The 71,403-nt window shown below is 45.8% G+C and overlaps 1 protein-coding gene across 1 annotated transcript; it reads left to right on the top strand.

Moving 5' to 3' along the window:
- The first annotated feature begins 31,813 nt into the window (after positions 1 to 31,813).
- On the top strand, positions 31,814 to 66,346 carry LOC139322426 (maestro heat-like repeat family member 5). Its single transcript, XM_070951526.1, has 28 exons — positions 31,814 to 31,867; positions 32,679 to 33,117; positions 33,837 to 33,973; positions 35,384 to 35,479; positions 36,524 to 36,640; positions 37,477 to 37,599; positions 38,153 to 38,302; positions 38,877 to 38,996; positions 39,557 to 39,636; positions 40,141 to 40,276; positions 40,635 to 40,721; positions 42,653 to 42,661; positions 44,869 to 44,973; positions 45,488 to 45,623; positions 50,104 to 50,222; positions 50,558 to 50,707; positions 50,907 to 51,061; positions 52,365 to 52,503; positions 56,976 to 57,127; positions 57,488 to 57,625; positions 58,082 to 58,196; positions 61,461 to 61,604; positions 62,350 to 62,526; positions 63,355 to 63,504; positions 63,669 to 63,794; positions 64,952 to 65,054; positions 65,998 to 66,063; positions 66,183 to 66,346. Exons 1-28 carry the CDS (start codon positions 31,814 to 31,816, stop codon positions 66,344 to 66,346), a joined length of 3,687 nt encoding a protein of 1,228 aa, XP_070807627.1.
- The last annotated feature ends 5,057 nt before the right edge of the window (positions 66,347 to 71,403 follow it).

The raw sequence follows: 71,403 nt of genomic DNA, 5'->3' as shown, positions 1-71,403 counted from the left end.
TCCTCCCTTCCTCCCATCCGCCCTCCCTCCCTCTCCTTCCTTCCTTCCTTCCTTCCTTCCTTCCTTCCTTCCTTCCTTCCTTCTTTCCATCCTTCCTTCCTTCCTCCCTCCCTTTCATTCTTCCTCCCTCCCTCCCTCCCTCGCTCCCTCCCTCCCTCTGCTTCCTTCCTTCCTTCCTTCCTTCCCCCCGCCCTTCCTTCCTTCCTTCTTTTCTTCCTCCCTCCCTCCCCATCAACAACTTCTGGAGGGAAGCCATTCCACCGATTAACAGACTAGCAGAAGACCTTGGAGGTCTTCCAGTCCAACCCCCTGCTCAAGCAGCAGACCCTCTACAACAGGCACCCTCAAACTACGGCCCACGGGCAAAGAATACGGCCCGCGGGGTGGTGTGATTAAGCCCCGCCCCTTGCCCCACCCCTAACTGCCTTATCTTCCAGCGAGCCAGCTGTAAGGCCAGCTGAGGGCCAGCTGAGGGGTGATCTCGCCGGTGCAGCCTGGAAAAGCAGCTGTGGGCTTGTAAAGAACTCCTTCAAATTAAAAGTCTTTAAAAACAATTTAAACGGGGGCTTAGAAGGAGAAAAGCCAGAAAATGGACAGTTAAATTGGCTACGCCCACCCAGTCACGTGACCACCTAGCCATGCCCACCCACCCAGTCCGGTCCCCCAACAGTCTGAGGGACTGTGAATCGGCCCCCTCTATAATAATAATAATAATAATAATAATAATAATAATAATAATAATAATAATAATAATAATAATAATAATAATAATAATAATTTTATTTCTATACCGCCCTTCTCCCGAAGGACTCAGGGCGGTGTACAGCCAATTTAAAAACACAGACAAAACAACAATATAAAATTTAAAATAATTAAATAAAGTGGCTCAAATTTAAAACCCCAATAAATTTAAATACCCCAATTTAAAACTATTGTGTTGATAGTCCGGCCTGGCGGAACAACAGGGTCTTCAATGCGCAGTGAAACACCCGGAGGTCGGAGATCTTACGAATTTCCGGGGGCAGTTCGTTCCACAGGGCTGGGGCTCCCACAGAGAAGGCCCTCCCCCTGGGCATCGCCAGCTGACATAACTTGGCCGATGGCACCCTGAGGAGACCCTCTCTCTGGGAGCGAACTGGTCGGTGGGAGGCTATTGGTGGCAGAAGTCGGTCTCGAAGGTACCCGGGTCCTATGCCATGGAGCGCTTTAAAGGTGGTAACCAACACCTTGAATCGCACCCGGAAGACCACTGGGAGCCAGTGCAGCTCGCGCAGGAGGGGTGTCACGTGGGCACAACGAGTTGCGCCCATAACCACCCGCGCGGCCGCATTCTGGACCAGTTGGAGCCTCCGAGTGCTCTTCAAGGGGAGCCCCATGTAGAGAGCATTACAATAGTCCAACCGGGAGGTGACAAGGGCATGAGTGACCGTGCGCAAGGCGTCCCGGTCCAGAAAGGGACGCAACTGGCGAATCAGACGAAGCTGATAAAAATCCCCCTGGCCACGGCTGTCATGTGCTCTTCTAAAGACAGCCGTACATCCAGGAGGACACCCAGATTGCGAGCCCTCTCCGTGGGGGGCAAAGATTCACCCCCAATAGTCAGCGATGGCACCTGCTGACTATATCAGGGTGCCGGAAGCCACAGCCACTCGGTCTTGGAGGGGTTGAGTCTGAGCCTGTTCCTCCCCATCCAGACCTGCACGGCCTCCAGGCAGCAAGACATCACATCAAGGGCATCGTTGGGGTGGTCTGGGGTGGAGATGTACAGCTGAGTATCATCAGCGTACAGATGGCACTTCACCCCAAAACCACGGATGATCTCACCCAGCGGCTTCACATAAATGTTGAACAGGAGGGGCGAGAGGACCGACCCTTGTGGCACTCCCCATGCGAGACGCCTCGAGGTCGACCTCTGTCCCCCTGCCAACACGAACTGCGAGCGGTCGGAGAGGAAGGAGGAGAACCACCGCAAAACGGTGCCCCCTATTCCTAACCCCCTCAACTGCTGCAGCATGATACCATGGTCGATGGTATCAAAAGCCGCTGAGAGATCTAATAGGACTAGGACAGAGGAGCAACCCCTGTCCCGGGCCCTCCAGAGATCATCCACCAACGCGACCAATGCCGTTTCTGTGCTGTACCCCTGCCTGAAGCCCGACTGGTACGGGTCTAGATAGATAGCTTCATCCAGGTGCCGGGGAAGTTGTCGTGCCACCGCGCTCTCAACAACCTTCACGACAAAACGAAGGTTGGAGACTGGATGATAGTTGGCTAATTCAGCCGGGTCCAGGGAAGGCTTCTTGAGGAGGGGCCTCGCTACCCGCCTCTTTCAAGGCGGTAGGAAAGGCACCCTCACTCAGAGAAGCACCTATAATCACCTTTAAAACGTTGGAGGACCCCTGCTCTACAACGTCAGACAAATGGCTGTCCAGAATATTGGGGTGCATCCCAAGGTCTCCTCACCCCCGAGAAGAAAACCTTCCTGATGGTCTTCTCTCTTAGATCGGGACGGGGCAGGTAGGTGTTGGCCTCTCTGAACATCACCTTCAGCTCCAGTTTAGAGTAGCTGAATAAGTTCCTAAAAGAGCAAATATGGAGAGCTCAGACGAGATCTGCTGGTTAGGGAGAAGAAAATCACCAAGCTAGAGAAATCATGATCTGAATTCAATTACTCAATGAATTACTCCATTTAGAGAATTTCTCACCCTCCCTCTCTTTCTCTCTCTTTCTCTCCCTCCCTCTCTCTCTCCCTCTCCCCTCCCTCTCCCTCTCTCTCTCCCCCTCTCTCTTTCCCTCTTTCTCTTTCTCCCTCCCTCTCTCCTCTTCCTCTCTCTCCCCCTCCCAGTTCCTCTCTTTCTCTCTCCCTCTCCCCTCCCCTCCCTCTCCCCACTCTCTCTAGCTTTCTCTCTCTCTCTCTCTGCATTTTCTTCTTCCTCTCCCTCTCCCCTCCCCTCCCTCTCCCCACTCTCTCTAGCTTTCTCTCTCTCTCTGCCTTTTCTTCTCCCTCTCCCTCTCCCCTCCCCTCCCTCTCCCCACTCTCTCTAGCTTTCTCTCTCTCTCTGCCTTTTCTTCTTCCGCTCCCTCTACCCTCCCCTCCCTCTCCCCACTCTCTCTAGCTTTCTCTCTCTCTCTCTCTGCCTTTTCTTCTTCCTCTCCCTCTCCCCTCCCCTCCCTCTCCCCACTCTCTCTAGCTTTCTCTCTCTCTCTGCCTTTTCTTCTCCCTCTCCCTCTCCCCTCCCCTCCCTCTCCCCACTCTCTCTAGCTTTCTCTCTCTCTCTGCCTTTTCTTCTTCCTCTCCCTCTCCCCTCCCCTCCCTCTCCCCACTCTCTCTAGCTTTCTCTCTCTCTCTGCCTTTTCTTCTTCCTCTCCCTCTCCCCTCCCCTCCCTCTCCCCACTCTCTCTAGCTTTCTCTCTCTCTCTGCCTTTTCTTCTTCCTCTCCCTCTCCCCTCCCCTCCCTCTCCCCACTCTCTCTAGCTTTCTCTCTCTCTCTGCCTTTTCTTCTTCCTCTCCCTCTCCCCTCCCCTCCCTCTCCCCACTCTCTCTAGCTTTCTCCCTCTCTCTGCCTTTTCTTCTTCCTCTCCCTCTCCCCTCCCCTCCCTCTCCCCACTCTCTCTAGCTTTCTCTCTCTCTCTGCCTTTTCTTCTCTCTCTCCCTCTCCCCTCCCCTCCCTCTCCCCACTCTCTCTAGCTTTCTCTCTCTCTCTGCCTTTTCTTCTCCCTCTCCCTCTCCCTCTCCCCTCCCCTCCCTCTCCCACCCGCTGCCACTTGTAGCCAACCTCTTTTGTCTTTTAATTTCTTACAGGACCAGGAAGAAAATGGCTTCGAACAAACCATCAGGAGTCACCATCATGTCCCAGCATCTAACCTTCTCCAACTGACTGAACTCCTCCTGATAGCCGGCACATAATATTAAAGTTTTGATGGCTTGCACCGCATTGCTAAATCCAAGAAAGGAGGAAGAGTTGGGGCCAATCATTCAGCCGAGGCCCCCTGCAAAGCCCAGGCTTGCGCTGACACCGATCGGCCTCCCGCTGCTGTTCAGGAGAGCACTCGGCGGCTTGTGCAGCAACCACAAAACACAATGCAAAACAAACAAGCAACAGCAACAAATCGGCCTCCCATTTTCTCTTCCCCCTCAAATAATAGAGTGGATTATTAGAGCTCACGCTGGTTTGGTCAATTCCACGTTTCCTTGGCCTGCATCACCAAGAATGGGACAAAGTTCACTTTACGACTGTTTCCCTCAGCAGCAGAAATTTGGTGCTCCGTTGTAGTCTTACATCAACTTGGGGGAAACCTGAGGTTTTCATGTCCTCATGAACATGAGGTTCATGAGGACTTCCTTGACGGGTCTGCCTTTTAGCGGCTTCTTGCTCTCCCATAAATTTCTAAAGCACTCGTCAGAGAGTTCTGAGAAGAAGAGACAGACAGAGATTGATGGGCAATTTGATGGGACAAGTCTTCTCAAAGCGAAGAGAGAAAAAATGTGCTTAGACCAGACTGATCCTGAGGGAAGGGTCAAACGTGTCATAACTCTCGAGTCCCTGATCTTCATGTTCTTAGACAACCGTCTTGAGGAGGAACTTTGAACTCCATATATGGAATTGGAATTTTTTCCAATTCCATATATGGAGGAAGGGGTCAACTTATTTTCCAAAGCAGCAGAAGGCAGGAAGAGAAGCAACGGATGGAAGCTACTCATGGAGAGAAGCAGCCTGGAATTAAGGAGAAACTTCCTAACAGTGAGGACAATCAACCAGTGGAACTTCTTGCCACCAGAAGTTGTGAGTGCTTCATCACTGGAGGCTTTTAAGAAGAGACTGGATAGGCATTTGTCTGGGATTGTATAGCATCTCCTGTTTGAGCAGGAGGTTGGACTAGAAGACCTTCAAGGTCCCTTCTGGCTGTGTTCTGATAGATAGATTGATTGGTAGTGTGGGGTGGGCTGATGTGATGGGACAAGGTGGTTCCATAGGTAGCCCAGCCCTGTAGCGTCTATACCTGGATATGAAGGCAGGACGGCGTCTGGAGTGGGTTTACTCCCCCGAGGCCTTTCCCTCTTGGGCCTCCTTGGAAAGGGAGGGGGCTCTTTCAGGCCAGGCTTCATTTCCCCCTGAGAAGCCTTCAGAGGGGTCCTGGCAGATGTCCTGCGCACCAAATCTGGCAGCACCAGCGCTGGAGGCTGCGCCTTCTTCCTCATGTCCAATTGAACTGGGGAAGACGTCACAATCAGAGGCAAGGCCTCCATGGTTCTTTGACTGGCTAAAGAACCAGACGGGTGGGAGCCAGAGAAGAGGACTTCCTGATTGTCCCACCGACGCAGGTCATTATTGTTGATTTGTGACTCTGAATCCTTGCTGTCCTTCTTCTTCAGGAAGGGAAGCTTTTTCAGCCTATGATCCATCCTGTTATGAAGAGTGAGTGTTGGAACTGGATGGAGATCCTATCAAGAAAGGAGAAAGTTTGTAACTCCAGGTTGAAAGAAGGGGTCCTTGGTGCTCCCGTCTATCTATCTATCTATCTATCTATCTATCTATCTATCTATCTATCTATCTATCTATCTCCTATCTATCTATTTATCACATGTTCTTCCTGGGTCAACAAGCTCAGACTGCCCAAGGAGCTGCTGACCTACAGAGGAATTTGGGAGTCTCTCCTTTGTACCCCTACAACTGTCTGGTTTGACAGGGGATTGGATTAGGAGACCTCCAAGGTTCCTTCCAACTCTCTAATTCTATTCTATTCTATTCTATTCTATTCTATTCTATTCTATTCTATTCTATTCTATTCTATTCTATTCTAATGGAGTCCTTGTCTTATAACAGTTCTTTTACTGATGGTTCAAATTACAACAGCACTGAACAAAGTATTTTTCACACTTATGACCATTCTGGCATCTCTACGGTCATATGATCAGAATTCAGACCTTTGGCAAGTGACTCACATTTATGACGAGTCACGTGATCCCCTTTTACGACCTTCTGGCAAGCAAAGTCAAGGGGGAAACTCGATTCACTTAACAACCATGTTACTAATGTAATGTTGGGCTCAGTTGTGGTCGCAAATCGAGGACTACTTGAATATATGATTTTTTTGGGGGTCCAGTTTCTGCACTGCCCATCATCGCTGGGGTGTTGTGGTAGTTTTGGTAAAACTCTCCAACGATATAAAAGCTGCAGTTGAAAACAAAGTTTTTGTGAAAAAACCAAAGTTTTTTTTTTTAAAAAAAAGGTAAAAGGGACAATTGCAGAGTCGAAAGGAGAGGAAGCTCCTTTGGCCCACCAACCCCTCCATGGCTTGCAGGGCCCCCTTGGGCCCCCAGACAGCTGGCAGAGTTGAGTCTTCATGCTCTTGGGGAAGGTCAGGAGGTTGGGGGCCTGCCTCGTCTTTGGGGCTGGGCTACCTAGACGGACAGCCACAATTCAGCTCAAGAGGCTTGGCAACTGGCATGTACTTATGACGGTTGCAGTGTCCCGGGGTCACATGACCCCCTTTTCTGACTTTTTGACCAGCAAAGATGATGAGGAAGCCAGATTCAGTTCCCAACCATGTGACTAACTTATAGGATAGGATAGGATAGGATAGGATAGGATAGAATAGAATAGAATAGAATAGAATAGAATAGAATAGAATAGAATAGAATAGAATAGAATAGAATAACAGAGTTGGAAGGGACCTTGGAGGTCTTCTAGTCCAACCCCCTGCACAGGCAGGAAACCTTACACCACTTCAAACAAAGGGATATACAACATCTTCTTAAAAATTTCAAGTGTTGGGACATTCGCAACTTCTGCAGGCAAGTTGTTCCACTGATTAATTGTTCTAAATGTCAGGAAATTTGTCCTTAGTTCTAAATTGTTTCTCTCCTTGATTAGTTTCCACCTGTTGCTTCTTCTCCCGCCCTCAGGTGCTCTGGAGAATAGTTTGACTCCTTCTTCTTTGGGGCAGCCCCTGAGATATTGGAAGACTGCTATCCTGTCTCCCCTAGTCCTTCTCTTCATCAAACTAGACATACCCAGTTCCTGCAACCGTTCTTCATATGTTTTAGCCTCCAGCCCCCTAATCCTCTTTGTTGCTCTTCTCTGCATTCTTTCTAGAGTCTCCACATCTTTTTTACATCGTGGCGACCAAAACTGAATGCAATATTCCAAGTGTGGACTTACCAAGGCCTTGTAAAGTGGTATTAAGACTTCACGGGCTCTTGATTCTCTCCCTCTGTTTACGCAGCCCAGAACTGTGTTGGCTTTTTTGGCAGCTGCTGCACACGGCTGGCTCCTATCTAAATGGTTGTCCACTAGGACTCCAAGATCCCTCTCACAGTCACCACTATTGAGCAAGGGACCACATCTACGGTACCTGTGCATTTGGTTTTTCTTCCCTAAAAGTAGAACCTTGCTCTTTTCACTCTTGAATTTCATTTTGTAAGATAGCGCCCAATGTTCAAGTCTGTCAAGATCCTTCCGTATCTTGAGCCTATCTGCTGGAGTGTTGGCTGTTCCTGCCAGCTTGGTGTCATCTGCAAATTTGATGAGTTCCCCATCTCTCCCCTCGGCCAATGTGAAGTTAGCCACGCCCACCAAGCCACGCCCGCCAAGCCACTCCAACAGAACCTGTAGCGACAATTTTTAGATTTCAGCACTGCTTGGAAGCCACTCACTTCCTGCCCCTCATCTCTTACCTCGAAGGGGTGCTGAAGAAGGTACCCCAGACCTCGAACACTGAATATTTGAAGGAAAGGATACGGCTGACTCACCCATTCCAGGAGGACATCGAGAATGTCTTGCATGATAAAGAAGTCTCCAACTTCCGGGTGATACAGCAGCTGACGAAGAAGGGTGGAGATAACAGAGCATTAGCCAAGCAAAGGAAGGGAACTTCCCTGAGAGCCTCTACTAAGAGATGCCACTTTCAGCCATTACAGGGAGAGAAAAAGAAAATAAAGACAGTCCTTGGTTAGTGACTGCTGAAAGTCACAACAAAAGGGATACGTCCATTTTTCAGAATTATGACCATTGTAGCATCCTCATGGTCATGTGATCAAAATTTGGGTACTTGCGGGTCCATATTTATGACGGGCCGCAGTGTTTTGAGGTTACGTGATCCCTTTTGTGACTGTGATAGGCCAAGTCAATGGGGAAACCGGATTCATTTAAGAACCGCGTGACTAACTTAACAACTGCAGGTCGTACAGTGGGGCAAAACTTGCTTAAGAACTGTTTTGCTTAGCAACAGAAATTTGGGGCTCAGTTGTGGTCATAAGACGAGGACAATCTGTAGAAGGAAATCACTGAAAGATCTTGTTTATCCTAAGTATTTGACCACGGCATTGGCTTAAGGACTGCTGCGATCACTTAGTGACCACTGGAGGTTCTATGATGGTCATATGTCGAGGACTATACTATGGCAAAAGGTAGCATAAATGACAGTTGTAAAAATACAAAACTGCCTATAATGCAAAGAATAAAAGGAATTTGGGGTCACTGAGTCTTCCTTCCTCCCTTCCTCCCATCCGCCCTCCCTCCCTCCCTCTCCTTCCTTCCTTCCTTCCTTCCTTCCTTCCTTCGTTCCTTCCTTCCTTCCTCCCTTCCTCCCTCCCTTTGCTCCAAGACCTTGGAGACCCCCTGCTCAGGCAGCAGACCGTCTACAACAGGCACCCTCAAACTACGGCCCACGGGCAAAGAATACGGCCCGCGGAGTGGTGTGATTAAGCCCCACCCCTTACCCCCGCCCCTAACTGCCTTATCTTCCAGCGAGCCAGCTGAGGGTCAGCTGAGGGGTGATCTCGCCGGTGCAGCCTGGAAAAGCAGCTCTGGGCTTGTAAAGTACTCCTTTAAATTAAAAGTCTTTAAAAACAATTTAAACGGGGGCTTAGGAAGGGGAAAAGCCAGAAAATGGACAGTTAAATTGGCCACGCCCACCCAGTCACATGACCACCTAGCCATGCCCACCCACCCAGTCCGGTCCCCCAACAGTCTGAGGGACTGTGAATCGGCCCCCCTGTTTAAAACATTGGAGGACCCCTGCTCTACAACGTCAGACAAATGGCTGTCCAGAATATTGGGGTGCATCCCAAGGTCTCCTCACCCCCGAGAAGAAAACCTTCCCGATGGTCTTCTCTCTTAGATCGGGACGGGGCAGGTAGGTGTTGGCCTCTCTGAACATCACCTTCAGCTCCAGTTTAGAGAAGCTGACTAAATTCCCAAAAGAGCAAATATGGAGAGCTCAGACGAGATCTGCTGGTTAGGGAGAAGAAAACAAGCTAGAGAAATCATGATCTGAATTCAATTACTCAATGAATTACTCCATTTGGAGAATTTCTCACCCTCCCTCTCTTTCTCTCTCTTTCTTTCTCTCCCTCCCTCTCTCTCTCCCCCTCCCTCACTCTTTCCCTCTTTCTCTTTCTCCCTCCCTCTCTCCCCTTCCTCTCTCTCCCCCCTTCCAGTTCCTCTCTTTCTCTCTCCCTCTCCCCTTCCCTCCCTCTCCCCACTCTCTCTAGCTTTCTCTCTCTCTCTGCCTTTTCTTCTTCCTCTCCCTCTTCCCTCCCCTCCCTCTCCCCACTCTCTCTAGCTTTCTCTCTCTCTCTGCCTTTTCTTCTTCCTCTCCCTCTCCCCTCCCCTCCCTCTCCCCACTCTCTCTAGCTTTCTCTCTCTCTCTGCCTTTTCTTCTCCCTCTCCCTCTCCCCTCCCCTCCCTCTCCCCACTCTCTCTAGCTTTCTCTCTCTCTCTGCCTTTTCTTCTTCCTCTCCCTCTCCCCTCCCCTCCCTCTCCCCACTCTCTCTAGCTTTCTCTCTCTCTCTGCCTTTTCTTCTTCCTCTCCCTCTTCCCTCCCCTCCCTCTCCCCACTCTCTCTAGCTTTCTCTCTCTCTCTGCCTTTTCTTCTCCCTCTCCCTCTCCCCTCCCCTCCCTCTCCCACCCGCTGCCACTTGTAGCCAACCTCTTTTGTCTTTTAATTTCTTACAGGACCAGGAAGAAAATGGCTTCGAACAAACCATCAGGAGTCACCATCATGTCCCAGCATCTAACCTTCTCCAACTGACTGAACTCCTCCTGATAGCCGGCACATAATATTAAATTTTTGATGGCTTGCACCGCATTGCTAAATCAAAGAAAGGAGGAAGAGTTGGTGCCAATCATTCAGCCGAGGCCCCCTGCAAAGCCCAGGCTTGCGCTGACACCGATCGGCCTCCCGCTGCTGTTCAGGAGAGCACTCGGCGGCTTGTGCAGCAACCACAAAACACAATGCAAAACAAACAAGCAACAGCAACAAATCGGCCTCCCATTTTCTCTTCCCCCTCAAATAATAGAGTGGATTATTAGAGCTCACGCTGGTTTGGTTAATTCCACGTTTCCTTGGCCTGCATCACCAAGAATGGGACAAAGTTCACTTTACGACTGTTTCCCTCAGCAGCAGAAATTTGGTGCTCCGTTGTAGTCTTAAATCTACTTGGGGAAAACCTGAGGTTTTCATGTCCTCATGAACATGAGGTTCATGAGGACTTCCTTGACGGGTCTGCCTTTTAGCGGCTTCTTGCTCTCTCGCGTCCCTGATCTTCATGTTCTTAGACAACCGTCTTGAGGAGGAACTTTGAACTCCATATATGGAATTGGAATTTTTTCCAATTCCATATATGGAGGAGGGGGTCAACTTATTTTCCAAAGCAGCAGAAGGCAGGAAGAGAAGCGACGGATGGAAGCTAGTCATGGAGAGAAGCAGCCTGGAATTAAGGAGAAATTTCCTAACAGTGAGGACCATCAACCAGTGGAACAGCTTGCCACCAGAAGTTGTGAGTGCTTGAGAGAGTAGAAGAAATTAATGAAGCCAATCTGAACTTGGAAAATAAAGTAGGAGACATTATGATTAAAACAGAGAAGGTGGATGATGAATTGGTTATGTTACAATATAGATCTATGGAATTTGCCTTGAGATTGAGAGGGCTGAAAGAAAATAGCCAGGAAACTCTAAAGGACATTTGTGCAGAATCTATGGCAGGGATAATCAAAGAAAGATCAGAAGATGTGGCAATTCGAATTGATAAAATTTACAGGGTTAACTCTTGGGTGGCAAGACAAAGGCAGTTACCAAGAGATGTGGTGATCTATTTTACAACCAGGAGGATCAGAAATTACATTTTACAAGCTTCCTACAAGAATAAGGTTCAAGTGGCTGGACAAGAAGTGGTGGTTCTGAAAGAGATCCCTCCAAAAATGTTAAGAAGTAGAAAGGACTTTGGCTTCCTGGTAAATGAACTGAGAAATCAACAAGTGCAGTACATATGGGATATTCTAACTGGTCTAATAGTGAATTATTAGTGGTGGAGAAAGATACCGTTTAAACACAGTTTGGAAGGCAAAAGATTTCTATGTCAATGTTCTAAAGGCTGGATACCCACCTTCACTGGGGGGGGGGTGCAGAAAGAAAATGGAGATGTTACAACAAGAGAAAGATGGAAAGCAGATACAAACTTATGCTGAAGCTGCAGCTGGAGGAATTATCATGGAAGAAGTTTTAGAGCAATTTGGGGGCCCACCCCCAACTTTGGAACCACTCAAGGAGATAGAGGAACCAAGAGTATAACGATTGACACGAGCAACCTATAAATGCCAAGAACAACAACTAAAAGTGCAATAATCTCAAGACTCATCTCAAAATGTCAAAAAAAACAGAAGCAGTGGGAGGGGCTAGGCTGAAGAGTAAGATGGAGGAGGATATTCAGCTGATGCTTTGGTTCCTTTCAACTCTCTTATTCTGTTATTTATTTCAAAATAAAGCTGTCAACCCTTGTAAAAAAGGGGCTGCCAAGGCCATAGAACAAATAAGTAACTTTCTGCTTCTGTAAAAAGAGGCAAAAATTGTGAATTTTTCAATGTAATGACTTCTGTTATTGTTGTTATGCAAAGTATCTGCTTCCAAAATGGAATGGACATTAGTAAGGAAATGGATTCTCCTTCTGTTCCTATATCTTGCCACATAGTCACCAAATTTTACTGTTATCTGTTTTTATTCTAATTTTTAAATTGATTATTTTAATGGTTTTTATATATTATTATGAATATGTATGCCACCCAGAGTAATTGTGTGAGATGGATAGCTATACAAAGAGACAGACAGACTGACTGACCGACTGACTGACTGACTGATTGATTGATATAGAAATATGCTTTGGAGATCAGATTATCTGGAACAGATTTTGGAAATGCACAAAGAACTCAGAAGGGATTAATGGAATCTTGCACTGCATGGTCAAAAATATCATCTCAGATGACTGTTGCCCACAATTAGTATTTATCTACCTCTCTTTACCAGAGTGACATATGCTAACACTGTCAATTGTACATAATTTGGCTGTAGACTGTCATCTGAATTGGCAGTCATTGAAGCCAATTATTTATTTATTTATTTATTTATTTATTTATTTATTTATTTATTTATTTATTTATTTATTTTTCATATTTGTATACCGCCCTACTCCCGAAGGACTCAGGGAGCCATAATAAATACAGCCATAATAAATACAAATACATATAGAAGTTAAAAACTATTAAGAAACAGATTAAGTAATTTAGGCTCAAAGATTAAAAAACATCCAAATTTATCTAAAGAGGTTTAAAACCCAATTTAAAAGACAGTTTAAAAGCCAATTAAAAAGGGAGAGTTAGGCCAGACCAGCTTGTTGGAATAGAAATGTTTTCAGGGCTCGGCGGAATATGCGTAAGTCTTGGATGTTTCGTAACTCTGGGGGAAGCCCGTTCCAGATGGTAGGTGCCCCCACAGAAAAGGCTCTCCCCCTGGGGGCCATCAGTCGACATTGTTTGGCCGACGGCACCCTGAGGAGTCCCTCTCTATGGGAGCGAACTGGTCGGTGAGAGGCTATTGGTGGCAGGAGGCGGTCTCGTAAGTACCCTGGTCCTGAGCCATGGAGCGCTCTAAAGATAGTAACCAAAACCTTGAAGCGCACCCGGAAGACCACTGGGAGCCAGTGCAGCTCGCGCAGGAGGGGGGTTACATGAGAGCGCCACATTGCTCCCATTACCACCCGCGCGGCCGCATTCTGGACCAGTTGGAGCCTTCGGGTGCTTCTCAAGGGGAGCCCCATGTAGAGAGCATTACAATAATCCAGGCGTGAGGTGACAAGGGCGTGAGTGACCGTGCGTAATGAGTCCCGATCCAGAAAGGGATGCAACTGGCGAATCAGGCGAACCTGATAAAAAGTCCTCCTGGCTACGGCCGTCATATGCTCTTCAAAAGACAGCCGTGAGTCCAGGAGGATGCCCAAGTTGCGAACCCCATCTGTGGGGGCCAACGACTCGCCCCCAATAGTCAGAGATGGTGTCAACTGACTATATCGGGATGACGGAAGCCACAGCCACTCGGTCTTGGATGGGTTGAGTCTGAGTTTGTTCCTCCCCATCCAGATCCGTACGGCCTCCAGGCACCGGGACATCACCTCGAGGGCATCATTGGGGTGGTCTGGGGTGGAGATGTACAGCTGGGTGTCATCAGCGTACTGATGGTACTTCACCCCAAAACCACGGATGATCTCACCCAGCGGCTTCACATAAATGTTGAATAGAAGGGGCGAGAGGACCGATCCTTGTGGCACCCCACATATAAGGGGCCTCGGGGTCAACCTCTGCCCCCCGTCAACACAGACTGCGACCGGTCAGAGAGAAAGGAGGAGAACCACTGTAGAACAGTGCTCCCCACCCGCAACCCTTCCAACCGGTGCAGCATGATATCATGATCGATGGTATCAAAAGCCGCTGAGAGGTCTAATAGGACAAGGACTGAGGAGCAACCCCTGTCTCGAGCCCTCCAGAGATCATCAACCAATGCGACCAATGCTGTCTCTGTGCTGTACCCGGGCCTGAATCCCGACTGGAACGGATCTAGATAATTCGATTCATCCAGGTACTGAGGCAGTTGTCGTGCAACCACACTCTCAACAACCTTTGCAACAAAGCGAAGGTTGGAGACAGGACGATAATTTGCTAATACAGCTGGATCCAGGGAGGGCTTCTTGAGGAGGGGCCTCACCACCGCCTCTTTCAAGACGGTGGGAAAGACACCCTCACTCAAAGAAGCATTTATAATCTCCTGGAGCCAGCCTCGTGTCACCTCCCGGGAGGCCAGTATCAACCAGGATGGACACGGGTCCAATAAACATGTGGTCGCCTTTAGTCTGTTCAGTATCCTGTCCACGCTTTCGGGAGTCACAGGATCAAACTCTTCCCAAATAATATTCTCAGGACCTGCCCCTGTCATCTCCTCTGGATCAATCCAGTCAGAGTCTAGCTGTTCACGAATCTGAGCAATTTTGTGATACAGATATTGTACAAAATCCTCAGCTCTACCCTCCAAGGGGTCTTCCCGCGTCTCTTGATAGAGCAGAGAGCGGGTCACCCTAAACAGGGTGGCTGGGCGATTATCTGATGACGCAATAAGAGTAGAAAAGTAGTTACTCTTCTCTACTCTTATCGCCACTAGGTAATTCTTAATATGAGATCTTACCAGTGTTCGGTCGGATTCAGAACGACTAGCCCTCCAACTGCTCTCTAGGCATCTTTTCCGGCGCTTCATCTCCCTCAGCTCCTCAGTATACCAAGGAGCCAGGTGAGACCAGCGGCGGGTCAGAGGCCGCAAAGGCACGACTCGGTCTAAAGCATCAGCCGCCGCCCTATCCCAGGCGGCCACTAAGTCCTCAGCCGAGTCGTGTGCTAGAACCTCAGGAAATGGCCCAAGCTCCATCTGGAATCTCTCAGGATCCATCAGGCGCCTGGGGCAGAACCACCTGGTCGGTTCCGCCTCCCTGCGGCGGGGTGTGGCAGTTCGAAGGTCCAGGCGAAGGAGGGAGTGATCTGACCATGACAAGGGTTCAATCGCTATATCCCCTATCTCGAGATCACTCAACCACTGTCCAGAGACAAAAACAAGGTCCAGTGTGTGTCCCCCCATGTGAGTAGAGCCATAAATTAACTGGGTCAGGTCCATAGCCGTCATGGAAGCCATGAACTCCCGAGCCACCTCAGATGTCTCGCCAACTGATGACAGGTTAAAATCCCCCATGACCATAAGCCTGGGGGTGTCAACAGCCACTGCGGCTATAACATCAAGCAGCTCAGGCAGGGCTGCTGCCACATGGCAGGGAGCCAGGTATGTGACTAGCAAGCCCAACTGCACCCTATGACCCCACTTCACAAGAAGGGACTCACATCCAGCCGTCTGAGGAACAGTGGCCTCCCTTGGTCCAAGACCCTCGTTAATAATAACCGCCACCCCTCCGCCCCTCCCCTGAGACCTTGGCTGATGGAAAGCACGGAAACCTGGTGGGCACATATCAACAAGGGGGGCTCCCCCTTCCTGGCCCAACCAGGTCTCCGTAATACCCGCCAGGTCCGCACCCCCCTCCTGAATAAGATCACAAATGAGGGGGGCTTTATTTTACCACGGACCTGGCGTTGCACATTATAACAGCTGTCAGTTTGCTAGCAAGACCAGTCAAAGTTTCAAACATCTAAAGGAGAGATTTCTCCTATGTTTATCTACTTATGCATTATCAAGTCACAGTAAACCTAAAAAGATACATCATACATCCACAAAAGAGAGAGCCTTTCCTGTGATGGCATCTTATCTGCAGTGCACTGTGAATCTACAGTTGACATTAACATGGTATTCTTAACATGTTTTATTTCTCCAGCCACCTTAACTTGAAATCATTTTTTGTAACTGGCCTACTCAAATTTGCAAGCTAAATGCTGGAGATGTGAATGTGATGATGCAACATATTATCATATATGGTGGACTTGTAAGAAAATCAAGGCATTTTGGATAAAAATTTGGTGGGTGATGCAGAACATCCTGAAAAAAAGGTTGAAATTTACTCCGCAATTGTTTTTATTGGGTATATCAGCAGCTAGGCTGTTGGTAGCGCAATACTGGAAGAAGGACATTTTGCCTACTATTGAAGAATGGACATTGAAAGTAGCGAATCTAGCGGAAACGGCGAAAATTTCAGCGTATTTGAAGGACTATACACAAGAAAGATATATATTGGAATGGAGAAGATGGATTGACTATATTCAAAATAAGTATCAGACAAGAAAATATCAAATAGCTTATGAATGAATGTTAAATTTTAGAAGTATTACATTATCTATAGTGGAGTTAAGGTTTCAGGGGGGGATTTGGTAGTTCAAGGATAATTAGGTTAATTTAGCTTATGATTGTTAATTGAAATACCCTGTATTTTGCTCTGGGAAGTCTGGGGGGGGAGGGTGGGATGGGATGGGGGAAAGGGTGGTGGGGTGGTGGGGAGGGAAAAAGGGTGGAGGGAATACTGGGGGAAAAATTTTTTTTGTAAAACTTTTCAATAAAAAAAAAGAAGTTGTGAGTGCTTCATCACTGGAGGCTTTTAAGAAGAGACTGGATAGGCATTTGTCTGGGATTGTATAGCATCTCCTGTTTGAGCAGGAGGTTGGACTAGAAGACCTTCAAGGACCCTTCTGGCTGTGTTCTGATAGATAGATTGATTGGTAGTGTGGGATGGGCTGATGTGATGGGACAAGGTGGTTCCATAGGTAGCCCAGCCCTGTAGCGTCTATACCTGGATATGAAGGCAGGACGGCGTCTGGAGTGGGTTTACTCCCCCGAGGCCTTTCCCTCTTGGGCTCCCTTGGAAAGGGAGGGGGCTCTTTCAGGTCAGGCTTGCTCTCTGTTTGAGGAGGCCTTGGAGGCGTCCTGACTGTAGTTCTCTGGGCCAAATCAGGCAGCACCAGCGCTGGAGTCTGAACCTTCTTCCTGACCTCCAATTGAACTGGGGAAGACGTCACAATCAGAGGCAAGACCTCCATGGTTCGCTGAGTGGCTGAGGAACTGGATGGCTGGGAGCCAGAGAAGAGGACTTCCTGGTTGTCCCACCGACGCAGGTCATTATTGTTGATTTGTGACTCTGACTCCTTGCTGTCCTTCTTCTTCAGGAAGGGAAGCTTTTTCAGCCTATGATCCATCCTGTTGTGAAGAGTGAGTGTTGGAACTGGAAGGAGATCCTATCAAGAAAGGAGAAAGTTTGTAACTCCAGGTTGAAAGAAGGGGTCCTTGGTGCTCCCGTCTATCTATCTATCTATCTATCTATCTATCTATCTATCTATCTATCTATCTATCTATCTATCTATCTCCTATCTATCTATTTATCACATGTTCTTCCTGAGTCAACAAGCTCAGACTGTCCAAGGAGCTGCTGATCTACAGAGGAATTTTGGAGTCTCTCCTTTGTACCTCTACAACTGTCTGGTTTGGCACAGCAACCAAACTAAAAGTCCACTAAAGAGAGAAGACGGCAAGGAAGCTACAGGCAGCAGAGAGAAAGCACAGCTGCTTAACTCATTCTTTGCATCGGTCTTCACGCAAAAAGAAACTATAGCCCAACCTACCAACAACGTAACAGACTAGAAATAAAAGTTGAAAGGCTTCAGCGAGGTATTTGAAGAAGTAGAACACTCCCCTCCGCTCCGCTCTGCTCTACTCTGCTCAACACAACTCAACTGAACTCAACTATCCTCTACTCTCCTCAACTCTCCACAGCTCCCCTCTCATCCCTTCTGCCTTTATATCTCTGCCCCAGGGGCTGTGACATCACCACATTATGTTCTCATGGGGGCAGCTGGTGTCATGACCCAAGGGGCCTCTTACTCCCCAAGATAATAGGGATGGGATATGGAGGGTCTCCTGGATAACCCCCTTGACAACATTAGCGACATTATGGGGAGCAAAACTAGGGGTCACTATGGAATGACTCAGTGTGATGGTGTCCCTCAACGTGCTAGATCTCAAAAGAACCTAACCAAGATTAAGGCTGATCAACTTTATTCTTTGATTGGCTAAGTCTGCTACCGAGCTTGGTTTTTTAATTTTTCTTATTATGAGATATGAGATATATGAGCTATGATATACTGGTGTAGGGTTTCCTGCATAGGCAGTGGGTTGGATTAGGAGACCTCCAAGGTTCCTTCCAATTCTCTTATTCTATTCTATTCTATTCTATTCTATTCTGTTCTGTTCTGTTCTGTTCTGTTCTGTTCTGTTTTGTTCTCTTCTCTTCTCTTCTCTTCTCTTCTCTTCTCTTCTCTTCTCTTCTCTTCTCTTCTCTTCTCTTCTCTTCTCTTCTCTTTGCTTCCCTTCCCTTCCCTTCCCTTCCCTTCCCTTCCTTTCCTTTCCCTTTCATTTCCTATTCCATTCCATTCCATTCTCTCTCTTCTCTTCTCTTCTCTTCTCTTCTCTTCTCTTCTCTTCTCTTCTCTTCTCTTCTCTTCTCTTCTCTTCTCTTCTCTTCTCTTCTCTTCTCTTCCCTTCCCTTCCCTTCCTTTCCTTTCCCTTCCCTTTCATTTCCTATTCCATTCCATTCCATTCCATTCCATTCCATTCCATTCCATTCCATTCCATTCCATTCTATTCTATTCTATTCTATTCTATTCTATTCTATTCTATTCTATTCTATTCTATTCTATTCTATTCTATTCTATTCTTATGGAGTCCTTGGCTTATAACAATTCTTTTACTGATGGTTCAAATTACAACAGCACTGAACAAAGTAATTTTCACATTTATGACCATTCTGGCATCTCCAAGGGGGAAACCGATTCACTTAACAACCATGTTACTAATTTAGGAACTGCAGTGATTCACTTAACAACTGGCAACAAAATTTTTGGGCTCGTTTGTGGTCGTAAATCAAGGACTACTTGTATATATGATATTTTTTTGGTCCAATTTTTGCACTGCCCATCATCGCTGGGGTGTTGTGGTAGTTTTGGTAAAACTCTCCAACGATATAAAAGCTGCAGTTGAAAACAAAGTTTTTGTGAAAAAACCAAAGTTTTTTTTTTTTAAAAAAAGGTAAAAGGGACAATTGCAGAGTCGAAAGGAGAGGAAGCTCCTTCGGCCCCCCAACCCCCCTCCATGGCTTGCAGGGCCCCCTTGGGCCCCCAGACAGCTGGCAGAGTTGAGTCTTCATGCTCTTGGGGAAGGTCAGGAGGTTGGGGGCCTGCCTCGTCTTTGGAGCTGGGCTACCTAGACGGACAGCCACAATTCAGCTCAAGAGGCTTGGCAACTGGCATGTACTTATGACGGTTGCAGTGTCCCGAGGTCACATGACCCCCTTTTCTGACTTTTTGACCAGCAAAGATGATGAGGAAACCAGATTCAGTTCCCAACCATGTGACTAACTTATAGGCTAGGATAGGCTAGGATAGGATAGGCTAGGATAGGATAGGATAGAATAGGATAGGATAGGATAGGATAGGATAGGATAGAATAGAATAGAATAGAATAGAATAGAATAGAATAGAATAGAATAGAATAGAATAGAATAGAATAGAATAGAATAACAGAGTTGGAAGGGACCTTGGAGGTCTTCTAGTCCAACCCCCTGCACAGGCAGGAAACCTTACACCACTTCAAACAAAGGGATATACAACATCTTCTTAAAAATTTCAAGTGTTGGGACATTCGCAACTTCTGCAGGCAAGTTGTTCCACTGATTAATTGTTCTAAATGTCAGGAAATTTGTCCTTAGTTCTAAATTGTTTCTCTCCTTGATTAGTTTCCACCTGTTGCTTCTTCTCCCGCCCTCAGGTGCTCTGGAGAATAGTTTGACTCCTTCTTCTTTGGGGCAGCCCCTGAGATATTGGAAGACTGCTATCCTGTCTCCCCTAGTCCTTCTCTTCATCAAACTAGACATACCCAGTTCCTGCAACCGTTCTTCATATGTTTTAGCCTCCAGCCCCCTAATCCTCTTTGTTGCTCTTCTCTGCATTCTTTCTAGAGTCTCCACATCTTTTTTACATCGTGGCGACCAAAACTGAATGCAATATTCCAAGTGTGGACTTACCAAGGCCTTGTAAAGTGGTATTAAGACTTCACGGGCTCTTGATTCTCTCCCTCTGTTTACGCAGCCCAGAACTGTGTTGGCTTTTTTGGCAGCTGCTGCACACGGCTGGCTCCTATCTAAATGGTTGTCCACTAGGACTCCAAGATCCCTCTCACAGTCACCACTATTGAGCAAGGGACCACATCTACGGTACCTGTGCATTTGGTTTTTCTTCCCTAAAAGTAGAACCTTGCTTTTTTCACTCTTGAATTTCATTTTGTTAGATAGCGCCCGATGTTCAAGTCTGTCAAGATCCTTCCATATCTTGAGCCTATCTGCTGGAGTGTTGGCTGTTCCTGCCAGCTTGGTGTCATCTGCAAATTTGATGAGTTCCCCATCTATCCCCTCCCCATCTCTCCCACCAAGCCATCAGTGACCCTCTGATAGGCCAAGTCAATGGGGAAACCGGATTCACTTAAGAACCGCGTGACTAACTTAACAACTGCAGGTCGTACAGTGGGGCAAAACTTGCTTAAGAACTGTTTTGCTTAGCAACAGAAATTTGGGGCTCAGTTGTGGTCATAAGACAAGGACAATCTGTAGAAGGAAATCACTGAAAGATCTTGTTTATCCTAAGTATTTGACCACGGCATTGGCTTAAGGACTGCTGCGATCACTTAGTAACCACTGGAGGTTCTATGACGGTCATATGTCGAGGACTATACTATGGGAAAAGGTAGCGTAAATGACAGTTGTAAAAATACAAAACTGCCTATAATGCAAAGAGTAAAAGGAATTTGGGGTCACTGAGTCTTCCTTCCTGCCTTCCTCCCATCCGCCCTCCCTCCCTCTCCTTCCTTCCTTCCTTCCTTCCTTCCTTCCTTCCTTCCTTCCTTCCTCCCTCCCTCCCTCCCTCCCTCCCTCCCTCCCTCCCTCCCCATCAACAACTTCTGGAGGGAAGCCCTTCCACCAATTAACAGACTAGCAGAAGACCTTGGAGACCCCCTGCTCAAGCAGCAGACCCTCTACAAGAGGCACCCTCAAACTACGGCCCACGGGCAAAGAATACGGCCCGCGGAGTGGTGTGATTAAGCCCCGCCCCTTGCCCCGCCCCTAACTGCCTTATCTCCCAGCGAGCCAGCTGTAAGGCCAGCTGAGGGCCAGCTGAGGGGTGGAAAAGCAGCTGTGGGCTTGTAAAGTACTCCTTTAAATTAAAAGTCTTTAAAACAATTTAAACGGGGGCTTAGAAGGAGAGAAGCCAGAAAATGGACAGTTAAATTGGCCACGCCCACCCAGTCACATGACCACCTAGCCATGCCCACCCACCCAGTCCGGTCCCCCAACAGTCTGAGGGACTGTGAATCGGCCCCCTGTTTAAAACATTGGAGGACCCCTGCTCTACAACGTCAGACAAATGGCTGTCCAGAATATTGGGGTGCATCCCAAGGTCTCCTCACCCCCGAGAAGAAAACCTTCCCGATGGTCTTCTCTCTTAGATCGGGACGGGGCAGGTAGGTGTTGGCCTCTCTGAACATCACCTTCAGCTCCAGTTTAGAGAAGCTGACTAAATTCCCAAAAGAGCAAATATGGAGAGCTCAGACGAGATCTGCTGGTTAGGGAGAAAAAAACAAGCTAGAGAAATCATGATGTGAATTCAATTACTCAATGAATTACTCCATTTAGAGAATTTCTCAACCTCCCTCTCACCTCCCACTCTCTCTCACCCTCTCTCTCTCTTTTTCACTCTTCCCTTCCCTCCCTTTCTTCCCCTCTAACCTTTCCTCTCCCTCACTTTCGCCTTCTGTGTCTCCCTCCCTGTCTCTAATAACATAAATATCCATTAGTATAGTAAAGTATAGCATAGTATAAAAATGTCATAGTAAGTTGTTGAGGACACGAGGACTAGAAACCTAACCAAGAAAGCAGCCCCTTGGTTAAAAAATTTTTTTTAAAAAGGAAGCTCTCTAGTTCATTGGCTTGTTTGTTGCCTTGTTTTCCCCAGATGAATAAATGCAAGCAAAACCTTCCTGCGATGTTGGATCAGATGCTGGGATTCCTGAGGAGCCGGAACTCTTCCCATCGCGAGGCAGCTGCCCTCTTAATTGGTAATCACCAATGCCAACTCTGGAAGGAGGGCAGGAAAACCCAAGACAGGCGGGCGGCCTTATCACCAAAAGAATCTATGCCGAATTAAGCCATGTCGCTTAATCAGACTGGAAGCTGCTCTTATACTTTAGAAAAGAATAGCGTCTAATTATGGTAGATGCCCCAAAGTGGAGAAAGGCAGACCAAAAAGGCATAGAAATATCAGGACAGGTAGTTCTCAACTTATAACCGGTCATTTAGTGTCCGTTCGAAGCTACAATAGCACTGAAGAAAGTGTTTTACATCCCTTTTTCACACTGATGACCGTTGGTCCTCAACTTACGACCACAACTGAGCCCCAAATTTCTGTTGCTAAGTGAGACATTTTTAAGTGAGTTTTGTCCCATTTTACGAACCATTCTTTCCACCACTGTTAGGTGAATCTCTGCAGTTGTTAAATCAGCAACAAGGTTGTTAAGTGAATTGGCTTTGCTGATCAGACAGTCGCAAAAGGGGATCACGTGACCCCAGGACACTGCAACCGTCGTAAATGTGAATCAGTGACCAAGTGTTTGGATCTGGATCGCGTGACCCTGGGAAATGCTGTGGAAAACGGTCCTAAGTCATTTTTCAGTGCCGTTGTAACTTTGAAGACTACCTTACCCCAAGGCTTTCCTTTCTTTTCGTTCTCCACTTTCCGTTTCCTTTCTTTTCGTTCTCCACTTTCTGCCAAGTTCTTTCCAAATTCTTGCAGCAGATGGTGGCATAATCTTACGAGTCTTCCCTCAGACAAGTTCTGTAAAAAAATACTAACCAGAATTTGATTTTGCAATTTTGGAATTTCCCGATATATACGGCATGCCTTGTTTGGACTTTCTGAACATGTCCCGGTCAGTTTCTCAGCATGATCGGTTTTTCTTTGCTTGCTTTCAGATTTCTTTCTTTCTTTTTTAAAATCTACCTCTTTCCCTACTTCCTGGTTGTCGGTCTCTCAGCCCCTGAAGACTTCCTGACCAGGCTGTGATTTTAGAAGGCCAGAAAAAGGCAGATGGGTGCTGCCATCTGCTGAAAAAGAGACCACTTGGAAACCAAATTATTGTCGAGTGTCAGCCATTCCCTCGACACATGATCCAAGGGACTGTGACAAGCCAGAAGAACAGAGACACGGTGAAGGGGGGTGTTGTAGCGTTTAGCAGGGCACGGTGATATCAGGTGGTGGACGGTATAGGGAATCTGGGGACAGGGTCAATAAAACGGTGTCAAAGGAAACAAACGCCCTTCAATACGAGGGACAGCGAGATCCGGAAGTAACTGAAGGATTAAATAGCGCGGTCACTTTAAATGCACAATTGAGCAAGGGAGGGGCGCTTGGGGGCATTCTATAAAGCCAGATAAGCGGAGGAATCGGGCGTCTCCGACTTTGTTTTTCATCAGAAAACTTCAGCGCTTACTGTATGACCACCGTGTAAGCTACGATTAAACCGGATAGCTTCACCTTTGAGTGTGTGCGTGTGGTGTTTGTTTGGCGGAGCACAGGTGGTTCCAGAGGAGGCTGACAATTATATTTCAGAAAAACTGCTCGGAAGAGGAATGTTGGGAGTGCCTCCTAGGAGAATTCCGACATCAGTTTAGGAGACATAATAGGAAGCGTGCCTTCAATTTCTCCCTAATTCCTTCTCTGTCGGTGCTAAGGAAAGACAAAGAGAAGGAAGTGAAAGGTTAATGTTGATTGAATGAAGGCAAATCTATGCGTCCCAGGATAATGTCTATGGAGACTCTCAGTCATCCAAGTCACGGTTGTGCCAAAGGTGCCTTTTCAAGAGGCAACTGGACACTCTCGGTTTTTCTTGGAAGGCGTTTCGCTTCTCATCCAAGAGAGCTGAAGAAGCTTCTTGGATGAGAAGCGAAATGTCTTCAAAGGAAAATCGGAAGTCCGGTTGCCTCTGGAAAAAACCCCTTTGGGAGTCCCAGGATAATGTTGCAAGGTCTGATCTGGGTCAGTCTTCTGAGTTTATGGACCTGTGCTGGAGCCCATCTTCAGGGATCTTCTCTCTACTGGAATATGGGCTATTCTACGCTTCATTTTTATGTGGTGCCTTCCTATTGAGTGCTATGATGATGGCCGGTGATTGGCTGTTGTTTTCTTATGCTGCCAAGCCCTCGGCTCCTAAGTATCTGAGAAGCTGGTGGGAAATCAGCCCTCCAATTGACTGGAAGGGACCTTGGAGGTCTTCTAGTCCAGCCCGTTGGTCAAGTGCAGGAGAACCTACACCATTTCAGATAACTGACTGTCTAGTCTCTTCTTAAATGGAGGGAAACTCATCAAAGAGAGAAGCAACCTAGAACTAAGGAGAGATTTCCCGACAGTTAGAACATTCAACCAGTGGGACAACTTGCCTCCAGAAGTTGAAGCTGAAGTTGAAACTCCAACCACACTGGAAGCTTTTAAGAAGAGATTGGACAACCATTTGTCTGAGATGATTGTAGGGTCACCTGCCTGAGCTCGGGGTTCGACTAGAAGACCTCCAAGGTCCCTTCCAACTCTCTTATTCTGAAATAATTGGAGAATTCTACTCAGTTCAAAGTTTAACTGATTAAGACAATAGCTGTGATTCGTGGAAACAGCAGATAACTATGTTCAGCGAGGGCATTCGAAATACCCAAAGACATTATTAATGGGGATATATTTCTCACAGACGCTGGGACCCTGAACATAACATGATCTCATATTGTTGTTTGACTTATTAGCATTTATTTCATGTCTAAAGTCTCTTCCAGTAAAGAAACTATTTTTGTCCAATCCAGAAAATGTACGGCAAGTGAATGGCAGCTCAAATCTCTGGAGAAACAGCAGACACCTTGATGTGCCATGTGTGGGAATGCGGTGGCCATAGTACATGTATAGACCAGTTTAACTGGTTGGACACGTGTATGGAGCTTAGCACCGAAATAATCAGACTATGAAAAGCGGGTTCATATGGATACTCTCTGAAGGGCCCTATTCGTTCTCTCTTTGTTCATAACATAGACTGCTTGCAAAGGCAGAGACATCTCCTATCTCCTTGCAGAACATTCCTGAGAAGTGAAGTAATCAGATAAAGGAGATGGGGCCCCTCGCAACATAGCCAGAGTTAAGTTTTGTTTTTACCTTAAGTATCGCTTTCCTAGAATTCACGTGATTTACTGTAAATTGTAGAATGTGAAACCTATATGGATATTTTTCTATTTCTTGTATGTAATATGAGATGTGTAGCCATAATAACGCCTTCTGATGACGCTGTATTTGGATAACTAATAAAAGAGATGGCAGGCTTTTGTTCTCTGCTCTCTCATCCCGAGAAAACACCTGTCCTTGTGTTTTTCCTAATCTGGACTAATCATGAGAAGCCCACCAGAATGAATGCAACATCTGGTGACCCCGACGTGATAACCCTGCTTGTGGCTATATGTCTCTTGGCAATTTCATACTCATTCGGCTGGAAGAAGCCTCTGCAAACCAGGGCCGGTCGTCTGCAGACGAAGCACCCTCCCATAAATCGTGAGTATGGGGGCAGAATTGCCAAGTATCCTGACATGATAGCCCTTGAGGCTATACGTCTCTTGGAACTCCTGTTCTCACCGCCTGGAATGAGGACTGCGCAACCGATTTCGCCTGAAACACGACGACAATCTTTCGTGAGAATAGGAGAAGGTCTTTCCAAGCTACAGATGGAGCATCTGAGGGAGCTTGGTGAGATATCCAAGACTAATATTATTGTTTTAAAAAGATAACGGGAAAGTCCTGCCCATGAAAAGAATTTGATTTACCTTCTAAAATACTTTTGGCAATAAAAGGGCTCTTTAAAAGTGAATATGTGGAGACAGATGGGAACATGCCTCCACAAACCTCCCCAGCCCTGAAAAATTTTTTTGCACTCTGGAGATTAGTTATAGAGTGTTTAATGATGCAAAAAAGAAAAAAAAAAGCCTTCAGGACACTGTTAATGGTTCCTTTTCAGACTTTGTTGAGAGACTGCAAATTGTGCTCTCGCGTTAAATCACCCACGCAGATGCACGGCATGAAATTAAACATCAGCTCATTCTGAAGGAGTCAGTTACACCCCCACTAAGCAGAATTTAAAGAAACAGTTAGACAAAAAAAGGGGGATGGATAGAATAAAAGATGTGAAGATGTTGTGGGAACTCCGAGCTGAGAAGGTGGTAAGAAGTTGTTTCAGGCCCAGCAGTCTGGCTCCTCTGGAATTGAGATGAAACAGATGGTCCCAGGCTCATCCCTCCCCCCACCCATTCCCAGGAGCAAGGTAAAAGACACATCACAGAACTTCCCTCCAAGCGCCCCACCCTTCCCTCCAGAATGGCAGTGTCCCTCCAGTATATGGACAAATGTATTGTAGTAAAGAATAGAGAGGACTCTTTTACACACACACACACACACACACACACACACACACACATCTGGGTGCCAAATCTCAGGGATGTATGTGAGACTCAAAGGGGTTGAGGCAGTACTCCAAACTCTCATTGTGTGACATGTAACTGGAGAGGATTATCAAGGTCTGGATGGGAAGGATCAGGCTCAGGCTCAGTCCTAGCAAGTCTGAGTGACAGTAGATTCAGGGATCTTGTTTCCATGGGGTCACACTTCCCTAACCTCTGTGCCATTCAGGGGTCCTTATGGACTCTTGGCTTGTGTGCAGCTGTGCCCAGGAGGGCTTAGCATACATCCATCTCATGTGACAATCACACTAATTCCTGCCACTGTCACACATGCTGATCCAACTTGTGTTGGGACAAGCCTTTGAAGACCGTGCAAGAGCTTCAGCTGATCCACTGGGGGTCAGCACAAGTAACTGTGGGTACAGATTGGTGCACCCTGGTAACACCTGCTCTGGTTGCTTGACGGAGTCTGGGTGCGTGTCAAGACTGACTTATACTTCCACCTATAGTCTGCTTTGCTTGCAGAAAAGGGAGGGGGTGGAATGGAATGCAAAGGTAGGGGGAATGGCATCCCATGAGACGCTGCTCCCACCCCAAGCAGATGTCCCAGTGCGGTTGCCTGGTTCCCATAACAAAATGCACAGGAGTTATTGGTGGATGTAATGGACCGTGGGTGGCCGGTGGGAAAAATGGGGGATGACCTATGCTCGCTTTTGCATGGGAAGCCCAGAGCTGATTTCACTTCTTCCGTGCCAATGTGGTTTATTCCATAAAGTTTTATATTCTTGGTAAAATAATGTTGCGGGAATTTCTTTTTTTGGCTTTGCCAAGTGGATGTCAGTGTTCCAGAAAGCTTCCACGCTGCCACTGGACAGTTGACATCAAACCAGCTCTCCAAATAGCAGCCCACTTGGACCCCACCAGGAGGTTGGCAGTTTCAAGATGTTGGCAACCAACAAAGAAATGGAAGGGCGGGAGAAGCCAAGGGAAGACTCCTCTCAAGAGACCCCAGTGGCAGCCAAGCCGAAGGCCCAAACAGAGGGCTGAGAAGCTGGAGCAAGAGCCCGTGCTCCAGAGGGAGAGAGTGACGGAAGAATCAGCGAGCCCCAGCAGAAGCAGAGGATCAACCTGTCCCCCCTGGAGTCACAGTGATCTGGGGGAGCAAGTGGAAGGCTGGGCGAGCAGCCAAATGGAAGTTTGGGGACAGATTTATTTATTTATTTATTTATTTGTTGGTTCGATTTAGATGCCGCCCTTCTCTGGAGACTCAGGGCGGCTTACAATGCGTTACGCAATAGCCTTCATACTTTTGTATAGACCTGCTTAGTAGGGCTTTTGCCCCCCCCCAAAGCGGTGTTCTTTTTTATACAAAGTCAGCTTATTGCCCCCACAATCCGGGTCCTCATTTTACCTACCTCGAAAGGATGGAAGGCTGAGTCAACCTTGAGCCTGGTGAGATTTGAACTCGCAGTAATTGCAGGCAGCTGGTGTTACTTAACAGCACTTTAGTCTGCTGTGCCACCAAGGCTCTTGTTATGATGAATGGTTCCAGAGACATTAAGATGACCTGTTGATAAAGGAGGGTTTGGCGTGGAAGGGGAGTAAAATCTACATCCCAGCCAGCCAGAATGATATGTCCCATTCCAGGGGCTGCTTATCTGCCTGGGCCTAGTGCTTCTTCTGCTGCAAATGCAGACAAGCACCTCCATTCTCTGGGGCCTCCTGAAAGGATTAACAGGGGCTGTTACTCTTTTTCAGGACAGACCAAGAACCCTTCAAGGCTGCCTCTCTGGGCCCTGCTGTGCCTTAGCAAAGTGGGAAATCTTCTCCTTCTTGGCTGTTTGGGGCTTCTTCTGGTGGTGAAATCCAGAAAAGGTACCATTTTAAAGAAGCCCTCCTGTGAAAACCAACTTTTCCTTTTCCCTCCTCCCTCTCTCCCCTTCCTTCTTCCCTTCCCTTCCCTTCCCTTCCCTTCCCTTCCCTTCCCTTCCCTTCCCTTCCCTTCCCTTCCCTTTGCTTTCTAGACCTCTACCTTCTGGTCCATCCTGTCTACTAAAGCTCAACCTCTACTTTGCTTTCTACTTAGCAGCTGGAGGAAGGAGGATGCTGGTCCGATTCCTGCCAGCCTCCCAGAGGAGACCACGACCACCTGCAAGACATCCCAGCTCCATGTCAAACCCAACTGATGGATGCGACTGATGAACCTTCCCCAGTTCCTTCGCTTCAGATGTCCGTGGTCTTCTTTGATGGCTTTCAAGAGGGTTCTTTGGGACAAGGGTGCTTGCTTCCATGGGCAACTCACTGAAGATGATTACCAATTTGGCTATTGGGGGGAGGGCTCAAAAGGTGGCCACAGGGCTAGTCCATGTCACTCTGTGTGGCCACTCCCTTCTTTCCTTTCCCACATCCCAATTGCCCCAGAAACTGCCTCATCTGCCCTCCCCCCCAGCACAAATAAAACCCACTTTTGCTGCTTGATTCTTTGTTTAATATTCAGGAGTATTCCCTGTTCTTTTCCCCACCACACCGTTGTGAGGGAAGCTGAGGGAGCTTCCACAGCTAAAGATCATGAATCACTGCAATTCCTAAATTAGTAACATGGTTGTTAAGTGAATCAGGTTTCCCCCTTGGCTTTGCTTGTCAGAAGGCCGCAAAAGGGGATCACGTGACTCCTGGGACACGGCGACTGTCATAAATGTGAGTCACTTGCCAAAGGTCCAAATTCTGATCATATGACCGTGGAGATGCCAGAATGGTCATAAGTGTGAAAAATACTTTGTTCAGTGCTGTTGTAATTTGAACCAGCACTAAAAGAACGGTTGTAAGCCAAGGACTCCATAAGAATAGAATAGAATAGAATAGAATAGAATAGAATAGAATAGAATAGAATAGAATAGAATAGAATAGAATAGAATAGAATGAGAGAGTTGGAAGGAACCTTGGAGGTCTCCTAATCCAACCCCTGCCCATGCAGGAAACCCTACACCAGTATATCATATCTCATATATCTCATATCTCATAATAAGAAAAATTAAAAAACCAAGCTCGGTAGCAGACTTAGCCAATCAAAGAACAAAGTTGATCAGCCTTAATCTTGGTTAGGTTCTTTTGAGATCTAGCACGTTGAGGGACACCATCACACTGAGTCATTCCATAGTGACCCCTAGTTTTGCTCCCCATAATGTCGCTAATGTTTTTTGTGTTTTTTTTGAGAAACTTTATTGAGATTTTTTACAAAAAAGAAAAAAAACATAAGTGTACTGACATTTTCAGTTAGTATCAGATATGCAGTGTTTTAACTATATACATCAATAATACTTGGTGATATTTCAAATCACTTTTTACCGTTATTTAACACACCTTTAGGTCTTTCTTTCATTTTATCATGCATCCACTTGTACCACCTTTCCCACACAATATAATAAACTGACTTCTCATCATCGTTTAATTCATGAGTTAATTTAGTCATCTCTGCTCACTCCAATATTTTCCTAATTGTGAGCTCTTCTGGTGGTTGGGTTTTCTCTTTCCAGTACTGTGCGTATGCCAATCTGGCGGCTCTAATTATGTGGATCATTAAATGTATCTTTTCCTTTCCATATGGCTTCTTTACTATTCCCAGGAGAAATATCTCTGGTGTTAATTCAATATCTTCGCCAATTATTTCATATAACCATCTCCTGATCTTGTTCCAATATCCTTTCGCTTCCGGGCATGTCCACCACATGTGAAAGAAGGTGCCTTGACCGTGGCCACATTGCCAACAATTAGGATGTATATTAGGGTATATCTTTGCTAGTCTGGCCGGGGCTAAATACCATCTATGTAGCATTTTATAATGGTTTTCCTTGTATGTCGCAGCTGTAGTCAATTTAAGATTCCTATTCCATGCCTCCTCCCATTCCCCAAAATTTATATCACGCCCTATATTTTTCTCCCATGCATTTATTTGATTCTTTGTGATATCTTCGGACTTGTCATCACCTAATAAATAGTTGTATAGTTTGGCCAGAATCTTTTTATTTGTTCCCATCAGGACTTTATCCAATCCATTTGATCCAAGTTCTAAACCGTATTGTTCTTTGTCTTTCTGATATCTAGATTTTATTGGTGAATAGGTCCACCAATCTAAAGTTATTCCTTGCTCTCGTAAAGTATCATTTGATTTAAGATTCCCTCCTTTGTCTAGGATATCTTTGTATCTGCCCATTTTCTCCATCCTCCATCTATTGGGGTGGATCAGGGCCTCCATCGTTGAGAGCCAACTTGGAATTTTTTTGTAATATCTTTGCCTAATCGGGGTCCATGTTTGTATCAATGAGTCTCTAATTTTATGTCTATGGAAATATGTCTTCCTTTTCTTCTCTACATCCCAAATGTGGGCATGCCACCCTTTTTGCAAATCGTGGCCTTCTAGGGTAAGAATCCTCTCATTTTCCAGGGTGATCCAATCTCTTATCCAGACTAGCTTAGCTGCCCTGTAATATATTTCCCAATCGGGGAGTCCAAATCCACCTATATCTCTTTTGCCCCTTAAAATTTTAATAGAAAACCTCGGTTTTTCCCCCTCCCATATAAATTCTCTGATGATTTTGTCTAATTCTAAAAAAAACTTTTTCTCTAAATTTACCGGTATGTTTTGGAATAAAAATAGTATTCTGGGGAGAATATTCATCTTAATTGTGGCTATCTTGCCCAAAAGTGATCATCTTATTTCTTCCATCTGTCAAGGTCTTGTTTCATCTTCCTAATTAGGGGAGTATAATTGTCGTCTTTTAAGGTCGAACATCTTGATGTAATCCAAATTCCTAGGTATTTAATTTTTTTGGCAACCTGTAGTCCTAATACTTGTTTTTCTGTCTCTCAGTTGTATTCTTAATCAATACTTTGGTTTTGGTTTTGTTCAATGTGAAGCCTGCCACCTCTCCATATTTACTTAATTCCTCTAGCACTTTTGGTCCTGATTCTATGGGGTCTTCAAGGATTAAGGCTACATCGTCTGCAAATGCTTGCGTCTTGTAAATTTCCTTCCTGATCTTCAGTCCTTTTATTTCCTCATTAATTCTAATTTTCCGTAAAAGAACTTCTAAGGCCAAAATAAACAATAAAGGGGATAGGGGGCAACCTTGCCTTACTCCCTTACTAATTTGGAATGTTTTAGTCCTATGCTCAGTGGCAGACTTAGCCAATCAAAGAACAAAGTTGATCAGCCTTAATCTTGGTTAGGTTCTTTTGAGATCTAGCACGTTGAGGGACACCATCACAGTGGGTCATTCCATAGTGACCCCTAGCTTTGCTCCCCATAATGTCGCTAATGTTATCAAGGGGGTTATCCAGGGGACCCTCCATATCCCATCCCTATTATCTTGGGGAGTAAGAGGCCCCTTGGGTCATGACACCAGCTGTCCCCCATGAGAACATAATGCGGTGATGTCACGGCCCCTGGGGCAGAGATATAAAGGCAGAAGGGATGAGAGGGGAGCTGTGGAGAGTTGAGGAGAGTAGAGGATAGTTGAGTTCAGTTGAGTTGTGTTGAGCAGAGTAGAACAGAGCAGAGCGGAGGGGAGTGTTCTACTTTGTCAAATACCTCGCTGAAGCCTTTCAACTTTTATTTCTAGTCTGTCTTTCACAGTTACGTTGTTGGTAGGTTGGGCTATAGTTTCTTTTTGCATGAAGACCGATGCAAAGAACGAGTTAAGCAACTCTGCTTTCTCTCTGCTGCCTGTAATTTCCTTGCCGTCTTCTCTCTTTAGGGGACTTTTAGTTTGGTTGCTGTGCCAAACCAGACAGTTGTAGAGGTACAAAGGAGAGACTCCCAAATTCCTCTGTAGGTCAGCAGCTCCTTGGGCAGTCTGAGCTTGTTGACCCAGGAAGAACATGTGATAAATAGAGATAGATAGATAGACAACTAGATAGATAGATAGATAGATAGATGATAGATAGATAGATAGATAGATAGATAGATAGATAGATAGATAGATGATAGATGATAGATGATAGATGATAGATGATAGATGATAGATGATAGATAGATAGATGATAGATGATAGATAGATAGATGATAGATAGATAGATAGATAGATAGATGATAGATAGATAGATAGATAGATAGATAGATGATAGATGATAGATAGATAGATAGATAGATAGATAGATAGATAGATAGATAGATGATAGATAGATAGATAGATAGATAGATAGATAGATAGATAGATAGATAGATAGATAAATAGATAGGAGCACCAAGGACCCCTCCTTTCAATCTGGAGTTACAAAACTTCTCCTTTATTGACAGGATCTCCATCCAGTTCAAGAACTCCCTCTTCACGAGAGGATGGACCACATGCTAAAAAAGTTGCCCTTCTTGAAGAAGGAGGACAGCAAGGAGTCCCATCCACAAATTACGAATAATGACCCACGGCAGTGGAAGAGTCAGGAAGCCGATTTCTCTTCCCACCCATCCACTTCTTCGGCCACTCAAAGAACCACGCAGGTCTTGCCCCTTCTTGTAAAGGGTTCGCCAGCTCCAGTAGACATGAGGAACAAGGTGCAGCCTCCAGCACTGGTGCTGCCCGATTTAGTGCGCAGGACAACTGCCAGGACCCCTCCGAGGGCTCCTCAGGGGGAGATCAAGGCTGGCCTGAAGGAGCCCCCTCCCTTGCCAAGGAGGCCCGAGAGGGAAAGGGCTCCGGGGAGAAAACGCTCTCCAGTCGCCCTCCTGCCTTCGTATCCAGGTATAGATGCTACAGGGCTGGGCTACCTATGGAACCAGCCTTGTCCTATCACATCAGCCCACCCCACACAATCCATCCATCCATCCATCCATCAATCAATCCATCAGGACAGAGCCAGAAGGGACCTTAGAGATCTTCCTTCTCCAGAGACCAATTGCATTAAGCAATAAGTTTCTCTTCCTACCTTCTAGTGCTTTGGAAAATAAGTTGACCCCCTCCTCTGTGTGCCAGCCCCTCAAATACTGGAAGACTGCTCTCGTGTCACTAGTACACCCTTCCTTCCTTTTCCTAGACTACCCAAATCCAAATCCTGCAATCATCCTTCATCAGGTAGGGACGTTATGGTGCAGACTCCATCAGTCAAAGAGTTTCGACTGTGGGGTCTAGGAAGAGGGTCTTCTCTACCGTTGCCACTGTATTAGGGAACATCTTACCCTCAGAGGTGAGGAAAGACCCCTCCCTCTTAGCCTTTTTCAAAGGCTAGATTTAAATTATAAGATTACAACATCATGAAATTTCAAAGCAATAAAAAATTCCAATTCCATATATAAGATGGTTGTCTAAGGACAGGAAGATCAGGGCCTCGAGACTTTTGACATATTTGACCCCTCCCTCAGGCTCAGCCTGGTGATCCACTACGCACTCCTTGTCTCTCTCTGCTTTGAGAAGGCTTGTCCTGTCGAATTGCCCATCAATCTCTGTCTGTCTCTTCTTCTCAGAACTCTCGGACGAGTGCTTCAGAAACTTATGGGAGAGCAGGAAGCCATTGAAAGGCAGACCCGTCAAAGAAATCTTGGATCTGATGGACGAGAGAGAAATATTAGAGACCATCTTGGACCATCTTCGTCCTTTCCAGGTAAGCAGCTGGGTTTGTGTCGCGGTGGGCCCTGAGGTCCATCGTGGAGAGGGTCCAGAAGCCAGGGCTGCCTCGGTGGAGATCAGTTATCCCAAAAGTAGACAAATGTAGTTATGGAGAATTTGCTGAACTATGGGGTCCTTGCTGGAAGGATCATGGAACGACCATGGAATGATCGCCTCAACCATTTTGGACTCCACCTCAACATCAAGACTGGGTACTTAGGGACTGTCACCACCCCTGGAATGCTTCAAATCAATGGAGAAAACCTAAAGAAGGTGGACATTTTTTGGTATCTGGGATCCCACCTCTAATGTCAATGGTGACATCAATGGCGAGGTGAGAGCAAAGGAGAATGCAGCCTGGATACGTTGGCGAGAACTCACCAGTGTGTTACTGGACAGACGAATGGCCACCCATCTTAAATCTAAGACCTACAAGACAACCATCCGCCCTGTTGCACTGTCTGGCACTGAATGCTGGGCAGCAACAACAGGGACCGGAAGCTCTCGGCATGCCACGGAAATGCGAAATGGTCCTGAGTGTGAGAAACAGTCCTTTTTTTTCAGTTGTAAACTACCCGTTATAACTTCGAACAGTCAGTAAATAAATGTTCTGACCCAAACACGACAAACCCTCTGAAGTGAACTCAAAGATTTCTTTATGAGGAGAGCCAGCAGCCCCGACAAAAAGTTTCTCTCTCACCGCAGGCTAACAAGTCCATCCGGCAGGGAGAAGAATCGTTGTCTGCCACATCTATTCATCTCCGCCCCCTGCCTTTTATCCCCAGAGCTAGGGAGGGGCTTCGCTAGCCGTGGTGGCTCGTCTGTCCCAAGGACCGGCCCATAGATTTCCACTGCTCTCCTCTCCTCTGCCTTCTGTGTATCCGCGCGTCAGGCACTGGACCCAGCTGCTCCTCCTCTTCCTCATCCACCTCCAGACCTGCAGTCTGTTGACTCACCATCTGAGGGCTGACGGATGGCCCAGGCTCCTCCTCTGTCTCTCTCTCTCTCTGCCAGCCCCATTCCCTCTTCCCCCTCGGAGCTCTCAGGTTGCCTTGATGCTGGCCCTGACTCCCACGCCTCCTCCTCCTCCTCCTCCTCTGATTCGGCTGCTGGAGGGCCACAACAATAAATGGTGATAAATCAAGTTCTCACAATTTGTGGCAGAGATTTTCCAACTGTTCATCTCAAAAGCTGCCTCAGCTCCAGCTGATACAATCCGGATGGTCCTTGTTACGTGCTTCGTGTCTGTCCCAGCTAGAAAAGTCAAGTTACTTATAATATGCATCCAGACGCAGAAGGGAAACCACTCCTCCCCTTGGAAACACACAGAAAGCTGTTCCTTCCTCTGCTCCTTCACTTTCTCACAACTTCTTTTTTGTTGTTCTTGTTGTTGTTGGCAAAGCAGATTCCTTCAGACCACAAACTGCCCAGGAGGAAAACAAGCGCATTGTCGCCCATCGACCAGAAGCAAAGCACGTCCCAGGTCTTGTCTAAAGACAAGGTAAATATGCGGAGGTTTTACACTTTTAGGGCCGCAGTTATCTTAGATGCAATATCAGAAGAGGACAGCTTGCCATGGCCAACTCACCGTGGCTGCCCACGAGCCACAGCAGACTCACCGCGGGTTAATTCAACCATTCCGTTCTCTCCAATAATGTTAAAAATCATTTTAACATTTGTCATTTATGTTTCATTTGTCCCTCCTTTGAGGCCTCCTTTCTTTGACGCTTCTGTTCCACCATTTCCTCAATATTAGACAGACAATGATTAATAGAACTACAGACTTGGAAGGGGGCCTTGGAGGTCTTCTAGTCCAACCCCCTACTGAAGGAGGAAACCCTTTCCCATTTCAGGCAAATGGTTGTACAATCTCTTCTTAAAAGCTTCCAGTGATGCAACACCCACAACTTCTGGAGGCAAATTGTTCCACTGGTTAATTGTTCTCACTGTTTGGAAGTTTCTCCTTGGTTCTAGATTGGTTCTCTCCTTGATAAGTTTCCATCCATTGTTTCTTGTCTTGCCTTCGGGTGCTTTGGAGAATAGGCTGACCCCCTCCTCTTTTTGGCAACCCTGGAGGTATTGGAACCCTGCTATTAGTGTAACTCTTGTTCCCTGGTGAGTTGGCCACGGCAAGTAGGCCATGGCTAGTTGGCCATGGTTAGTTGGCCAAGCCAAGAGGGCCATGGCAAGTTGTCCCAATCCACCACGGAGAGCTAATGCATGTAAAAAGATGAAGCTGCCAGATCTCCACAGAAACCATAAAGGATCTCAGGACGGCCAAACAGAGAATCAGCAAAGGGCACCTATGGGGATGGGGGAAGGGGGGTTAAAGTAGCTTTTCAAGAAGAAGAAGAAAGTCAAAATGGCAATTATTGACTTATTAGATTCGTATGCTGCCCATCTCCCCGATCAGGTCACCCAGGACCAGTTTCCGTGTGCTTGACCACACGGAGTCCTTTTTTGATCATAATTTCTCCTATATTTCCTTTTCCTGGCCGTTTGGTGGAGCTCCCTAGGACTCACGGACTCTTTTTCCCACCTTCAGATTAGCCTCTACAAATATTATGGCGTTAAACTGCGAAACTCAACACAGAAGGACCTGGTGACGGAACAGCTCCAAAGCCTTCTAAGTTTTTCACTCCAGGAAGAAACAGACCGAGAGGTGAGTGGCAGTGGGATGCCTGCGGGGGCTGAGACCTCCATCTTTGTGGGGTCCTTGGGGCTCTCTGAGCTTGGATGTTTTCTTGCAGACGTTTAGTGACCCAACTAGGTCACCTCATCAGTGCCAGAAGAGAACAGGTTTTGCAGAATAGAGGTGAAGGGAGGAGGAGGAGGAGGAGGAGGAGAATTGTGGGGTCCTTGGTGCTCTCTTAACTTGGTTGTTTTCCTGTCGATGTTTTATTACCCAGCTAGGTAACATCATCAGTGCTAGAAGAGAATGGGGGTTACAGAGAGGAGGAGGAGGAGGAGGACTGTGGGGTCCTTGGTGCTCTCTGTGCTTGGTTGTTTTGTTGCAGACATTTCATTAGCCAGCTAGGTAATTTCATCAGTGCTAGAAGGGCCTGGGGTTTGCAGAGAGGAGGAGGAGCAGGAGGTGGAGAAGGGGAGGAGAAAGCGGAAGGTAAAGACAAAGGGTTAGGTGCAAATAAGAGCCTTGGTGGTGCAGCGGACTAAAGTGCTGTTAAGTAGCACTTAGCTGCCAGCTGCCGGCAATTACTGTGAGTTCAAATCTCACCAGGCTCAAGGTTGACTCAACCTTCCATCCTTCCGAGGTAGGTAAAATGGGGACCCGGATTGTGGGGGCAATAAGCTGACTTTGTATAAAAAAGAACACCGCTGGGGGGGGGGGCGAAAGCCCTACTAAGCAGGTCTATACAAAAGTATGAAGGCTATTGCTTAACGCATTGTAAGCCGCCCTGAGTCTCCGGAGAAGGGCGGCATATAAATCGAACCAATAAATCAATAAATGTCCTAATTCACAAACATCGCTTTGCCTAGGGAATCTCGGAATCCATTCGAATGGCATCCTTTTGCCACCTGCCTGAGATTCTGGTGGCCCTGGAGGAGGCTGGCCAGTTCAGGCAGACAAGAGGACCGTTTGCAGTAGAAGCCCCCATTGAGGTAAGACCAGGGATGGGGTTGCAAGGTCTGAAACTCAGTACAGAAGGAGGCTGGGGGATTCTGGGAAGGAAAGTCCAATGTGCTTAGAAGGACTTAGGCTCCAGGCTGTCAGGTCTCCTCAGATTGGTCATAGATCTCATAGACCCGAGACCAGCGCTGAGGATGTAGGTGGTGCTGAAATTCTCCATCTCCATCTCCTGGAGAACTATTTTATAAGGCTAGAGAAGATTAGGAGCTGCCCCAACAAACACCTCGAGTAGACCCAAAGGTGCTTTTTCCAAAGGCCTGGGCTTGGTTTTTTCCTGAAGACATTTCGCTTCTCATCCAAAAAGCTTCTTCTCTTTTGACCAAAGTCAGACCTGAAGAAGCTTCTGGGATGAGAAGCGAAACCTCTTCAAGGAAAAACAAAGTCCAGTTGCCTTTGGAAAAAGCCCCTTTGGGGCAACCGTGACCTGGATGACTAAGAAGCTCCATCAGTTTCCATCCATTGCTTCTTGTCTTGTCTTCTGGTGCTTTGGGAAAGAGTTTGACCCCCTCGTCTTTGGACTGACAGGACTCACAGACTCTCTCCGAGAGATGGATTCGGACCACATTAATACTCTGCTATGGCCAGGCAGTCCTGGGAGCGCAAGTAGAGGACATGATGCCTTTCCTGGACAACATTGTCTCAGAAATACTCTATCAGTATTCCAGCATGAAAAAGGTAGGCAGGTTTCCACCCTCTACTTCTCTTAATGCTGAGTTTAATCACAAGAACAATTATAATCCGGAGTCCTTAGCTTGTTTGATTTCTTAAAGACATTTCATGACCCAATTAGCATGTTGTGGGAGAGGAGGAGGAGGAGGAGGAGGAGGAGGAGGAGAATCTATGGTCTTGTTGCATTTATTATCCTCAAGGCAGCACTCGTGCATTACACTCTTTCTTCCTTTCCACACAACAACTCTGTGACGTGTTTTGGATTGAGACTGGCCCCAACTCACCTAGCTGGCTCTCGTGCCTAGGGCGGGACTTGAACTCACAGTCTCCTGGTGATTGGCCCAAAGACAGTTGGCCTTTTTCCCTAAGGAGGACTAGAACTCACCATCTCCTGGTGATTGGCCCAAAGTCTCTCAGCTGCCTTTCATCCTAAAGTGGGACTAGAACCCAGAGTGTCCAGGGATGCTTTGATTGGGGGCCCCCAGAGTTCAACCAAAGACAATCGGCTACGTAAAGGTTTCAATAAATAAATACATCCTCTTCCTTCTGGTTTCTTTTCATTCCCACTGGGGTTTTCCAGGACGAAGGGCTGAAGAAAGCCTTCATGAGGTCCATCATCATGATCACCAAAGCTGTTGCCAACAGCAGGAGGCAAGACCTCGATTTGCCCCAGAAACAGGAACTGGTCACAAACATCGTTGTAAGTGGGGAGAGGGAGGGAGGCAGGTGCTCCTGGGCGTCTTTCTTTTTGGAAGTGAATTTGAACCGAATTGAATGCCAATCAATTGAGCCTGAAAGGTTTTGTTGCTAAGTGGGACATTTGTTAAGGGAATTCTGCCCATTGTACGACCTGTCTTGCCACCGTTGTTAGCCGAATCCTTTTCGTTCAGTTAATCGCACGGCTGTTAAGGGAATCTGGCTTCCCAATTTTATATAGGTCATCAAGAGGCCAAAGTTACCCACCCCTGACTTAAATCATGGTCACGGGACGCTGCAAACTGCCATCAATGCAAGCTGGTGGCCAAGTGACCGAAATGGGGTCACAGGATCGCTGAGGAAGGGGCGCCTCTCGGAACTTGGCATCTGGGTCATAAGTAGTCCTGGAGAGATCCCTCAAAACTTTAAATGGTGGCTAAGTGACCAGTTGTAAGCTGGGGACTTCCTGTGTCAACCAGAAAAAGCGTAGGGCTGGGAAGAGGGCCAGCTGGATGGTGGCCATATCTCAGGTTCTTTCTTAGATGGGTTTCCTTCTCTTTTCAGGAAGTCATTGAAGATGAGCCCGCGAAACCCTTGTCCATCGAAAATCTCCATCAAGCGATCATCACCATCACCTGCATGAGGTATGTACCTGCCGAGAGAGAGAGAGAGAGAGACAGAGAGAGAGACAGAGGAAGGAGGGAGGGAGAGAGAGAGAAATCCTGCATCCTGTTTTGGTCACCACAATATAAAAAAGATGTTGAGACTCTAGAAAGAGTGCAGGGAAGAGCAACCAGGATGATGAGGGGAGTTCTGATATTTGAGGGGCTCTCACAGAGAGGAGGGGGTCACCTTCCTCTCCAAAGTAGCTGAGAGCATGATGAGAAGCGATGTATGGAAGCTTATCAAAGAGAGATCCAGGAGAAATTTCCTGACACCGAGAACAATCCATCAGTGGAACAGTTTGCCTCCAGAAGTTGGGGGTGCTCCATCCCTCGAGGTTTTCAAGAAAAGAGTGGACAACCATATGACTGGGATGGTTTAAGGACCATCAAGCAAGGGTTGGAGTAGAAGACCTCCGAGGTCCCTTTTAGCCTAATGAGTCTATGATCTTCTCACCCTCCTCCTCTTTTCTCGTCTTTCATCAGCCGTATGAAGCCCCCCTTGAACTCTGAGATGAGGTCTAAAGTGGTGAGAAAAAGCATCCAGAAGGTGTTTTCCTTGCCGGCTTACCTGGTGACAAAACTGAACGTGAACAGCCCAGGACAACCAGCTCAAACTCAGGTGAGCAGTCCAGATGGAGCCAAGCCATCTGAGATCCACCTGGAAATAAGCATGATTCAAAATCTCCTCCAAAACTCTGGATCCATCCATCGAGCCCAATGTCCTTTTGTTCCTCGTGTTCAGCCGAGAAAGCATTTCCTCCAACTCTGGAAGAAAAACCAGCCCTGCAAGACGGGCCGCTCCGTTGATTGCAGAAGGGTGGACTTCAACTCCCAGAAGTCCGTGGCTGGCTCAGGATTGTTGGGAGTTGCAGTCCACCAGTCGTCCTAAAAGGGCCATAAGTTCCCCAGCCCTGGATTTCTTCCTCTTTCTTCCTTTACACCACTTCTTCCTTTAGATATTCTTTTTCTCCTTCTAGGATTTTTATGACCAGATGGTGACCACCTGCAACACCATGCTCACCGCCTTGCTGTCCGAGGCTCCCAATTTGGATTCCCTGCAGGATGTCTTTTTTTTTTTTTTTTTTTTATTGCAAAAGTTTTACAATTACATTTTCACCCCTTTTTTCACCCCCCCACCTCCCTCCCCAAACTTCCCATCCTCCCTAACCCTCCCTAACCCTCCCCCCCCAGACTTCCCTATTACATACTCATAACTAATAACACTAATATATAAACCTGAACCCATCCCTCCCCCTATATAATTTTTCCTCTTTGTCTCTTTACATTAAAATATTTCTAATACATTATTTTCAAATAAAAGCTATTTGATACTTTCTAGTTTGGTATTTGTTCTGAATTATTCTATCCACCTTTTCCATTCCCATTCATAAGTCTCTTGTGAACAATCTTTTAAATACGCTGAAATCTTCGCCATCTCTGCAAAACTAGCCATCTTCAAAGTCCATTCCTCGATAGTAGGCAAAGCTTCATTCTTCCAATATTTACCTATCAACAATCTTGCTGCTGTTATCATATACAATATTAGTTTTATTTCACCCCGTGTAAAACCCTTAACTATACCCAATAAAAACAATTGTGGAGAAAATTGAATTTTTTTCTTCAAAACATTCTGCATGACCCACCAAATTTTTATCCAAAAAGCCTTAACTTTCCTACAGGTCCACCATACATGATAATACGTAGCATCCAAACATTCGCATCTCCAACATTTTGGCTGAACATTAGGGTACATACATGACAACTTTTTAGGATCTAAATGCCTTCCGAGACTTCCGGTTTGCGAGCTTCGGCGACGGCGGTGATTTTTTAAAGACCGCCAGCCCCGCCGCCTGTAGAGCCGCCCCGCGAACGAGGAGCGGCTCGAAAACTCCGAAATCTCGAAGATTGCAGGAGCAGAGACAGCAGGGTACAGGTTGAGCCCCTGTAACCCCCCCAGGGAATTGCTTCTGGGGGTGAAAACAGGAGCAGCTCCCTTCCAACCTGCGGAGACTCCGGGCGGCGTGGGACGATTCTGCCTTCAGCAGAACAAGCCGATAGCAGCAAACTTTTAAAGTGAGAGGAACTAATTCTAACAAATAGCGGAAATATCAACTTGAATCCAGAAACCTGAAAATTGCAAGTATTAGTGCTTTATTGACTTTTTTAAATCAAAGAGAAAGTGAGCGAGTGAAAGTGATTTGAAAAAATATGGCGTCCAGCATTTGAGTTAACGAGCTAGTGAAAGTGGATTTGTGAAGCCTCCCTGCTTTGTTACAAAGTTGAAAAGTTGCTACAAAGTTGTTTTACTTAAAGAAAAAAAATTTTTTTTTGCTAAAATTTGACTTTGCTTTACTTCAGTTTTACTTGATTAAATCTGGGGGACTTTTTTAGAAGTTTCTGTGGAAGAGGGAAAGGAAAAAGAACTTCCCTCTTCAGAAAAACTAGCTTACGTGGCACGATGGCTTCAAAGAAGCAGGAAGGGAAGGCATCAGGGGGGGGATCCCCCACACATAAACATCAAACGCAACTTCCCCCTGCTCAACAGCTACAAACTCAGAAAAAAGAATTTGATGTGGGAGATTTAAAAGAATTTATTTCTAAAACTTTGGATGACAAATTTCAAGAATCTCAACAGGAAATAGATTGTAAACTTCAAAAATCACATGAGGAATTTTTGCAGGAAATTAATGAAGTTAAAGACATGGTGAAACAGAATCAAAATATGGTGACCAAAAAAATATCAGAAGTGGCGTCTGGCCTGGCAAATTTTATTGGGAAAGTTGATTTTAAACTTGAAGAATTCAAATCAGAAGTTAATGTTAGGATGAAAGATAATGACTATAAAATTGATGAAGTTGACAATAAAATGCAGAGAATTGAAGATGAGATTGTCATGATACAATTCCGGGCGATGGAATTTGCCATACGGCTTCGGGGAATTCGAGAGGAGGAGAGACAGGACTTGAGACAAGTTTGCTCTGAAGCCCTGGCTAAGATTTTACAAGTTAATCCTGATTTGGTATTTCATAAAATAGATAAAATCTACAGAGTGAACTCTTGGGTGGCCAGACAAAGACAACTGCCTAGAGATGTGGTCATATACTTTACTGAGAGAGAAATTAGAAATGAAATCCTCCAAAAATCTTTTCACACCTCTGTACAAGTGGGGGGCTCACGACTTGTAATTTTTAAAGAATTACCTCCTAAAATGCTGAAAGCTAGAAAGGAATTTGGTTTTCTTGTTAAGGAATTGAAAGACTTACAGATACCCTTCCGGTGGGATGCACCAGCTGGGATAATTTTTAGATATAAGGGAGAAGGATATCGGTTGAATACCGTGGAGAAGGCACAACATTTTTATAGTACTATTCTTAAGGAAAGAACACCATCTCCACGTACATCTACAGTTTTGGAGATTAAGGAGAGTGAAGAGAGGCAATTGGAAGAACAGTCTAAGCAGGAATTAGAAGTGCAAGGTGCAGAAGGAGGTTTTCTGAGTGAGCCCTTGTTGGATTCTTCTCCAATTTTGGATTTGATTCAGTTGACTGAAGTTAAAGATCAACGTATAACTAGAGCTCAATCCAAGTTACTTAAACAAAAGCAACAACAACAACAGGAAAGACAAGACAAGAAGGCAGCTAAGAGTACCCCACAAGAGAGTGGAGCTATGGGAGGAGCAAGATCGAAGCTCTTGGATGAACTTCAAATATTTTGCCCTGCAGGATGTCTTGACGGTAAAGAGTGATTCTTTCTCGGGGTTGGTCAGCCAGATGTTTAGGCTGGATTTGGCGATTCTGTCCAGCTGTCGAGTCCCTCCCAAGGACCCGGGATAGGCAAATGTGGCTGTTGGATGGACAACTCGTCCCATGGGACAATTCAACCATTCAATTTAACTCATTTCAATAGTTAAAAAATGATGGTCATTTTTGTCATTTACATTTGTTTTGTCCCTCCTCTGGCATCTTTTCACTAATGATTCTATTCCACTATTTCTCTGATATTTGTGTCTCTCTTGTCCCACGGCAAGGAGGAAGGGAGGAAGGGAGGGAGGAGATTATAATAAGAGTGAGGGAGGGTCTCAGGGAAGTCCACAGGTGCCCCTGACACGAGAGACGTTGAGCTGGCCACTCCCACCTCGGCCACGCCCCCCTCGAGGTCAAACACAACCTTGATTCGGCCCTCCATGAAATCGAGTTTGACACCCCTGTCATAGAGCCTCGCAGCTGTTCCGAGTAAAGCTGCCTTCTGCAATTGACTGATGCAGATTATGTTGATGCCGATGGGATTCATTTTAGCAACAGAAATTTTGGACTCATTGTGGTCATAAGTCGAGGACTACCTGTATTTGTGATGGTTGCAGCATCCTGGGGGGGGTGTCACCTGACCACCATTGGCGAACTGCCCAACTGGCTTCCGACAAGCCAAAGTCTACGGGGAAAGCGAGATTCGGCTAATGACTGCATTATTCACTTAAGGACCACAGGGATTCATTCAACCCTGGCAAAAAAAGGTCATAAAGCCAGTCACAAGTCGCCTAACATCCACCTTGGTAAGCACCCCAAATTCTGGTCGTAAGTCAAGGACTACTTATACAGGAAGTCCTCGACATACAGCCATTCATTTAGTGACCGAGCTGGGATGCTGCAACCGTCATAAAGATGAGTCATTGGCCAAGTGTTCAAATTTTGATCACGTGACCATAGGGATGCTGCAATGGTCATAAGTGTGAAGAATGGTCGTAAGTCCCTTTTTCAGTGCCATTGTAACTTTGAACAGTGACTAAATACTAATAGCACTTAGACTTACATACCGCTTCACCGTGGTTTACAGCCCTCTCTAAATGAGGACCCAGGTTCTTCTCCTATCTGGGTCCTCATTTTACCGACCTGGTAAGGACGGAAAGCTGAGTCAACCTGGAGCCGATCAGGATGGAACTGCTGAACTTCTGGCAGTTGGCAGAATTAGCCTGCAATACTGCGTTCTAACCACTGTGCCACCACGGCTCTAAATGAACTGTTGTAAGACTAGTTGTATTCCAGAAATCTTCAATTGCTACTCTAGTTTTCAGTCTAAAATAGACCTCAATTGACCAATGTCTCAAATTTGTTGAGTTCCTTAGATTTTCTCCCCAGTCCTGGCAACTTCTGTGGCTCTTCCAACTGTGAATCACAAATTCTTCCTTTCCTCCTCCTCCTTTGTTTTTCCGGGCAGCACATTAATCCCTGGATTGAATCTCCCAAGGGACACGAGAGAGAGAGGGCCATCAAGAGCATCAGACACCTCCTGAAGTTCGTTTCTGAAAACGTCAATTTCGACGTAAGTCACCGTTTGGGATGCGAAGTGAGATGTTTTCAAAGAAAGGAAGAAAAAGAAGAAAGTCCTGCTGCCTTTTGGAAAAAGCATCTTTGGGATGTGACCAGGAGGATAGAAGGAGTCCCGCTTGATGAAGGGGTTGGAGGAGAAAACCTCCACAGTCCCTTCCAGCAATTGAGGTTCTGGGATTCAAAGATTCTAAGATTCAGAGATTCAAAGATTGTATGATTTAGAAATTCAAAGATTCTATGATTCTAAGATTCTATTATTCAAAGATTCTAGGATTCCCTGATTTTATGAATCTATGACTATGATTCTAGTCTTCTAAGATTCAAATATTGGATAATTCTAAAATTCTAAGATTTTATGTTTCTAAGATTCTGTGATTCTAGAATTCTAAAAGGTAGGATTCTAGGATTCTATGGTGCTATGCTTCCTATGCTCTGATTTCAGCTGGCTGAAACCTTCATGAGCCCCCCTTCTCATCTTTCCCCTCCTTTTTGCTTCCTTTCATTAGACCACAGGTGACTTTTCTTTGCTGGGACAGCTGGTGGCTTTGCTGGGCCTGCACGTTGGCGACACCAGCAAAGAAGTTGGCCAGACGTCCGCAGAGGCCGCCTACCACCTCCACCACCTCATCATGAGCAAAATGGGTGAGAAAGTTGGACTCCAAGGGCTGCCAGGAGCCCAGGGATGCGCACTGCCCAGGAGAGCACTGGGTGGCACAGCTTGTGGCGTGACCAAGACCCCGGTCGTTTGCCTGGGCAGAGATGCCTGGAATTGGCCGTTGGTATTGGCACCTCTCAGGGCCAGGGGTCATTTGAAGACTGAGTTTCTCACGTTAAGTGGATCCGTTAGGCCAGTGGTCGGCAAACTCATTAGTCAACAGAGCCAAATATCAACAGTACAACGATTGAAATTTCTTTGGAGAGCCAAATTGGTTAAACTTAAACTAGATAGGTAGGTACATTGTTATTAACTTAATTAGGGTACTCCTAAACTGGCCTTTACTAAGAACGTCCTCAATCTGATGGAGGTACGTTCGCTGAGGTCGACCCCTTCCATCTCTCCCATCCACACTCGTCCTGTATACTTCTTTCGTCTATCTCCTTTCGTTCATCCTCTTTATATGTCCAAACCATCTCCTCGACACTACATCTTCTTTCACTCCACAACGTTCCCTAAAATTAACTTAATAAACTTTACTTAAAGTTTTAAGTCTTAGTTAAACTATAGGTACGTTGAATCAAACTTGATCTCATACTTAATAACGATATTATTTATTGATAAAATTAAATTTCTTACAATTGACCTTACAATATCCATAAAATTAAATCATGACAATGACTGACAAACACTAATGTGAACAATGGCCTTGCATCTCCTTGGAAAGTTTGAGTAAGTCAGGTTTGTATGTTGTTTTTAATTTTAGGCACGATTCCAGGTTCTCATCAATAAGACAACTTCTCAATTTACTCTTGATAAGGTTCATGCTTGAAAATGATTGTTCGCATAACTATGTAGACCCGAATAAGGAAAAAACAGCAAACGCTATTTTTTTCAGTTGATGATATGAGTCAGGAATACTATTCCAGGTGTTAAAAATCATCATATCTTCCTTCTCCGGGTCTTTCAAAGCAGACCACTTGTGCTGTGAACTAAGTTCACATTTATTTTTCTCCAATATTTCTGTATCAGCACAAAGACCTTCAAATTTCGAGCTCCACAATTCTTTGTTTTTGAAATCCAGCAATTGCATTTCAAAGTTGCCAATGTCAATATTAAAGGGAGAAAAATTTAATTCTGTTACAGTAGCATTAAGAGGCTTTTTAACAAAGGCTAACGTCGCTTTGCTGTTTCTGAATTCCTGAAACCTGTTGAGAAAACCTTCCCTCATATTTAAAAGTGTTGTTTTGAAATAGCAAATGTCAATATCAGAATTATTTTCTTGGCGATGTTTCAACAGGCTTGGAAAGTGAATCAAAGTTTCTCTTTCAAAATCTTGAGCAAAAAGAGATCATTGGTTTTCGAATGAAATAACTTCTTCTAACATCGAAAAAATGGTGTTTCCTTTCCCCTGTAGTTTACGATTAAGCTGATTTAGATGAGATGTAATGTCTACCATGAAATAAAATTTTTAGATCCACTGATTGTTCGTTAGTTCTGGATAGCGAATCCCCTTCTCATGGAGAAATGCTTTAATTTCTGTTAATAAGGAAGCGAAACGTTTCAAAACGTTTCCTCTTGATAACCAACGTACCTTGTTATGCAGCAGAAGATTGGCGTACTCTCTCTCCATTTCAACTAAAAATCCTTTAAATTGGCGATGATTAAGAGGTTTAGTTATAATGGAGTTGATAATCTTAATCACCAATTCCATAACTTTGCAAATTTCTTCTGGAAATGTCTGAGCACAAAGCGCTTCTTGATGAATGATGCAATGGTAAGTAAGTACCTCGTGATTAATTTTTTCTTTCAAAATAGCAACAAACCCGTTTCTTACGCCGGTCATACTTTTCGCCCCGTCTGTTGAAATTAAGACAATTTTATTGAGTGGAATATGATGTTTTTCAATGTACTCAATTACAGCATTGCCATGTCCTCTCCACGTGTTTGACCTTTGAGTGGCAGTAATCCTAAAATTTCTTCTTTAGGACCTGTAGATGAAATAAATCGTACAAAAAGTGAAACTTGCGCTGTATCATTTATGTCACAAGACTCGTCAACTGCTATTGATAAAGCTGAAACCAATTTAAGATCTTCGACTTGCTGGTTGGTTATATTCGAAGACATTTTGACTGTTCTGTCTTTCACTGTTTTAGCAGACAATGGTAACTCTTTAATTTTTTTTAGAATATCGGCTTTGTTCTTAAAATCCCGAAATAGCTCTTCGGATGCATTTATAAAACAACTTTTTATGTATTCGCCGTCTGTATATGGTTTTCCTCTCTTAGCAATCTTTTGACTAACCACAAAACTTGCAATATTAACATTGTTGGAAGATTGAATCCAGTAATTAAATACAGAACTTGATTTTTCTTGACTCTTCTGAAGTTCCTCAACTGCTTTCTTCCTTGCATCACCGACAGGATATTTACTACTAAATGACACGTGTTTAGTTTTAAAGTGTCTCTCCAAATTTTATTTCTTGTTATGCACCAATTTTTCCTGACAAATAAGACAGGTCGGAAGGCCATTTAAGTTTTGAACAAACGCGAAAGTCTCGGTCCATTCAACTTTAAATTCATGGTTTTCGTCTTCTGTTTTTCTTTGCTTCTTCTTTGTAGCCATGTCAAACAGGGCACCTAAAAAAATGTTTCATTTTATAATAATAAAGCCACCAACACAAAATAATTACAATTCTTAAATTGATGACAAAAATACCTGTAGGATTTGCAGCTGGTTGGAAAAATACAGGTAACTTTATGCTCCGAGTAGTTACTTTTGTCACCCGCGCGTGATTTGCGGATGCGACTAGCACTAACCACTGCACAAGGAGATTGCTGACTGACTGGCTCACGCAACTCGTGCATGAATCGCGTGCGCCTCTCCCACGCTGCGTATCCCATGGCCCACCTGCGCCGCGTCTCCCGTCTCCCGTCTCTCGCCCGCAAGACACCCCCACTTCTTCTAACGCCACTTCTTCAGAATAGACTCGCCCAGGCCGAAAACCGACTTCTGCGCATGGGCCACGAAGTTTCAATCGCACTGTGCGTGCGCGCCCGCAGGTGGTATTTTGTGGAAGAGCCACACTCAAGGGGCCAAAGAGCCGCATGTGGCTCGCGAGCTGCAGTTTGCCGACCACAGAGTTAGGCTAGGCATCTGCCATCAGCCAGCCTGGGCTTGTGAGTCTTGGCACATGGATTGGGTCTTAGCGTGTTTTGCAAAGCCACCTTTTAGTCATTGGATGGCTGCATGTATTGCAGGAAGCCAGAAAACGGGTTAACCAAGTTACGGGTTGAGTGGGCATTGTTAAGGAAAGAGCTAAAGAGGGTTTATAATTGCAATACATTATTTGTTAATTTTATAGTTTCAACCCCATTTTACGTGTCTTCTAATTTTTAATTGGGAGCCGTCCACAATCGGTTGAAAGACAGGCACTTATATCAATGGTTTACCTAAAGAAAAGGATCGGTTAAATTTGGCTAGTTAAAAGCTTAACCCAGTGGCAACTTTAAGCCATGTGGATTTCAATGCCCAGAATTCCCCAGGCAGCACACAATCAATTCACAACCTAATGCTTCATTTGCACATCAGACCAAGGTAGTCTGGGTTAAATCCGGTTTGATTCATTCATTCCTTTGTTCATTCGTTTGTTGGTTCATTCCTTCATTCCTTCATTTATGTAATTTGTCTCTTATGTAGCCCTATATTTCCCCTCCATTTACAGTCCCATCTATTGTGTTAACCTAGAAAAGGGGTTACAGGTAGTCCTTGACTTACAACAATTCATTTAGTGACCATTCAAAGTTTAACCGGCACTGAAAAAAAGTGACTTGTGATTGTCTTTCACACTTACGACCGTTGCAGCATCCCCATGCTCACGGGATCAAAATCTGGACACTTGGCCACTGACTCCGATTTATGACGGTCGCAGTGTCCCAGGGTCATGTGATCCCTTTTGTGACCTTCTGCCAAACAAAGTCAATGGGGAAGACGGATTCACTTAACAACCGGGTTGCTAACTTAACTGCTGCGGCAATTCACTTAACCACGTTGGCAAGAAAAAAAATCGCAACATGAGGCAAAACTCGCTTCATAACTGTCTTGCTTAGGACTCAATGGTGGCCGTAAGTCGAGGACTGCCTGTAATTGGACCACTAAAGAGGTCATTGTACCTGTTTCGTTCCTGATCAGTGAGATAAGAGAAAGGGGGGGGCAGAGAAAGAGGGAGCGAGGGGGGAGGAGGAGGACTGGTGTCTCTGAGCTTTGTTGTTTTCTTGTGAAGGTTTCATGACCCAACTAGGTAACGAGAAAACCACCGAGCCCAGAGAGCACCAGGGACCCCTCAGGTCAGCCCTGAGCTACAGAGCTTCTCTTCTGTTGGAACGACTAAACCGGCCGTCAGACGAAGGATCTTCAGAAGTTCCGAATGCCAAAATCTGACCTTCTCTTGTTTTCCTCCCTCCAAAGCCAAAGAAATGGATGAGAAACCTAGAAACAAGAAGGGGAAGGTCGTCAGTTGGCTGAGGGAAGACTTCTCCTTTTCGGGGCCAACAATATTTTATAATAACGTCTCCAAAATGGCTACGGTACGTTTTCGTTCAGCATTTTGCCTGGCTTCTTATTGACCTTCCTTTCTCTCCTCCTCTTGACCTGGAGATACTCAAAAAAGTCAATATCACAGTGGGGACGGCAGGCTCCAAAGGCCGGAGGGTGGATATCCATCCCCCACAATGTCTAGGAGCAGGCGATCTCGGCTGCCATGTTGGCTTCTTTCACCCACATCCTAATATCACGTGGTGGATGTCATGGAATACGGCCTGCCTCTCTACATGGGGTGCTGTCCCCAGATACGGGTCAAAGTCTCTGGCTTGTCAAAACCCTGATGCATCTCTTCATGGTCTCCTTTTCTTCTTTCCGATAGGCCTTTGGCGAGCATCTGAGCCCGTCACAAATAAACGACCTGATCTTAAAAGCCTTGGCAGCTCTGACACACCTGGACAAAAACATTTCACACACTGCGGGACTCCTGCTCAATTCGTTCTTGGAGGAATGTGGGATGGAAATGGAGGAGGTAAGAAAATGGCAGGGTTTGGAGCAAAAGGGATAGAGGAGATTTTGTAGAAAAGAAAGATGAGAATGGGTGAGACCTTGTTGACTTGGTGACAACACTTCGGCTGGATTTAAGAAGGCTAGGGTTGGATGGAGACCACCAGGTAATCTTAGGGCTGTTGAGAAAGTCGGTCATCCCTTGGATTTCTCTTTTGCCATAGCTGCCCATGATCCTCAAGGAGATCTACCGACGTCTCCCGAAGATCTTGGACCCTGCCACCAAACAACAAACGCTAAAGGCAGTGTGTCACCTGGCGTCCAAACGGGTGAACAAAGTCGTGGATATTCTCCTCGAGTGCTCGGTGGCGTGCGATGGGTAAGAAGAACCTCAAGGAGATGTGCCTCCTGTTTTCTTGTACTCTACAGAGATTCTCAACCATTTGCGATAGGGGTGAATATCTGTAGCTTGGGGTGGGCAGGTCATGTGCTGATTGGGAGGGGAGGTTGCATTGGGGTGGTTGAGGGCCAGTGCAGTCGCTGGTTGGCTGTGCAGTCGATCTGAATTCTGAGAGCTTCCTAGGCTGGTTGTCTCCACCATCCAGGTCATGATTGTCCCAAAGGTGCTTTTCCAAAAGGCAGCTGGACCTCCTTGGTTTCTTAACTTTCTTGGTCGCCACACTGTAGAAACAATGCAGAGACTCTGAAAGAGTGCAGAGAAGAGCAACGAAGATGATTAGTGAACCGGAGCCTAAAACATATGAAGAAGAGTTGCAGGAATTGGGTCTCTCTAGTTCAATGAAAGGAAGGATTGAGGGGGGACAGGATAGCAGTGTTCTGATATCTGAGGGGCTGCCACAAAGAGGAGGGGGTCAACCTATTTTCCAAACCACCTGAGGGCAGGCAAGAAGCAAAGGATGGAGACGAATCAAAGAGAGAAGCAACCTACAATGTGCAGAACTTTCCTAGCAGCGCAAACAATTAACCAATGGAACAACTTGCCTCCAGAAGTTGTGGGTGCACCATCACTGGAGGTTTTCAAGAAGAGATTGGACAGCCATTTGTCTGAAATGGGATAAGATTTCCTGCCTGAGAAGCAGTTTGGAGTACAAGACCTCCAAGGCAGGGGTGAAATCCTCTGGTTTGGTCTGGTTCGCCCGAACCGATAGTAATAATTGCTACTGTTTGCCCAAACCGGTAGTAAAAAAAACGCTTTAAAAAGTACGACAATCAGCTGTGCCGGGCAATGTCGGAACCTTTTTGTAATTTCTAATTTCAGCATTTTTTTACTACCAGTCAGCTGTGAGAAAATCAGCTGTGCCTGATTGTCTGTGAGGTTCCTGTTTGTTGCAGGGGCCATTTTGTGTAAAGTCCAGCTGCTTCTGCATTGTATGTGAGTCAGTTGTGTAGCTTTTGTGTTACTTTTGTGTAAAGTGTGATCGTTTGCTTTTGAGCTCTCTGTGATTCAGTGAGGTTCTGCATTGTGTGTGAATCAGTTGTGCAGCCACGCCCACCCGGACACATAACCACCAAGCCACGGCCGCCTGGTCATATGACCACCAAGAAACGGCCACCCGGTCACATGCCCACCAACCAACGCCCACAGAACCAGTTGGGAACATTTTTGAATTTCACCACTCCATTTTTCATCATTTCCCCAATCCATTTTTCCACCTGTACAGAAGTGCTAGGGAGCTGTGGAGGGCACTGGCTGCAGACCCCTATGCTAACCTGAAGATCATGAAGCCCCTCCTCAAAAGGCTTGATGACCAAGGCCCCAGCACCGAAGCTATTGGGAGGAGATGCATCATGCCCATTGCGGTAAGCCCTCAACCGGTGGCTCTCCTTTCCTTAGATCTGCAGGTGGGCCAGGCCTGAGGAAAGGGGGAAGGGGCTGAGCAGAAGAGTCACCCTCGGGGGTCTCCTCATCAGGAGCAGGCACGCCCTGGCTGGAGGGAGGCAGAGGGCAAACTGGTGGGGGCTGAAATCGGAGCAAAATTTGACGTAAGCCCCCCTTCCCCCCAAAATGCCCCATTGAAAGTAGAGGCATCTGTGGGCTTCCTCACCAGAACAGCTTTGATATTCATCCATCCATCCATTCATCCACCCATTCATCCAGCCAGCCAGCCAGCCAGCTCTATCATCTATCCACCCATCCATCCATCGGTTCATCTTTTCATTAATCCATTCATTCATGTATCCGTTCATTGATTTATTCGTTTATTCATACATTCCTTCATTTATTCATTCCTTTACTCATCCAATCATTCATAATTCAATTGATTCCTTTATTCATTTCTTACGTTATTTCTTACAGAAATAACTAAAAAAGAGTTTGATTTAAGAAAATACATGATAGGAACCAACAAAGGCAAACACCCAACGGAGTACTTTGTGTCATATCTTATTTTAAATATTCTTAATCTGTATTTTTATTATGTGTTATATTGTTTTATTACATTGTTGTAAACTTCCCAGTGTCAGATTGCTCAGATGGCCGGTGGAGAAATTTAATTAATTAAGACCAATAGATTTGTGACTTCCGGTTTGCTGCTTGTCCCCGCTGGACGCTCCTCCAGGATCGTCGAACCCACTGCCTGTAAGAGCCGCCTTTTTCAGCGGAATGGCGGCTTGAAAAAACTCCGTTTCCATTAGGAAACGGAGATAGAGCCGGCTGGGGTGGGTAGAGTCCTCTGCCTAATCCCAAAAGTTTTTTATTTACTTTTGGGAGGGAGCGGAAGAGACTCCCCGTATCCCCAGCCGATGCTCCGGGCTCTGGGAAATCTCTGCTACACGCAGAGCTAGGGGGCAAAAGCAAGCCTGTAAATCTGTCAAATAAATTAATTAAAGAAGATATGAGCTGGACCTCTGATCCTGAAGCGCAAGTATTCTTTTTATTCTATTTTGCCTAAGAAGTGAAGTGAAGGGAAAAAAGTTTTTTTTTAAAATGGCGATTGCTGCTGCGGCTTGAAGAGAGGCTGAAAGGGAAACTCCTTCCGTTTTCAATTACAAAGTAGCGGAATGAATACTTTTGGCTGTAATTGAAGGCAAAATCTCACTCTCACTTCTGTTTTTTTTTTCTTGTTTTTTTTTTTTCTCTTTGAGGATCTGATATTGATCTTGGTTGGAAAAAAGTTTTTTTTTCTCTCTTTTCCAGTAAATTTTGTCTGTGTGGAAAAATGGCACTGAGACTTATAAAACTAGACAAACAGGCAGTGGGGGGGGGATTCCCCCATTAATAAATTACATCAACAAGTTTTAACTCTCCAGTCTCAGAAACCTGACTTTAATATAATAGAATTTCTTCTTGAGGAGATTGTAAGAAGGGATGAGATTGTGAATCAGCAACTTGAAAAATTTAAGTTGGAAATCAAAGAAATTGGTGAATTGGTGAAATCTAAGTTTGGCTTTTTGGATCGAAAGATTTTAAAAGTAGCTAATGGCTTAGCAGACTTTATGACTCAGTTGGAAGCAAATACTAACTCTAAAATGAAAGAAACTGAGGAGAATTTGGATGACAAGATCCAAAAAATTAAAAAGGATTTGGCAAACATTCAGTATAATAGTTCAGAAGACAAACTTAAAATGGAGGCTGATCAAAAGACTGTTAATGAAGAAAATGTACAACAGAGGATTGAAAGAGAAGTTTTAATGATCCAATACAATTTTACAGAATATGCAATTAGACTGAGAGGTTTGCAGGAAGATGACAGAGATTTAAGGAAGATATCTTCTGAAATTCTGGCTGGGATTTTAAAGGTTCAACCTGATGAAGTGTTTTGCAGGATTGACAGAATTTATAGAATAAACTCCTGGTTGGCAAAACAAAGGCAATTGCCTAGAGATGTGGTGATTTATTTTACAGACAAAGAAATTAGAAATAATATTGTCCAGAATTCTTATGATTCTGCTTTGCAATTTCGTGGAAGAAAGATTTGGATTTTTAAGGAACTCCCGCCCAAGATGTTAATGGAGAGGAAGAAATTTGGTTTTCTAGTGAATGAGTTAAAAAAAAGGAATATTCTATTTAGGTGGGACGTCCCAGTTGGTTTAATATTGAGACACCAAGGAGTAAGATACCAACTGAATACTGTCGAAAAAGCGGAAGAATTTTATCAAAAAATTTTAAAAATAAATCTAACATCTTTAGGCATAACACAGGACAAGCAAAAGGAGTTGGAAATAAAGGGAAAACATCAAATTACAGAGGCTGTGGTAGATAAACTGTCTTTGGACTCCTTAGATACCCCAGCTGGACTGTCTATAAATTTGAGAGCAGTGTCATCTGATTCTAATGTGATGAACTATCAACTTACAGACAAGTGCGTAAATCAACCAGTTGATATACAAGTGATGGAAAAGACATATGAGATAATAAAACAAAACCAACAAGATCATTTTACAAAGCAGAATGACAACCAATCAGCTGATACACAACTTGTAGGAAGGAAATCTGGATGGAAATGCAACCCGCAAAAGAAAAAGAAAAGAAACAGATCTCGTAGAAATAGTAGTTTCTAAACCAAGCAACAGTGAAGCCAGGGATTTTAAAAAAATAAATGAATATGTGAAAAGATATTGGAGGCGAATTATCGTTTAATACTATCTTGAGGAAAGTGGCAGATCTCTGCAATGCCGTGATTTTGGGATGTGGAAAGAGCCTTACATTGTTGGATTTGAACTATCTATTTTGGATTTCTTTTACCGATAAATATATTATATCTATTTTGAGTTACAAGGCAAGAGAGTCATGCTGGGGCATGCAGAAGATCTGGCTGTTACCCACTAAGATGATGGGGATTTATAATCCTGATGAAAACCACAATTACAACTATATGGAATATAATTATAATGTCACTCGGGTGGTTGTTTTTACTTTTATATATACATGAGGATATTCATTATTGATGGGGGCAGAAGATGACTGAAGATTTTGAATAAACTGTTGCACCAGGATGCTATGTTACCCTATTATGGATGACGGATTTAACAATCTAGTGGAAAGACATCAAAGAAGATACTAAATGAATTATAAATTTAAAGTTATTGTCTTTTCTCTTTTTATAAAATGGAATGTATATATAGACATATGTATATTTTAGCAGAGTGGGCAGTGGATTATATTTAGAATTGTAGTGCATGGTAATCTTGCAGGAAACTGGGTTGAAATAGGCTAGTTTAGCGATTGATTAGTTTAAGAAAAAGGATTTTTAAGTCATATATTTTGGGGAGTGGAAGAATTGGATAGAACTGAATAAATGTTAAATTTGGAGAAGGCTGCTTTGAAATGTTAAATTAATATATATAAAAGTAAAGGTTATGTTGTTGTAATAATAATAATATTTTATAAGTTTGGGGGAGGAGAAAAAGGGTAGATTGTGAAAAGCGGAGAAAAGCAGAGTTATAAGAATACTATGCTAAGGGTCAGTATTTTGAGGAGTGAGTAAGGGCATGGTAAAATATTATGTAATTAATTATGAATTAGCTTATTGTTGTGAAGAAGAAGTCACAGGGGGGGATGGGTGGTGAGGGCGGGTTGGGGAAGAAGGGAGGAAAAGGGGGAAAAACTTGTATTTGAAAAACTTTTTCAATTAAAAAAAAAAAAAAGACCAATAGATTTGTAGTCCAGGTTTGAACTGTGGGGTCCTTGGTGCTTACTGAGCTTGGTGGTTTTCTTGCAGATGTTTCCCGACCCAACCAGTCTAACCCTACCTCTAAGCCTAACTCTTCTAGCACTGATGATGTTACCTAGCTGGGTCATGAAACATCTGCAACCAAAAAACACACGCTCAGACAGCACCCAGGGCCCCTCCAAGGACCCCTAAGAGGTGGAGAGTCAAGAGCCCACTTAGGAATGAAGACAAACAGAAACGTGAGGTTACCGATCTCTTTGTCCCCAGTTCTGTCTCACTTGTGCTACTCGTTGTCTCCCTTTTGTCCTGTATCTACACCCCACTGGCCTCTCAAAGTCTGGAGGGGGTGTAGAATGGGAGTTTCAGAAGTCCCACTTCTAGCAACCTTTGGCTCCGTGTCTCAGACATGGACATTCCTGGCTCAGGTTTCATGGACATGAGGATTTTTTTCTTTCTCTGGGCACAATGAGAATGTATCTGCCGAACAAAACTCTGCATTGGCGACAAGAAGGGCATCCAGCCAGGAAAGCCTCAGCTCCATTCAGTTGCCCAGACTCCACCCCGCAAGGGATTAGGGGGTCGTTAAAAGAAGAAATAGATGAGGATGAATCTAAGTAACCTGATGAGCCCGAGCTGACTCTCCTCTCCTCCTGTTTCTAGGCCACCAATGCGCTCTCCTTCCTCCTCTCGCTTCCTGAGGCAGCAACCATTGTCCAGCATAAGTTCTCCAGCCTGCTCCTGGCGCTCGTGACGCACATCTATTTTCTGCTGGGAGCAGGCAAGGGCGGGTCAGAACTGACCTACCATCTGGGGTAAGGAATCTCCTGGGCCCAATCTGGATCCTTTCTCCATTTCTGCAAAGCTCAGGAAACAGTCGTTAAGTGAAGTTTGTCCCATTTTGCAACCTTTCTTGCCAGAGTGGTTAAGTGAATCATTGCACTGGTTAAGTCCCATGGTCGTTAAGTGAATCTGGCTTCCCCGTTGACTTTGCTTGTCAGAAGGTCCCAAAAGGGGATCGCGTGACTCTGAGACACTGCGACCGTCATAAATATGGGTCAGTTGCCGAGAGTCTGAATTCTGACCACATGACCATAGGGCTACTGTAACGGTCGGAAGTGCAGGGGGATCAGCTGAATGATTGGCACCAACTCTTCTGCCTTTGTTTCATTTAGCAACGCAGTCAAAGCCGTCAAACACCTCATCTTGCGCACCGGCTATCAGGAGGAGTTCAAGGACTTAGATATGGTTCAATGTTGGGCGATGCTGATGAGTCCTGAAAGTGTGTTTGAAGGCATTTTCCACCTGGTCCGGTAAGAAATTAAAAGTCAAAAGAGCTTGGCTACGAGGGGCAGTGGGTGAGAGAGGGAGGGGAGGCAGAGGGAGAGGAGGAAGAAGAGGAGGCAGAGAGATAGGGGGAAGGGGAGAGAGAGGGAAGGGGAGAGGGAGAGAAAGAGGGAGAGAAAGAGGGAGAGAGACACACAGAAGGCAAAAGTGTGAGAGAGGAAAGATTAGAGGGGAGGAGAGGGAGGGGAGAGGGAGAAAGAGAGAGGGAGGGTGAAAGAGAGAGGGAGGGTGAGAGAGAGAGAGGGAGGGTGAGAGAGAGAGGAAGGGGAGAGGGAGAGAGGGAGGGTGAGAAATTCTCTAAATGGAGTAATTCATTGAGTAATTCATTTATCGATCATTCAGCTCATGATTTCTCTAGCTTGGTGATTTTCTTCTCCCTAACCAGCAGATCTTGTCTGATCTCTCCATATTTATTCTCTTAGGATCTTGTTCAACTACTCGAAACATGAGCTGAAGGTCATGTTCCGACAGGCCGAGACCTACGTGCGCCACCCCGATTTAAGACACAAAACCATTGGGATGGTTTTCTTTTCGGAGGTGAGGAGACCTTGAGATGCACCCCAACCTTCTGGAGCTCAAGGAAAGTTGCCCAGGGTTCAACAGAACTTTATGGTTAGAAACTAGAAGTTGTGGGTTCTCCATCACTGGAGGTCTTGAAGAAGAAACCAGACAGCCATTTGTCTGACATGGTAGAGGGTCTCCTGCTTCACCAGGGGGTTGGGCTAGAAGACCTCCAAGGTCTCCTGGTATTCTGTTAATCACTGGAATGGCTTCCCTCCAGAAGTTGTGGGAGGGAGGGAGGGAGGGAGGGCGGAATGAAGGAAGGAAGGAAGGAAGGAAGGAAGGAAGGAAGGAAGGAAGGAAGGAAGGAGATTGAGGGAGGGAGGATGGGAGGAAGGGAGGAAGGAAGACTCAATGACCCCAAATTCCTTTTACTTTTTGCATTATTTTTTGTATTCCTCCGCCACCCCCCGTCGCAGGGGTGTGGAACCAGTAAGATGGTTCCGCCCCAGGCGCCTGATGGAACCCGAAAGTTTCCTGATGGAGCTTGGGTCATTTCCCGCCTCCTTAGCCCACGATTCATCTGAGTCCCTTGTCGCGGCCTGGGAACAGGCTGCGGTGGGGGCCTTGGATCGAATCGCGCCTTTGCGGCCTCTGATCCGACGCAGATCCCGGGCGGCTCCTTGGTTTACCGTGGAGCTCAGGGAAATGAAGCGTTGGAAAAGACGCCTGGAGGGTGGTTGGAGATCCTCCCGATCCGAGTCCGACCGAACACAACTAAGAACCCATATTAGGTCTTATCTTGTGGCGATGGAAGTGGCGAAACGTAACTATTTCGCTACCCTCATTGCATCTGCAGAAAATCGCCCAGCAGCCCTGTTTAGAGTGACCCGCTCCCTCCTTAATCAGGGAGCGAGGGAGGACCCCTTACAGGGCCGTGCTGAGGATTTTGCACAGTTTCTGCAAGATAAAATCACTCAGATTCGGACCGGGTTGGACTCCGACTGGACAGAGTCCGTTGAGGTGACAGGGCCTAGTCTCGGTGGAGACATCTGGGTTGAGTTTGAGCCTGTTTCATTGGATGACGTGGACAGGATTATGGGTAGGTTGGGGTCTTCCACATGTTTACTGGACCCTTGTCCCTCCTGGCTTGTTTCGGCAGCCAGGGAGGTGACTGGAGACTGGATCCAGGCTATTGTCAACGCTTCACTAAAGGAAGGGGTCTTTCCCGCTGCGCTTAAAGAGGCGGTGGTTCGACCCCTCCTTAAGAAGCCTAACCTGGATCCTGACGTACTTAACAACTACCGTCCAGACTCCAACCTTCGCTTTTTAGCGAAGGTTGTTGAGTCCGTGGTGGCACAGCAATTCCCTCAATTCCTGGAGGAAACTGACTACCTGGATCCTTACCAATCTGGTTTCAGGCGTGGCCACAGCACGGAAACGGTATTGGTCGCCCTAGTAAATGATCTCTGGCGGGCCAGGGATGGGGGTTGCTCCTCCATCCTGGTCCTTCTTGACCTCTCAGCGGCATTCGATACCATCGACCATGGTATCCTGCTGCAGCGGCTCAGGGGGATAGGGTTAGGAGGCACTGTTTTACAGTGGTTCTCCTCCTATCTCTCGGGCCGTCTGCAGTCTGTTTGGGCAGGGGGTCAGGGATCCTCCCAGAGGCCTCTCACTTGTGGGGTGCCTCAGGGATCGGTTCTCTCCCCTCTGCTCTTTAATATCTATATGAAACCGCTGGGTGAGATCATCCGTGGTTTTGGGGTGAGGTATCATCAATATGCTGATGATACCCAGCTTTACACCTCCACCCCTGACCACCCTAGGGATGCCCTTTCCGTGATGTCCCACTGCCTGGAAGCGGTGCGGGTTTGGATGGGGAGGAACAGGCTTAGACTCAACCCTTCCAAGACTGAGTGGCTGTGGATGCCGGCATCCCGGGATCTGGAGGTTCCATCCTTAATGATCGGAGGTGAAATCCTTGCTCCCTCCGACAGGGTCCGCAACTTGGGTGTCCTCCTGGATTCTCGGCTGTCTTTAGATGACCATCTGACGGCCGTAACCAGGGGGGCCTTCGCACAGGTCCGTCTTGTGCGCCAGTTGCGCCCGTTCCTAGACCGGGATGCCCTCGCCACGGTCACTCACGCCCTTGTTACCTCTAGGTTGGACTACTGTAACACCCTCTACATGGGGCTGCCCTTGGGATGTGTCCGGAGGCTTCAGCTAGTCCAAAATGCAGCCGCGCGGGTAGTTACGGGGGCGTCTAGATACTCCCGTGTAACACCTCTCCTGCGTGAGCTGCACTGGCTACCGGTGGCACTCCGGATACGTTTCAAGGTGCTGGTGCTCACCTATAAAGCCCTTCATGGCTTAGGCCCGGGGTACTTGCAGGACCATCTCCAGCCGTTCTCCCATCGTCCTGTGCGCTCTCACAGAGTCGGCCTCCTCAGGGTGCCGTCGGCCAAACAATGTCGGCTGACGACCCCCAGGGGGAGGGCGTTCTCTGTGGGAGCCCCGACCCTCTGGAATGGATTGCCCACTGAGCTCAGGACAGCCCCCGACCTTCTTTCCTTCCGTCGCGAGCTGAAGACGTGGCTCTTCCGCCAATTAAACAGATCCGTTTGGGGGTACACTGATATAATTTTAATTGGGTTACTGATTTTAATTTGGTATTGTGTTGTGATTTGTATTGAAGTTGTCATTTTGTAAGCCGCCTTGAGTCCCTAGGGAGAAAGGCGGCATATAAATCGCAATAAATAAATAAATAAATAAATAAATATTCTTGCAACTATCATTTACACTACCTATCAGACAGTCACAAAAGGGATGATGTAACCTCGAAACACTGCGACCGTCACATATATATATATATATATTTATATGCCGCCATTCTCCCGAGGGACTCAGGGCGGCTTACAAAAACAATATCCAATACAAATCACAATAAATTAAAATCAACAACCCAATTAAAACAATTTAAAATTATAACAATGTACACCCATAACGGATCAGTTAAGTTGACGAAAGAGCCACATCTTCAACTCAAATATGGACCGGCAAGTACCCAAATTTTGATCACATGACCATGAGGATGCTACCATGGTCATAATTCTGAAAAATGGACGTATCTCTTTTGTCAGTGCCGTTGTGACTTTCAGCGGTCACTAACCGAGGACTGTGTTTATTTTCTTTTTCTCTCCCCGTAATGGCTGAAAGTGGCATCTTTAGTAGAGGCTCTCAGGGAAGTTCCCTTCCTTTGCTTGGCTAATGCTCCGTATCTCCACTCTTCTTCCTCAGTTGCTGTACCATCCGGAAATTTGCCAATTCTTTGTCATCCAAGACATCCTCCAGGTGCTGAAGGAATGGATGACACAGCCATATCCGCTGATACAGACTTTCAGCGTTAGAGGACTGGGGAACCTCATCCAACACCCGTTTGAGGTAAGAGATGGGGGGCAGGAAGGGAGTGGCTTCCAAGGTAGTAGCAGGTGTGACCTCGCTCTCTGGGAAGTCTACAAGGCTGGGAAGGATAGAAGAAGGAGAAGAAGAAGGCAACCAGCAGAAAGAGGACAGCTAGAGTGGTGTCTCTTCTCCAAAGATGGCTGCAACCCTGGAAGATCTGAAGGTGCAAGTAGAGGCCAGATCCTCTTGGAGGACATTTGTCTGAAATGGTATAGGGGTTCTGGCTTGAGCAGGGGTTGGACTAGAAGACCTCCAAGATCCCTTCCATCTTTGTGATTCTGTTAAGGACCAGGGGAGACCTGAGAGCCATCTTCCAGTATTTGAAGGGCTGCCCCAAAGAAGAGGGGGTCAACCTATTCTCCAAAGCCCCTGAAAGCAGAACGAGAAGCAGCGGATGGGAACTAATGAAGGAGAGAAACAACCTGGAACTTAGGATAAATTTCCTGACACCGAGAACAATTCATCCTTGGAACGACTTCCCTCCAGAAGTTGTGGCTGCTCCATCACTGGAGCTTTTCAAGAAGAGACCAGGCAGCCATTTGTGCAGCAGAGTCTAGGGTCTCCTGCTTGAGCAGGGGGTTGGACTGGAAGACCTCCAAGTTCCTTTTCAACCCTCTTCTTCTATGCTCTGTGGCCTTCTCTTGCGTTTGTCATGATCGCTGCAAGACTCAGAGAACTCCAGTGACCATGTTTAATTGCTCGTTTCTTTCCCTGCTTCCTCCAGAAGAACATCTTGGAACCCCTCTTGATGCCAGTGCTAAACTGCGCTTGTCACGAACAGAAGACCTTGGCAAAAGAAGCTATAAGGACCCTGCGTTTCCTCCTCAGGAACCTCGATATCAAAACCCATGCGGTGAAGGCAGTCAACCTCATTCCGCTCCTTCTGAAACATTTTCATGATGTAAGTCAACCAAATCATAACAAACTGGTTTTCCACCACTCCCTCCCTTCCTTCCTCCCTCTCTCCCCCTCTTCCCTCCCTCTCTCCATCTCTTTCTCCCCCTCCTCACTCCCTTCATCCCTCCCTCTCTCTCTCTTTCTCTCTCTCTCTCTCCCTCCTTCCTCCCTCCTTCCCTCCCTCCCTCCTGCACTCCCTTTCATTCTCCCTCTCCCTCTATCTCTCTCTTTCTCCCATAAGGATGGCCTGAGTACCATCTGCAGAATTCTAATTTTATCAAAAATGCTTAGAAAGATCTGAAACAGTGTGTAAGCTTGCAGATGATCCTTGAGCCCTTCTAGAGAGCTGGAGAAGTGCCAGAGGAGGTGGAAGAGAAGGAAGGTTGCCCCTCTCTTCAGCTTCACCAAACCAGGTGTCTGCCTAGAAAATCTAAACCACCACACGGCCTATCTAGCAAAATGCCCTAGATTGGTCATCTAGATTGGTGTTGCTTGATCTCAGACACTTTAAGATGTGTGGACGTCAACTCTGCTGGCCTGAGAAGTCCAGAAGGAGCTGCTGAGATTGAACAACTCTGGTCTAAATCAGGATTTCTCAACCTTGGCAACTTTAAGAGGTGAGGACTTCAACTCCCAGAACTCTCCAGCCAGCATACTGGAGTTGGGCTCCCCATCTTTGGGGCAACCATGACCTGGATGATTGACCATCTCCATGGACATTGAACTGGGAATAGGTGTGCTCTGAACTTGTGTGTTCTCCTGCAAACTTCAAGAAACTTCTGCATGGCTATTCTGCTATTGGAGGGACTAACCTGTCTCTCTTCCTTCCTAGGACGACATCGAACTGAGGAATACCTCCATCACTATTTTCGGCATGCTCCTGAAAGGACTGAAGGAGATACGGAATAGTAATATGGCCGAAAACATCCTGAACAGCCTTATTCCCCTATTCATACAACTGTCAAATGGTCGGACGAAAGAGGTGAGTTGAAGGGCTGGCTAACATTGTAGCCAGCCCTTCAAGACATTGTAGACAATCCTGAAGTTGTGGAGACCTTGGTGCTCCCTGAACTTGGTTGTTTCCTTGAAGACTTGTTTCATGACCCAACTAGGTGACAGGATCTCCCTCTTTCCTCCCTCGGCCAGGTCTCCAGGAAGACCCTCGACTCCTGCGTGTCCTTTATGAACTGGGGGGGCTTTCCCAGCAACTTGTTTGACTATGAAATGTACACCAGTCTCCATAGCATGTACTCCAACATCTGCTATGTGGTTGTAAGTAGGAGCCAAGCTGGCCTGTTTTCTTCCAGATTAGAGTATACTAACCGTTTATTTCTTTATTTTGCCCTGCCTTTCTTATTTTTATAAATAGTTCAAGATGGTGGGCATCCCTAATACTTCTTCTTTTCTTCACAACAACCCTGTGAGGTGGGTTGCCCTGAGAGAGAGGGACTGCACCAAAGTCACCCAGTGGCCATCCTGACTAAGGAGGGACTAGAACTCCCAAAGTCACCCAGCTGGCTTTCATGCCTAAGGCAGGACCAAAACTCACCATTCCCTGCTCGTTGGCCCAAAGTCACCCAGTCCGCTTGCTTGCCCAAGGGGGGACTAGAACTCACCGTCTCCTGGTAATTAGCCAAAATCACCCATCCAGCTTTCATGCCAAAGGCGGGACTAGAACTCTCAAGTCACCCAGCTCACTATCATGATGAAGGCGGGACTAGAACTCACCGGTTCCTGGTTTCTTGCCTGAGGCGTTAAGCACTAGACTCAACTGACTAGAGGGATTCTTCTTGGGTTTTTGCTCTCTCGGGAACAGCAGAGGTTCCATGCAACCATGAGGACTAGAAACCTTGCTGGTTTGTGGGTTTGAGGCTTGGAAATGGCAGTTTGTGGGAAAAGGAAATTAGGACGTAGAGGGGGGCAAAATATAAATGCATTTATAAGTTTAGAAGCCATTTCCTTATCATTTTTCTTTCCCTTTTCTTTTTCTATTTTCTTTTTTCACTATCTGCTATTTTTCTTTATTTTCCTTTATGCTTTTAATTTGGATAAAACTGTCTCTAATAACATAAATATCAATTAGTATAGTAAAGTATAGCATAGTATAATAATGTCACAGTTTAGTACAGTACAGTAAGTTGTTGAGGACACGAGGACTAGAAACCTAACCAAGAAAGCAGCCCCTTGGTAAAAAAAATAAAAAAATAAAAAAAGGAAGCTCTATACTTCAGCCCTGTGAGGTGGGTTGCCCTGAGAGAGAGGGACTGCACCAAAGTCACCCAGCTGGCCATCATGACTAAGGAGGGACTAGAACTCCCAAAGTCACCCAGCTGGCTTTGACCAAGAAAGCAGCCCCTTGGTTAAAAAAAAAAAATTTAAAAAGGAAGCTCTATAGTTCATTGGCTTGTTTGTTGCCTTGTTTTCCCCAGATGAATAAATGCAAGCAAAACCTTCCTGCGATGTTGGATCAGATGCTGGGATTCCTGAGGAGCCGGAACTCTTCCCATCGCGAGGCAGCTGCCCTCTTAATTGGTAATCACCAATGCCAACTCTGGAAGGAGGGCAGGAAAACCCAAGACAGGCGGGCGGCCTTATCACCAAAAGAATCTATGCCGAATTAAGCCATGTCGCTTAATCAGACTGGAAGCTGCTCTTATACCGTGTGGCTTCTCCGGAACTGCTACGATCGCGCAACAGTTTCTCAGGCAGTTCCTGCCCTCTTTCTTAAGGGTATCGCTGCCGTTGTTAAGTTAGTCACATGGTTGTTAAGTGAATCTGGCTTCCTCCCGGATTTGGCTCAGCCGAAGTGATCTTTGACCCCCAAGACACTGTAAGCGTCATAAATACGAGTCGGTTTGCCAAGCATCCGGATTTTGATCTTGATGTGGCAACGCTTCTAAGTGTGAAAAGCAGTCGTAAGTCACTTTTTTCAGTGCCATTGTAACTTTGAATGGTCACTAAATGAACTGTTAGAAGTTGAGGACTACCTGGCCTGTATCCCTCTCTCTTGTATAGGCAAACCCACAGCCGTGGTTTTTCCTCTGGAAATATTTCCAGCTGGCCTCCCATTCTAGTATTAACTGGATTCAAGGCTGCTTAGATTTTTTTCCAAGATGATGGTTGTTTGCACAGCCCTAGAACATAAAGTAATAGAGTTGGAAGGGACCTTAGAGGTCTTCTAGTCCAACCCCCTGCTAAAGCAGGAGACCCGATCCCATTTCAGACCAGTGGCTGTCCAATCTCTTCGTTAATCTCTTCTTGAAAGCCTCCAGTGAGACCTGGAGACAAAAACATAGGAAGATCGGCTACCCCTAGTCCTTCTTATTATTAGACAGACCCAATCCCTGGAACCATCCCGTAAAGTCCCAAAGCGACTCTTCCAAGTGGAAACCAGTGAATTGCGCGTTTTTTTCCTGAATCAGTCGATTTAGCCGTCTCTGTTAACCCCACCAACGTTTTCTTTTTACGTGCCCAGGCTGCTGCGCGCAATACATGCAACCAGAAGTGATGACTTCAAAACAAATGAAAGAAGTTTTCCTCGGTGAGTTTCAAAGTTCCCTCGCTTGAAACAAGGAGTTTTTCTCCAGAAGCTCTTTCGCTGATCAGGGCTGGTTCTCAGGGTTGATCCCAGAAATCCTTTGCTTTTTGGATTCGTTTCAGGTCTCCAGGATCTGCAAGGCGATTCCGAAGCCTCAGTGGCTCAGGCTGCAGCTGACTCAATGCAAGAAATCTTTCGGCAGTGTGGCCATCTGATCAAGCCGGGTCTTGTTAGTAGTCAACTCCCCTCCAAAGTCATCAGGAGGATCTCCGAGACCAAGCAATAATAGTTTCATAGTTTCATAGTTTTCATTATTGTCATGGCACCTCATAGAATGAAATTAAGTGCCATCCTCACTGTATATTATACTTTTTAAAAACCCTATAAAAATAAAACAAAAACACACTTCCTTCACATTGTATGCAATTGAATTAAAAAACCCTGGTATTGTATTAATATTGCACTGTACGTAGAATTGTATAGTTACTGCTCTGGGATAGAAGCTGTTTTTCAGCCTATTTGTCCTTGTTTTTATTGTCCTGTACCGTCTGCCAGATGGTAATAGTTCAAAAAGAGGGGGGCCCAGGATGAAATGGATCCTTAAGGATGCTTTGAACTTTCTAAAGCCAGCGGGAGCTATAAAGCTCTTCCAAAGTGGGGAAGGGGCAACCCATGACCCTCTGGGCACCTGCCTTCCAGCTGGTCTTTGGGGAAAGCGAGGAAGCGTGAAGATAATTCTTACATCGCGAAGGACCACGAAGGAACGTCGCAGAAACAAGACCTGGCAGGGAGATTGTGGAAACAGGCCCTGGAGATAGACAGAACAATTTAATGTCAGAGAGAGGAGAAGGTTCCACGAGAAGGTCACAGAGCCACAGGTGCTATTGGAGAAGGGTGGTAGCAACCATCCACCATCGACGATATCTGGAACATCTCCACTCTTGCTCGTCTTCCAACAGAAATAGGAACGCCTAGAGTAGGGCAGATGCAGAGAGCTGAACACTTCGTGGAGGGAGATCTAATGTCCTCCAAAAAGATGCTCATTATTATCCACATAGATGGAGCATTGAATAAAAGCCTTCAGGAAAACCTCTGGATCCCAAAGGCGTCTTCCCATGGGCCCTAATCTCCTTTGGAAAGCATGCGACGTTTCTCAACTTAGTTTGTTAAGCCAGAAGGTGGCCGAGCACTGGTCCCCTCCTCATATCTGTTCCTGGCAGTCCTTTCAACTTTCAGCCCTGAATGAGCCCAGCCTCATAGGTTGTAAGTTGGACCGGTCATAAACCAGGTCATCCTGCGTCCGTGATCGATTTAATGACTTTTAAATGGATTAAGGGAGTTGTTCAGTACAGACATTGTCAATAACCATATATTCATGTGCGTCTCCTAGGGGAAATTGTTTTTAGAATAGAAGAAGAAGAATAGAATAGAGCTGGAAGGGACCTTGGACAGGGGTGAAATGTAAAATTTGTTACTACCGGTTCTTTGGGCGTGGCTTGGGGGGGGTAATGTGACTGGGTGGGCATGGCCAACTTTGTTTTTTTAACTTTTCAAAGCATTTTTTCTGCAAATGCAAAAAAATGCTTTGAAAAGCCTCTGCCGATCAGGCAACACAGCTGGGATTGTCAGAGGCTTTTAAAGCATTTTTTAAAAAAGCCTCTCTGCCAATCAGGCAACTCAGCTGGGATCGGCGGAAGCATTTTTTCGGCGGAAGAGGTTGTAGAAAAAATGCTTTTAAAAGTAAAAATAAAGCCTCTGATGGTCGTGCGGGTCAGCTGGGCATGGTGTGTGTGTGTGTGTGGGGGGGGATGCAGGGATTTTTGCTACCGGTTCTTCGAACCACCCGCCGCCATCGCTACCGGATCGGGCAACCTGGTCCGAACCAGGAGATTCACCCCTGACCTTGGAGGTCTTCTAACCGAACCCCTGCTCAAGCAGGAGAATTTACACAATCTAAGATAACTTTCTCTTCTTAAAAGCCTCCACTGATAAAGCACCCACAACTTCTGGTGGCAGGCTGTTCCCCTGGTTAATTGTCTTCTTTGTTAAGAAGTTTCTCCTTAATTCCAGGTTGCTTCTCTCCTTGATGAGTTTCCGTGGTTTCTTCTCCTGCCTTCTGGTGCTTTGGAGAATAATTGGACCCCGTCTTCTTTGGGGTAGCCCCTCAAATACTGGGAAACTGCTATCATGTCGCCCCTAATTCTTCTTTTCTTTAGCAAAGAATAGCGTCTAATTATGGTAGATGCCCCAAAGTGGAGAAAGGCAGACCAAAAAGGCATAGAAATATCAGGACAGGTAGTTTTCAACTTATAACCGGTCATTTAGTGTCCGTTCGAAGCTACAATAGCACTGAAGAAAGTGTTTTACGTCCCTTTTTCACACTGATGACCATTGAAACATGGTTGGTCCTCAACTTACGACCACAATTGAGCCCAAAGTTTCTGTTGCTAAGTGAGACATTTTTAAGTGAGTTTTGTCCCATTTTACGAACCATTCTTGCACCATTGTTAGGTGAATCTCTGCAGTTGTTAAATCAGCAACAAGGTTGTTAAGTGAATTGGCTTTGCTGGTCAGACGGTCGCAAAAAGGGATCACGTCACCCTGGGACACTGCAACAGTCGTAAATGTGAATCAGTGGCCTAGTGTCTGGATCTGGATTGTGTGACCCTGGGAAATGCTGTGGAAAACAGCCCTAAGTCACTTTTTCCGTGCCGTTGTAACTTTGAATGGTCACTAAATGAACTGTTGTAAGTCGAGGACTACCTTACCCCAAGGCTTTCCTTTCTTTTCGTTCTCCACTTTCCGTTTCCTTTCTTTTCATTCTCCACTTTCCGTTTCCTTTCTTTTCGTTCTCCACTTTCCGTTTCCTTTCTTTTCGTTCTCCACTTTCTGCCAAGTCTTTCCAAATTCTTCCAGCAGATGGTGGCATAATCTTACGAGTCTTTCCTCAGCCAAGTTCTGTAAAAAAATAATAATCAGAATTTGATTTTGGAATGTTGGAATTTCCCGATATATACGGCATATCTTGTTTGAACTTTCTGAACATGTCCCGGTCAGTTTCTCAACATGATGAGATGGAGGAATAAGACTGAAGAAGAAGGTTCGCAAAAAAGTCAGGAAAAAATCAAGATGGAAAAATTACAATCTTTTTGCCTGGGGAGGATAGTAGTAGTGAAAATGAATGACTAGACTTTTATTTAGGGACATGATTTGTTTTGAAAAGTTATATTAAGTAATTTTACGTTTGAATTGTTATGGGCTACTGACCAAACTTTCACTTTTGTCCTGAAGTATATTAACACTAAAGTTAATTTTAAGGAATGCTTTGCTGAAAATTTATATAAGCTTATAAAGAATGTTTTGTTGAAGAATAAATATAAACTTGTGGGGTATAAGGAAAATATAAGTGGTGCAAGGGTTGAGGGAAGGTCTTTTACAATATTTTTTATAGATATCAAATAGTGAAGATGTTATTTGATTATAAGCAGTGTATTTGTAGAGAATAAGATGAATAAGTTTATGCAAAGTAAGGCATGTTCCCAGGAAGAATTAATATGAGTTTATGGGGTAAAAAGTACAAATAAGGTTTTTACAATATAGTTTATTTAAGATTGGTTAAAATATTTTGTCAATGGGTTAATATATGTAAGGGTTGGAGATGTGATAGTTAATTGTAATTGGGTGCTGATTGTGCAATGCTGGAAGAAAGAAGACTTGCGTATTATTGAAGAACGGACAAGAATGAAGTTGGATTCATTATTTTCAAACAATAATTGGTTTAAATAGTTATATTCAGTTATGAACAAGGGGAGTTAAAGTGTAAAAGGGAGATAAATCTATAGATAGTTAGCTTATGTTTTTTTATATGTTTGTTAAATGCTATAGCCTGTATTTGCTCTGGGAAGTCTGGGGGGAGGGGGGGAGGGTTGGGCAGGAGGGGAGAGGAGGGAAGGGAAAATATGTGTAAAATTTTAAAAAAAACTTTTTAATAAAAAAAAAAAAGAAGTGGTTTGGAGTAGAAGGCCTCCAAGGCAGGGGTGAAATGCTACCAGTTTGGGCAGGTGAGCCCGAACCGATAGTAATAATTGCTACCTTTTGCCCAAACCGATAGTTTAAAAATGCTTTAAAAAGTACGACAATCAGCTGAACCAGGCAATATCGGAGCTTTTTTAAAACTTTTTTTTAGCATTTTTTTACTACCAATCAGCTGTGAGAAATCAGCTGTGCCTGATTGTCTATGAGGTTCCTGCTTGTTGCAGGGGCCATTTTGTGTGAAGTTCAGCCGCTTTTGCATTGCGTTTGAGTCAGTTGTGCAGCTTTTGTGTTATTTTTGTGTAAAGTGTGATAGTTTGTTTTTGAGCTCTCTGTGATTCTGTGAGGTTCCTGTTTGTTGCAGGGGCCATTTTGTGTGAAGTCAAGCAGCTTTTGCATTGTGTGTGAGTCAATTGTACAGCCACGCCCACCCAGTCACATAACCACCAAGCCACGCCCACCCAGTCACATAACCACCAAGCCACGCCCACCCGGTCAACTGCCCACCAAGCCACGCCCACAGAACCGGTAGGGAAAATTTTTGAATTTCACCACTGCTCCAACTTCCAACTGGGTCATTCTGGGAAAAGCACCTTTGGGTTAATTTTGGAGACACGCTGCTCCTGGAAACCTCCCCCCCCCCTTGATCAGTTTTGGGGTCCCTGGCACTTCCGGTGGCGCAGAGGCACTCCGTGAGGGACGGCCCACTGAACTCTCAGCCACGGAGGGTGTGGTGTGGCTTGCCAACTCCTCAGCAGATGTGGCAGGGAAATGGCCAACGTTTTACCTGCCTGGGCTTCCTTGAAAAGCAAACTTCGGGAGTGGACCAGGGTTTCCGTGCTTCGGAAGGCTTTCATTGCTGCAGAGAAAAAGCAGCAAAGGCCCAGGAGCAACGTATGCTTCCTGCAATCAGATCAGTTGGCAACCCTTGCTCCTTCACAGGGAGATACCAACCCAGAGGAATATATGGGCGGTCCTCGACTTACGACACAAGTGAGCCCAACATTGCTGTTCTGAAGCAAGACCGTTGTTAAGTGGATTTCCCCCCATTTTACGAACTTTCTTGCCATGGTTGTTAAGTGAACCACTGCAGTTGTTGAGTTAGAAACAGTTGTTGAGGAAAGAAGGAAGGAAGGAAGGAAGGAAGGAAGGAAGGAAGGAAGGAAGGAAGGAAGGAAGGAATTAAGGAATTAAGGGAGGGAGGGAGGGAAAGAAGGAAGGAGGGAAGGAAGGGAGGGAGGGATGGAGGGAAGAAGGGAAGGAGGGAAGAGGGAGGGGGAAGAGGATATGGGAATGACCTTTTAAAGATAT

Source organism: Pituophis catenifer, unplaced genomic scaffold (genome assembly GCF_029215685.1).
Source record: "Pituophis catenifer annectens isolate HBS135680 unplaced genomic scaffold, rPitCat1.0.hap2 SCAF_10, whole genome shotgun sequence".
Lineage (NCBI taxonomy): Eukaryota > Metazoa > Chordata > Lepidosauria > Squamata > Colubridae > Pituophis > Pituophis catenifer.
Note: the sequence above shows the minus strand (reverse complement) of the source record. Positions and strands in the feature narration are given on the sequence as shown.

Coding starts and splice junctions, on each gene's coding strand:
- LOC139322426 (XM_070951526.1), top strand. CDS start 31,814: ATGTCACGGCCCCTGGGGCAGAGATATAAAGGCAGAAGGGATGAGAGG. Junction 63,505..63,668: donor CAAATGGTCGGACGAAAGAG/GTGAGTTGAAGG, acceptor TCCCTCGGCCAG/GTCTCCAGGAAGACCCTCGA. Junction 65,055..65,997: donor GGCAGCTGCCCTCTTAATTG/GTAATCACCAAT, acceptor TTACGTGCCCAG/GCTGCTGCGCGCAATACATG.